The sequence below is a fragment of the Coregonus lavaretus genome (assembly GCF_964263955.1).
Source record: "Coregonus lavaretus genome assembly, chromosome: 24".
Lineage (NCBI taxonomy): Eukaryota > Metazoa > Chordata > Actinopteri > Salmoniformes > Salmonidae > Coregonus > Coregonus lavaretus.
Window position 1 is genome coordinate 4,729,255 of NC_140011.1, and position 60,948 is coordinate 4,790,202.

Consider the following 60,948-nt stretch of genomic DNA (forward strand, 5'->3'; position numbering starts at 1 on the left):
TAGCTAAATGTTAAAACTTTAGCATTACTAACTTGCATCAAGCATCTCTACACAGACTGGTTATAAACCTGATATACGTTTGGTGAATGGAACTACAAAGCAGTTGATGCCGTCACAAAAACAAATTTGGTAAAAATAATATCTTTCTTACCTCAAATTCACATTTCTGGCAATCGAATCTGCAGAGCTTATCACAGGGACTTGCTTTTTTCACATAAGAGTTCAGGACTAAACTGAGCATCTGCACAGTGAATCACATGATCCTACCTCGCTCCTGATCGGAGGAATTGCAAGTGTTACAACTATCCCGTGTTATAACCATCCCCGGTCTCCCCTAGTTATACTGTGTTTTTGATGTTGTTTTGGTGCCAAAACCCAGGAACGAACCAATGATATTGATTTTTACCTGTTGATCTTTCTCAAACTGTTTTGTCCAGTTTTTATTGTTCATTTAGTAGTTTGTAGCCAACTCACAGCTATGAATGGATTTTTTTCCAGCTGTAAAACAGTTGCAAAATGCTTTAAAGTACCATTATTCTGTCAATGAATCAAAGTTATGGGGGTGGGGGCAGTTACCCCGTTACTTTAAAAAAAACAGCCCTTTTCTAAAAACATTTCATGAAATAACTAAAAAAGTGTCAATTGAAGCCATTTATTTCCATTTATAGTTTATTTGCCTAAGCATGACCTTCATCCACATACCAACTTTTTTCCAAATGTTGCTTTTTTGTGTCAGCAATTAGACATTGTTCTTAGGGGGGCTAGTTACCCCCTAGTACCCTATTGTTATGCTTTTATTGTTGATCTCTGGTAATGTGCGACCAAACCCTGGGCCGGTAGATACCATGCAATCTCTACCGACTCCCTATGATTTTAAAAACAGAGCAGGTGTTGGCCTCTTGCATGTTAATGTCAGAAGTCTATTTCCAAAAATAGACATGATTAGAATATGGGCCAATACGACATGTTGACATAATGGTTTTATCAGAAACTTTGCTAAAGAAATCTGTGTCAAATAACTCGATTTCTATTGATGGGTACACGGTTTTAGAACTGATCGGATGAGTAAAGGAGGAGGGGTTGCAATTGATGTGAAATCCAAGTTTAACACCTCTGAAATTATCTCGATTACCAAAGCCAAACATTTTGAATTGCTTGCGGTTAAAGTGAACATATTTAAGGACTTCCACATCACTGTAGTCGGCTGCTACAGACTGCCCTCGGCTTTGGGAGACTCATTTAACTCTCTTTCTGATGTTCTGCGAAAGCTAAATGACTCTGAATTCATTATTTTAGGAGATTCGGAGGCAAATGACAAATGCACTTGATTAAAAGCAACATTGTGCTGCTCTGTTGATTTATCAAAGTCATTTGATTCAATTTACCATTAATTGTTGCTAGCTAGACTCTAACATTGGAGGGTCAGTAAATGGGTTTAGGAGCAATCTTTCTGACAGAACACAATGTGTATATGCTGACAATCACAAGTCTAGCTTTCTTGAGATGAATAGAGATGTGCCCCAGGGTTCCATTTTAGCTCCTGTGTTGTTCTCAATTTTTATTAATGATCTGGGAAATGGGATGCAACCAGCAAAGTTGCATCTATATACAGATGATACAGTCATATATATTAATGTTCTCCTTCTCTGGTTGAGGCTGTTGAAGAGCTCCAGACTGCATTTCAGTCACTGCAGGCCTCCCTTTATGGTCTCAAACTGGTCTTGAATGTAAAAAACAAACAAATTCATTACCTTTACCAGAGCTCACACTCAGCCAGAGGTATATGGTTGGATGACAAGTTGTCCTTTAAGGTTCAAATGGATAATCTTGTGAGGAAGCCTAAATTGAAATTGGGTTTTTATTTTTTTAATAAGGCTTGCTTATCGCTTATCGCTAGAAAGAAGCTTGTTCGGGCCACTTTTCAATCTGTAATTGATGGTGACTTGTTGTAAATGCATGCAGCCGCCTCGGTCTTACGGAGACTGGACTCTGTTTATCATGCATCCTTGCGCTTTATTACAAATGCCAAGTCACTCACCCACCATGGCACCTTGTACCAAATGGTGGGTTGGACTTCACTTTATATGCGCAGAAAGCTACATTTGTACACGTTCATCTACAAAGTCCCTCTTTACCTCTATAGTCTGGTCTCCACCACCAGCAGTTACCATACGCTGTCTGCTAGCTGGTTGCTACTTAAAGTCTCCAGGACATTTACAGTATTAGGCAAGACTGCCTTCTCGTCTTGTGCACCAGAGGCATGGAATAGTCTACAACCCATGCTTCATCTAGATATGTTAGTGCCACTGAATGAATAAAACATTTTGATGGAAGACTGTTACAGAGGAGTGTACATTTTTAGGCTGGAACATGTTGTTGAACTGTATTGTTCTACGTTTTAATTCTGTAATGTTTTGATTGTTGCTGCCTTCTTGGCCAGGTCTCCCTTGAAAAAGAGACTTTGGGTCTCAATGGCCTTCTCCTGGTAAAAAAAAAAAAAGGTGAAATAAAAAGTAGTTAAAATGCTTTTGAGGTGTTGAAACATCAAATGTGTATTTATTTATTACTCCATAGGTACTGAAGACTGGTTATTCAGACCTCCATTGGTTGTTACTTTTTATACTGAAATAAAACAAAAGTGGATTCATGTTATAATAAAAGGAACAGAGAACATGTTTCCAGTTCTAACCAGTAGCGTTTATTAAGCACACAGCAGTCCTTATTGTGATGTTACAGCATACCGTCTCTATAGGTTATTATATCCAGCGAAAGCACGAAAACAGCTAAAACATTCAAATGCCGACATATTCACTAGGCAGTGAAGCACAACGAGTGAGAGATACAGCTAGCTAGATAACTATGGAGTATTCTAGTGTCAGATTCATGCAGTTTCAGACGTGTATTTGTGTGTGTGGGGCAAACGCATCCCGATTGGTCACTGGCAGGCAAGGGATCAGTTGACGAAAAGCGAGCGGGTGAATTCAACAAAGTCGAAGGCCGAGGTCATTTCCCGGCCCTTGCTGTCTAGGTAGGGCTTCATGTGCGAGATGCAGTAGTCTGCCTGTTCCTTGCTCAGGTTCTGAAAGAAGGGGAGAAGAGATGGTAAGTTAGGAGATGGGCAGGTATTTCTTCTCTCAGAGGTTTTATGCACTTTTAAGTTTTGATAAGTTATTTATTTAAGAGCCATTTATAAATGCACAACTTTTATGGCTGCAGCTCATATTCATAATTGAAATTCTGGTCCTATTCAATAGCCTCTTTTCCATAACCACTGTGACTGAGAAACAGCCTGGAGCCAGAATGTGGTGTAAGGAAGGTCGGCGTATAAGTACCTGGTAGAGTTCTTCCTTGGTGACATAGGGCTTGGCATCGACGCTGAGGGCTCGGAAGGCGCTCTCAATCTCCTCGCTGGACTTTACGTTCTCTGTCTCGCGGCTGATCATGAAGGCCATGTACTCCTGCAAGGACACGTTGCCATCCCTGGAACACACACAAAACCAGTTAGCCATAACCCAAAGAAATATAAACATCAAAATATGAGGCAAACCACTAACACACCCATTCTGAGTAATAATAAAGTAACATTCTTGGGAAGGTTTAATCGTTTTTCAAATAGCATTCCAACAAGTGCTTGGCCTGATGAAAATCCCCAAGTAAAGTTGACAATCTGAATAGAGCTGGGGTTGCTGACCTGTTGGGATCGACCGTGTCGAGGATGGACTCAAACTCGGGGTCTGGTTCTCCCTCCTCCACCATGGGCAGGTCGTAACCCAGCGAGCGCAGACACGACTTGAATTCCTGATGGTTTAAACGGCCAGACTTCTCTTTGTCAAAGTGCCTGGGGAGCAAAGGGAAAGAGAAAATGGTTGAGGTTATTAAGTTCCTTCACCTAAATAAGGACAAAGGGAGAGCTCCTTTGCATTTCAGCCTTGCAAGCACCTTTTTCCCCTACACTGTCCTGGTTCCTTCACCCAAGCTACTTGGTATGACCAGAAGGTACAGTGAAAATGGCCACCACTCACTTGAACATCATGCTGAACTCCTTCAGGGCATCCTCTGTCACTCCAGTGGTGTTCCTGCAGTGGACAGATACGACAAGATTAGGAATGAAGGAACGCTTTGGCCAAAATATGTTTACTGCTTGAACATGGGAGTTTATAGTGTGTAAGGATGTTTTGTTGTGTTTATACAGTATGTGTGTGTGTGCGTGCGTGTCTCCCTCTCTCTGACCTGGCCTGGATCTGCTGCTCCAGGTTGTGCTGCATCCTCATGCCCAGTTGGTCTAGCTGGTCCCACTGTTGGGCCAGGCCCACCGTGCTGTGTTCTGTGTACTTGTTGTCCAGGATCAGGGCTTCCTCCATGGCCGCTCCCAAGTCCTCGATCTTCTTCAGCTGGCTGCGCATGGCCCGGATCTCCTGGTGCTTACGCTACAGAGAGCGAGTGACACACAGGTGAGGCTATGCAATGAAATAGCCAAAATGGTTGTCTATAGCATAAATGACAAGGGTTTCTTTCTTACCTTGGTTGCCTCAAGCTGTGATTCCAAGGTTCCGGACTCTTCTACCATGCAGGACCTAGATGTATACACACAAGTGTCAGGGGACAGGAGAATTCTAGGCTGATCAAATATTGGGATAGACAACATGCCATAGCCATCAAGATCAGGTGATACAGTCAGTCACACACGCGCAGTCGCAGACAAATACACACAGAGTCCTCACACACACACACACCAATCTGGTAGTAGGAACCCTTGGATTCTTAACCACCGATCCAACTTCATTGCTACTCTATGATTCATTCTCATTTTGATAATAATATCAAATTCATACATTTGACTATACCAGTTGTGCGTCAAGAGATTCCAAACAAATCTTGTAATTTACTAATTGAAACAAATAACCAATGATTTTTGTAAAGAAGCAAAGTAAATGTTTGTATGAAACCTCACAACAAATTTCATAGAACATACGGCTGGGAACATTTGGTAAATTAAAAAAGGTAAGGACAGAAGTACAAAACAGTAGTAAAAACAACAACTGTTTCCTTACTCTCAAAATGTTCAAGGCCATCCATTTCCCTAGAAATGTCACTGGACTTACCTCAAATGGTGTTAAGTTATACAAATTAGAAAACTACGAAGAAAAACTACAAGAAATCCCAAAATACACTGGCCTTTGCACAAAGCCAATCAATCCATGCCAAAGAAGCCAACTGATAGCCGTGGTAATCTACCATGGGAGGTTAGGGCTACAGTGCACAGGGCTGGAAACTACATTTTATCTTGAATCTGTTGTGAATGAAGTGTAACAAATTCAGCTCAGAAAGAAATTACAATGTTTCAAGTACAGTGTCCAACAACATGTTTTGCAATTTCCACCCCTGAATTTGGTGAAATAAAAAATCCCCAAAAGATGGTGAAAGTCACTCCTTTAAAACGCTGCTCAATGTAGCCAGACTTGAAAAGAGTATGCAGACCAATCATGAGGTTGATCTTAGTTTCCAGGGAGCTACATTGCGGTGAAGTTAGTAGAGATGAAACTGAGCACACCGAGCCCAAATGGTGGGTTTTAAAAGTGCATGAAGACACGCAACCAAGAGGGCATGATGGAAGTAACGATGGGAAAAGGAAAAAGGGAGTGAGGGAGATGGTTTGGAAAACCAGGAGAAAAGGGAAAAGACCTTCCGGAAAGATCATCGCTGACTTCATACTGAAAGACACGGACAACCCGTCGATAAGCTATGCTATTTAGAGAAGGAAGGAGGAAAAGAGAGCAAATAATAATAGAAAAGAAAATTATACAAAGATGAAAATGTTTTACAAAAAAAAGGAAAAGAAAAGGCGTTACAGTAATATTACACAATAAAATATGGATTCCCTAGAATATAAGTGAAACCTGGTCCAGTTTTACCTTCAATTTCTTCACGTGGTAACAGTTACCTGGTGGTTCTATGTAAACAACATGTATGATGCAACATTTTGCCACTGACTTGACACCAAACCTGCAGTGGCTCAACAGCAAACCTAAATGGTGGCAAGCGCCATCACTTCAATCTACCCATCTTTCAGATCACAGACCTTGATTTCATCATCGTCTCATTATATTGATTTGATCCCACTCGCACAGTCAGACACACACAAACAAACACACACAGAGACAGTAAAATATGATATTAACCCATCCAGAAGATATGTCCTGATCAGCAAAGTGATTCCCAAGCATCAGCGAGGTAGCAGCAAGAGAGACGGAAGGAGCGGGAAAGGGGTGTGGGGGGGGGGGGGGAGAAAGAGACAATGGTTAGAAACATTAGGCAGGGGCACATTGGCCATTGCGTGATCGCTCTCTAACAAACATACACACAGAAATACAGTCTGAGCACAGGTACATCCGCAGTATGATCCATTTTCAGTTTGAAACATTTACAGACCACTTGTGTGGTTGTGTAGAAGTTGTAACAGTTCTCCCCATCCACCTACAACCCACAATACACAAATCATGCTTTGCCTGGGGCCTATTCAGTGAGGAAAGACATTCAGAGCATTGCAGACAGAAGTGTGTTGTGTACAATAGAGCATCATGTCGGTTTCATACAACACATCTATCTGCAACTGTTCACTCGTCGCTCCGATGAATAGCACCCTGTTCTCTATGGCCAGAGAACAACAAGGTGGCAGAGATAGACAGGACATACATTTCTGAGCAGCAGGCACATTTAAAGTCCAGGTAGCTCCATTGATTTCTTATTGGGTAAAGTGATGCATGGACATTTGGATTTAAAAATAGAATGATATTAACAGTCTCCCCATCCCATTCCTAGAATATTCCAATATATCAAATAAGGAGTGCACTGCCTTCCTAGTACAACAGATCCAGACCCTACCTGGTCTCCTGCAGCCACTGGTGGAATGCGTTGGCATGCTGCGCAAACTCCTGCCGCAGCTTGTCGTTCTCCTCCTGCCTCCTCTGCTCCTTCTGCAACTCCAGCTCTCGTTCCTATATAGATGGATTGATGAAGTGCTTCCCAGACAAAATGCAGATTCACTCCCCCAAAATCCACTGAGCCCTTCACAGGAGCCCCTTGTGGGTTCTGGTCAAAAGTAGAGCACTACAGTATACATTTGGAATTTGACACGAGGTTTTACCTGTCCTCAACACTAAGCCTGATCCTCAGATCTGTGTTGTATAGCCAACTCATATGGTTGTTGTCGTGCCAATTGGTTGAAGATCAGGGTGAGAAATATACTTTTTGGTTCACCAGCCACTGTGGCAGGTAGATGGAAAAATCTACCAGACACTCAGATATCAAGAATCAACAAAGTGCCTGCCCTGCCACAAAATGCTGAGCGATACAGTTGATTTATTATTATAATAATTCAGGGCTCTACGCTGACATATTTTACAAGGAGTACATAAATTGAAATTTAGGACCACACAAATACATTTAGGAGCACAATAAAAGTATATATCAGTGTTTTAATAATGAAAAAGTGTTCCATGCTCAATCAAGCACAATGTAGCCCCAAATATGAGTAAAAAAAAAAAAACGTGGCAACGAGGCACTGTCTTTCTGTCAGAGATGAGAATCTCAATCTCTTCGCTAGCAGCTGACAGTTGCAAACTCAAAGCATGTGAACAAAACGATGTAACTAGCCAAGAAACACAAGGACAAAGTCACACTTCTGCATTTGGGCTTTGGATTAAAATGTTTCCCAAATGCTCTGCGTGATCACCCGCCAACGTGGCTGGTGAAAATCTACCCACATTTGGCAGGTGTTCATTTCCCACCCGGTTGACGATACAGAACAAACAGATCTGGGACCAGACTACCTCCCACCCCTCTTCCCTCTCCCTCATCACCTTGATGATCTTCTGCAGGTTTCTCCAGGTCTCCTCCAGGGCCTCCATGGTGAACCAGGTGTAGGGGTTGGACACCACCTGGTAACTCTTGATCTGCCGGTCCAGCTCGGCCAGCTGGTTGAAGTCGGCCTGTGCCGAGCTCAGCGACGAACGGAAGGCCTCGTGGGCATCGCGCAGTGCCCGGATCTCCTCCAGCGAGTTGCAGCGCACAGGGTCCGTCAGGTCCTCCTCTGCGTTCTCAAACCAGCTATTGAAGGCCGATGCCTTCTTGGCAAAGGTCAGGAAGAGGTCTTCCACCTGGGAAGGGGGGCTCGATTCAGTAAGGTTTGACCGACCATAATATGAACACCAATGATAATGATCTATGAATTGTAGTCATTAAGATATCCTACCTTCCTGAAGTGCTCCTGGGCCTCCAGCAGCTTCTTCTTGCGAGCCTGTGAGTTGTCGAGCAGCTGGTTCCAGCGCTTCATGAGTGCGGCGTGGCGGGCTTCGATGGCCTTGGACTGGACGTGCTTGGCTGCCAGCAGCTGGTCCTTGAGGGCCGTGATGTTGGTGATGCCCTCCTGCTGGAAGGCCTGCAGACCAGCGTCAAACGTCTCCTGTAGACCCGAGGAGGGAAGAAGGAACATGAGGCATGGGAGAATGTGTCTAGTTGATGTTTCTGGAACAAAATGGCGGCCGTGGCATCACTCATTTGGGAGATACACATTGCTACACCATACCTGCTTAGTGAGCAACGTCTGCACAGAGGAGAGATCTCGTCCGTAGTCATCAGTCTTCAGGCTATTCTCCTTCTCACCTGCACAAACAACCAGACCATACAGATTGAGTAATGCACTCAAATACACATCAACACTTTCATATTTTGTGAAAACTCATGAAAAATCGGAACATTTAACTTCCGAGTTAATTCACCCTAAAAAAAAAAAAAAGATGAGCTTAAAGACTGAACACAACAGTAACAGTATTATTGAGAACCCCCTCTCGCGTACCGATCCAGGACTCCACCACGTCGGCCTTCCAGTTGAACTGCAGGAAGGCAGAGTTCTCGTCCAGCTTGGCTTTCCTCATGGCAGCAGCCCTCTCCAGCTCAGACACCTTGCCCCGCAGGGACGTCATCTTGGCTGAGATGCTGTCCACGTGGTGGTTGTTCTAATTGAGGGACAGGGACACGAACACAATATGCATTTAAAATCAGTCTGGGTGAATCGACAACTGGCAAGTCAAGTGAAAATGTAAATTGTAAAAAAAACAAAAAAAAAACACTTTCAGTTGGTACCTGGTCTCTTAGTCATAACATATCATTATCATATCATTTGTATGGTCAGTGTTTGGCTGAGACGTACCTTCTTGATGAGCTCGTCTCCGTTGGAACACACATCATTCACTCTGTCCCTGTGCACGGTGAAGTCAGTCTCAAACGCCTCATGCTTCTTTAACAGGCCCTGCACGGCGGCCAGGGTATCCCCGTAGTCTTCGCTTCCCACCAGGTTCAGCTTCTCATTAATCCAGGCTTCCTCCTCTTCAACATTCGCAACAAACTGCTGGTATTCCAACGACTCCTCCAGCCTCTGACCCCTGATCAGACATACACAAAAAAAATAACATTATCAATGAATGCCTAAGATAATGGTGTTTCACCTGTGTGTGGTGTGCATGTTCATTTGTGTTTGTGTGTATCAGATCGGGCCGAGACGATACCAGTATTGTGGTAGTATCAGAATGTGTGTGTCAGAATGTGTGTGCGCGTTAGTCAGAATGTGTGTGTGTTAGTGTATGTGTATCACAATGAACCAGTTTGTCTGTGTGTCCAGTCTCACCTGGCTGCAGCCAGGTCCTTCAGCTCGGTCCAGTGCTCCTCAAACTGGCCCAGCCTCTGCTCAATCTCCTCCTGGCCGATGGTGTTGTCATCGGACAGCTTCTTCCCAGTGTCCTGCACAGACTGGATGGCTGGCTCGTGGGCCCCCAACTCAGCTTCCAGCCTCTTGTGTTTCTTCCTCAGATTCTGCACTCCTGTCAAATCACGTCCATAGTCTTCCGAACTCACTAGCAATTTCTTTTCTCTGGATGGAGAACAAAAGAGACGAAGTGAGAAAGAAAAAAGAAGCGGGCGAGTGTGTTAGTAATTGACCTCAATGTCTCAACACCAAAAACACTCCAAGACATTGTCTTGCATCCATTCCTCCACAACTCCAGGGGGAGCTCTTACTTGATCCAAGACTCCTCGTCGTCCAGGTCCCTGAAGAACTGGTGCAGGCGGTGTGACTCGTTGAGCTTGGCGCGGCGGCCGGCGGCCATGCTCTTGATCTTGGCGAAGCGTCCGTTGACGGCGTCGCGCTTGTCCTTGACCTGGGTGGGGTCGAAGGCCGTGCTGGCCGTCAGGCTGTCGGCCTGGCCGTTCAGGTCCTTCAGGCGGTCCTGTAGACAGACAGAAAGACGTTCAACGCAAAGCACTAGCCTGTACTGGTGGATACCTTCAGTGATTTGTACAAAAAACATTCAAAGACAGATGTTATGTAAGAATGATAAGTTCAATAGGCGACACTTGGACAGAGAGGTTTCAATGTCGAACCAAACTGAGGCAGTGTCACCTTTCAGCCAGTCAGCATATAACATGGAAGTGTAAAGATAACGGATTTCAAATATAGCATTTCTCACATTAAGTACATCAAGGACCCCAGCTGAGGCCAGACTTGATCATTCAGCCATTTTCAGGCAAGGCCTTCCCTTGGTCCAACTGAAGAAGCTCAGTCCCATGATGGTGGTGGCTGTAGTTTAACAGCGAGATATGTGAACGTTGGATACATTACCTCATGAGCAGAGATGTCGGCTTCCAGAAGCTGGTGTTTCTTCAGCAGGTTGTTGACTGAGGCCAGGTCTTTGCCATAGTCCTCAGAGGCAAGAAGGGCCTCGACCTGCAGAGAAAAACAAGAGGAAACAAAAGTAATTTAGTGAACGGTAGTTACTCATCGTCTTTGTTTTCAGAGAGCATTTTTCCCAAATTAAATCTCAGCATCTTTTATTTTATATATTTTTATCTTTACTTTAGCACAGGTAGGTGAATGGGTTAACGTGTCAAATCCAACTTTATTTTAAGCCCATTTAAAATCCGTCTAACATTGACTAAATGGCTGGAAACAAACTCAGATGTGATGTATTTTTGGGTGTCTGTTCAGTAAACCAAACCTCTCCTTTTCTAATCTTACTGACTATCTGTGCAGGTCTCAGATGAATCCTATTAAACATCAGGGTTTTCAGTACTGAGTATACGATTTCTCATCACAGACCAAATATCAGCATCTTTGACTTTGGATGGTGGAGGAATGTGGTGGATTTCACGAAAGAAGTCTAAAAAAAATTGTCATTTGTTTTTACCTCAGATAGCCAGAAGTCAAAGTCCTTGATGCCAGTGTTGAAGTTCTGCTGCTTGTTGGCTTCCTTGAGCTTCTGGCTCTTCTCTGCTGACTTGTTCACCAGGAACTGCCACTGCTCATCCAGAGCACCGAGACGTGACTAAAGAAACACATGCACAGGTTAGATACCCAGTTGTGGACTAGTGACAAAAACAGTAGATGCTGAACAAGGCAAGAACTAGTTCACGTTGCTTGAGTGGCATAGGATGAGAACGTATTTAACATTTGTCTGCAATATGATCACCATGTTTTTCCTCAAAGGCTTACAATTATAAGGTGTGTGTATAGCTACAAGTATGATGTTTAAAGACAGTGTGTGTACCTGAACTGCGTCCTCACTGCCGGCGCAGGCCCCTCTCTGGATGAGGGCGTTGCCCGTGTCGATGACCCCGCGGATGCGGTCTGCGTTGGCATGCAGCTCCGCCTCGAAGGCCTGGTGCTTCTGGTGCTTACTCTGTGAGAGCAGGCAAGAGAAGGAGGGAAGAGAGAGAGTGAGAACCATGGAGTTATTGAGAGCCAGTGGGTTGGTGCTGGATGGGTGACATCTCCCTTAGATTGTGTGAAAACACCCTCCGGTAGGCTACTTAGAAATTATGTGTTGGTAACGGTTGATGTACAATTGAAAAGGCAATTTAGTCATTTAGCAGATGCTCTTCTATAGAATAAGTGCATTCAAATAAAGAGGCAGTGCATTCGGAAAGTATTCAGACCTCTTGACTTCTTCCACATTTTGTTATGTTACAGCCTTATTCTAAAATTGATTAAATCGTTTTTTCCCCTGTCATCAATCTACACACAACACCCCATAATGACAAAGCAAAAACAGGTTTTTAGAAATTTCCGCAAATGTATATAAAAAGTATTCAGACCCTTCACTCAGTACTTTGTTGAAGCACCTTTTGCAGCGATTACAGCCTTGAGTCTTCTTGGGTATGATGCCACAACCTTGGTACATCTGTATTTGGGGAGTTTCTCCCATTCTTCTCTGCAGATCCTCTCAAGCTCTGTCAGGTTGGATGGGGAGCGTTGCTGCACACCTATTTTCAGGTCTCTCTAGAGATGTTCGATCGGTTCAAGTCCGGGCTCTGGCTGGGCCACTCAAGGACATTCAGAGATTTGTCCCGAAGCCACTCCTGCGGTGTCTTGGCTGTTGTTGTCCTGTTGGAAGGTGAACCTTTGCCCCAGTCTGAGGTCCTGAGCACTCTGTAGCAGGTTTTCATCAAGGTACTCTCTGTACTTTGCTCCGTTCATCTTTGCCTCGATCCGGACTAGTCTCCCAGGCCCTGCCGCTGAAAAACATCCCCACAGCATGATGCTGCCACCACCATGTTTCACCATAGGGATGGTGCCAGGTTTCCCAAAGACGTTACACTTGGCATTCAGGCCAAAGAGTTCAATCTTGGTTTCATCAGACCAGAGAATCTTGTTTCTCATGGTCTGAGTGTCTTTAGGTGCCTTTTGGCAAACTCCAAGCGGGCTGTCATGTGCCTTTTACTGAGGAGTGGCTTCCGTCTGGCCACTCTACCATAAAGGCCTGATTGGTGGAGTGCTGCAGGGATGGTTGTCCTTCTGGAAGGTTCTCCCATCTCCACAGAGGAACTCTGGAGCTCTGTCAGAGTGACCATCGGGTTGTTGGTCACCTCCTTGACCAAGGCCTTTCTCCCCCGATTGCTCAGTTTGGCCGGGCGGCCAGCTCTAGGAAGAGTCTTGGTGGTTCCAAACTTCTTCAATTTAAGAATTATGACGCCACTGTGTTCTTGGGGACCTTCAATGCTGCAGAATTTTGTTTTTACCCTTCCCCAGATCTGTGTCTCGACACAATCCTGTCTCGGAGCTCTACGGACAATTCCTTCGACCTCATGGCTTGGTTTTTGCTCTGACATGCACTGTCAACTGTGGGACTTATATAGGCAGGTGTGTGCCTTTCCAAATCATGTCCAATCAATTGAATTTACCACAGGTGGACTCCAATCAAGTTGCAGAAACATCAAGGATGATCAATGGAAACAGGATGCACCTGAACTCAATTTCGAGTCTCATAGCAAAGGGTCTGAAGACATATGTAAAGAAGGTATCTGTTTTGTATTTGTAATACATTTGCAAAGAATTCTAAAAACCTGTTTTCGCTTTGTCACTATGGGGTATTGTGTGTAGATTGCTGAGGATTATATATTTTTTAAATCCATTTTACAGTAAGGCTGTAACGTAACAAAATCTGGAAAAAGATCAAGGGGTCTGAATACTTTCCAAAGGCACTGTATATATTAGAATAGCACTTTTTACAATATGCTTCATAAGTGGCAGTCCTTTTTCACGTATATGTTTATGTTTGTACGTGGAGAGTGAATATCCCCTATTTGGGGCTATTGACTATTCAGGGCTCGACATTAACGCTTGTCCGCTTGCCCGAGGCAAGTAAAATAAAATGTTGGACAAGCAGATTATAGATTTCAGTTGTTCGAATGGACAAGTTTTTAAAAAAACACGCAAAAATCAAAATATCAAACAATTAGGCTACTCCGATCATAATTGGATTAAAGTGTCCTCCGGATGCGATGTTTTGTTCACTGTCCTCCCAATCTCTGAAGATCGCATCAGAGTATAATTATTGTAGGCCTTCATTGACAGGCACGAGCAGTCTTTCAATCATGCAGTCGCGAGATGTGTTTTTGAGATCAAAGCGAGCCGCATTTGCACATTTGTTGATAATAATTGTTAGTGAGTTATTTGCCCAGTTATAGCTCGTTTTTGGTCAGCAATTAAAATTATGAAAAAGTAATGGTGTGTGCACGTCACCTGCATGTGTACAAATGGGCCATTGCCAGAGGAGAGAGAAAGTGCGCGAGAGAGTCATTTGCGCAGCAGGTAAAACAGACTAACTAGATAACCAGCCAAAACGACACTATGTTTTGAATTGGCTGGTTATCTTGCTTGTTAACTATTTACCTATTAGCATGCATTAATGTCATTGTCATGTTCGATGTCCTAAAATAACTTTACACCGGCACTAGTGTATAACCGCAAATGGCCAACACGCAGTTGATACGGGTACGCAGTTGATGAAACAAATGCTGCATATTCCGGTTGTAAAACAGTCTCTCAAGCACTCAAAATTGGCTAGGATTCTCCTCTATTCAATACTGGCCATGTAATTCTGACAAAGTAAAAAAAATAAATAAACTTAGAATAGCCTAATTGTCAAGTAACTCATCTGCTATCAAGATCTCCAGGAGATGACTGTAAGACAACATCCACACATGTAGTGAAAAAAAATGAACAAAGATAAGGTGAAATTCAGACACCACCAAATGAGGACAGACAATGTGTCGGACTGACTTCTACAGGACAAGACACACCAAGGTGACAAACAAAATGGAGATGGAACGGACCCACAACGAGCCCGCGACAAAATACAGAAGAGGGGGTCTTTTCAAAACTCATTCCACACTTTGTTTTTACACAACCAGGGATTGAGAGGGGAAGAGAGCGGACAAAACACTTATGCGAGGTGTCGGAGCTATCCTTGAAGTTACTGCTTTTGCGGCTAAAACATGGTTTTTGGTTACAACCATGACTGCTGCTAGCTTACAAAAAAGGCGAGGCACATCAATCTCGGTCTCTCATGTTTATATACATTTGTCAAGATTTATAGGATTTTTTTGTTTTTTAAGCAACAATATGTGGAGCAAGTTTGAAGATGACCTAACCGCAGACAAACAAACCAAAAAATATATATATGGAAGCCACAACCAGCAACTACAAGAAGTGACATTTGCTAAAATGGAAACAACTACAGTCATATACAAACATGTGCATTGATGGCACAAGATGGGGGAAAATGAACACGTATAAAACCCATACAAAAAAGAAGCGGGCACTCGCGAGTGCGGATGAACACGTAAAATAGACGGACGGGATGGCATTCTACAAACGTATCTACAACAGACAAGGCAACAGACACGGACACGTGACAGAAAAACCTACTTTGGATGTTAGTTTAGCGGACACACTATTCAACTTACCAGCAGCTTGGACAGCTATAAACGAGACAATAAAAACAGAGGAGAGAATCAGTCCCATATAGACACACATGGGGGTTGGTTCAGTAGTTACAGGTAAGGGGGCATTGTAGTCATTAACAGGGAGCACACAATACATTTACACAGTATTACACTGCAGTATTGAAACCACTGACAAGTTAGATGTCATTTAACTTATATTTACAAACTCTCACCCTCCCCCAAAATCGGTTTACCATCTTTTGAAACAAAAATAAAATGCCTTGTAGGCCTTGTGGTATTCAAGGTTGCGGAGGAATTACAGTGGGGTCGCCAAATGTTTAATATAAATACATACAAAAAAAATTATGGCAATATACAAATGTATTTGAAAAATAAAATGTTAGAGTAAATGTATTTATTGGTTCTCTTAATTTTAATAAGAGATTAAATGTAATGAATTGAAGGTTATTTGTTGATGTAAAAATCAACATTTACCAATATTAAGGTTAAACCGTTAGATTTGGAGTGGGGTCGCCAGAAATTCTGGTGAAAGAAATAGGGTGTTCCAAGTCGGTAATTGATCATGATCTTTTGATCAAGTCAATGTGCCTCATCTGACAAGAATAAAAAAGTAAAAGTTGCCCCTAACCACTGATCAGATATTTGTTATCCTACTAATGGTTATGGGGTTGGGTAAACTGACCCTAGATCAGTGGTTAGGGGCCTAGGGGCAGCCCATAGAGATGGTTAGAGGGTGTACGTCCCATGCTGAAAGCCCTCCACGGCGCTACCGATTGCTATCTGTCTTTTGTGGCAAGTGTGCCCACTATCCATCTCTATGGTTCAGTCTTGAACCTCCATGGATGGAGCCTGTCATTGTGATATTCCTAGCCAATCCTGTACCTGGATGTTGGTGGGGTCCTTGTAGGACTCGTCGGTGGCTGTCTGCAGCTTCTCGCTGATCCAGGCCTCGATCTCGTCCACATCACGGCTGAACTGCTGCAGGGTCTGGGACTCGCCCAGCTTGGAGCGCTTCTCAATCATCTGGGCCTTCAGACGGCGCCACCTACAGACCGGGAGGACAAACACAGGCAGGCACAGTTACACTAGGGCAGGCAGTTACACTAGGGCAATTCCATGGTAATGGAATTACGCTGAGACAAAAACCATTGATTCAAAGTTTAACAAACCATATATTTTAAAGTGAAAAATCAGAGTCTCAACATTATTCCAGTACCATGGAATTGGCCACTAACAGATACGCACATACAAAGTCACACACGGTCATCTAAAGATGAAGCTAGAGTGACCTGTCCAGGACTTCGTTGCGACGTTTGAAGATCTCAGGCTTGGCGTAGTGGTCAGCGCCGACCAGCTGGTCAGCAAAGGACTGCAGGGCAGCAATCTTCTCCTCCTGCACGTTGATGGCCTTGTCAAAGTCCTCGTGTTTTTTGATGAGGGCCTCCACGCTGTCAAGGGAGTCGCCCTTGTCGTCGCTGGCCAGGAAGGCCTCGCGCGCTGCCATCCAGTTCTCAGCCTGCTCACAGTCACGGTTGAACAGCTGAGGGAGGAGAGGAGAGAGATGACTCACTAGGATAGGTTGTATACTGGCTAGGCTAGTAATTGATGTTGTCTCGAGGTTGTGTGTGGTATAATTATTTAATTTGTATTCCGCGAGTTGGCAGCACACCAACTAGATTAGGCCTAGTTCATCAAAGGCACACTGTCAAGTCTGAAGCAAAGGAACCTAAAGTAATGTAGACACACCAAACATGTCCTTAAGTTGAAATAACCAAAAGCCACTGAGATGAGGTGTTTGGTTTTGGAAGGCTTAAGGAATGATCTGCCACCCTTCCGTGCCCCAGAAGGTAAGCAACAAGGGGGTTTCTAAGAGTGCATATTTTTGAATTTTATTTTTACTGAGGTTTTATGCTGTGTCATTTCATTTACTTAAATTAAGTTACACTTAAATTATGGTCAAACATTGCCAATTTGTGAACTTAATGTGTGTGCGCTGTGTCCCTGTATTGAGGCAAGCGTGTTTCATAGTTTATTCTACAGTGTTAATGATTGAATGTGCCGGTGTGTGTGTGCGAGCGTGCGTATACGTGTCTCCCCAACCTGGAGCTCCAGGCACTGGTCCAGCATCATGCGTCTCTGGACCCAGGCCTTCTCCAGGTCGGCCCTCTCGCGGTCCAGGGCCTCCAGCTTCTGCTGGATCTCCGGACTGGCGTAGTGGCCGCGTGCCAACAGCTGCTGGCCAAACTGCTCAAAGGCCTGGAAGGTGCCTGCACGGGCGTCGATCTCAGTACGGTGCTCCTGGAAAGAGGGAAGCGGGAGAGAGGATGGTAAGATTGCAGGTGTGTATTGGATGGACTAGATGCTTGTTTGTGTCTATATGTGGAATCGGGTTCACCTGGTGTCCACAAGATACAGGGGGTGGACGGTACAAGTGCTTTTGTGTGCATCTGTGTGTGTTCATATACCAGTACCTGGTGTCTCTCCAGCAGGGCCTCAGCCCCGGTCACATCTTTGGCCAGTTCCTCTGAGGAGACCAAGCTTCGGATGCCGTTGATCCAGGACATCAGGTCCCTGAAGTCGGAGAGGAAGCGCTGCAGGTCGTGGGAGTTGCCCAGCTTGTCCTTGCGCTGGTCGGCACGCGCCACTAGGCTGCTCCAGGCCGTGTTGAGCTCTGTGCACTTCTCCTGGATGTCGTCCACAGCCTCCGGGTGGGACTGGATCAGACGCTCTGCCGTCTCCCCCAGAGAGTTCACCTAGAACAGGGAAGAGGAAGGCAAAGATCCGCTAAGAGTTATTTTCTTCAAACAGTAGACAAATAAAAGTGTGTGTCATTGTTTGGTCCTACTCTTACTGAGGGTCAGTATCTTATTGAAGAAGGACGATCGACACAGTAGACAAATGCGCACGTGTGTGTGTGTGTGTGTGTGTTTCTGCTCACCTCGTCTTCAAATCTTAGATCAGCGGAGGGTCAGTATTGTCTTGAAAAAGGATAATCAAAATGGCAACTGAATGTGTGTGTGTGTGTGTGTGTGTGTGTACACGTGCGTGTTCCCGCTCACCTTGTCTCCCAGGGCGGCCAGGTCTCTCTCAAAGCCCTCATGTTTGCGCTGCAGAGCCTGAACGCTAGCCAGGTCGTGGCCGTAGTTGTCTGTGTTCAGGGCCTGGTTCTTCTCCTCGATCCACTCCTTGGTCTCATCCGCATCCCTGAGGACAACAAGCAGCCATTTTGTTTTTCGTTTTCACACCAGCCAGTGTTCAGTGTGTTAAAATATTCATGTCCACCAACTTTTTATTTCTTCCTGAGGTGATCTTGAATAGCAGTAAGTTTTGACCTTGATGGTCTTCATCAGGAACCTACATGGGCCAATACGTGTCACCTTAAAACACAGATGTCTGTGTGCAGACTTTAAATGTGCAGTTTTCTTTTGCATCAGTTTGAACATGGTGTGTGCACTTCATATACCTTCTGTAGATGTGTGCGGCTATATATGTTATATGTGTGTGTGTGTGTGTGTGTGTTTGTGTACCTGTGGAACCTCTGCACCTCATGGGCACTCCCCAGCATGTTGCTTCTCTCCTCAGCCAGCTGCTGCAGGGACCTCCAGCGGTTGTTCAGCTCCTACAAACACACCCCGGACACTGTTATCACCCAATCACAGAGGTAGACAGAGCTTCGACAGGATCCAATCAATCCCATGAGGCCTTTGCCGAGGTTTCTGGAACCCAGTGCTCCAATTTAGCCGATTCAAATTGAGTGAATGTTTATTGAATTGATAAATTACTTATTTTCAGGATGTTATTTAGATATATAGACTCTTGGTTGCATATCCTTCCGGATTGGGATAAATTCAATTTCAACTCAATGAATGAAAACAAAATTACTTCATTTATTAGATGAATTTGAACTCTTCTCTGAATTGACTGAGTTACAAAGGAGCCCAGTGGAATGGAGCCGAATCCTGGTAATCTTGAGCAATGAGGGTCTTAAACTGATATCAGTTGTGAATATAAATTGTGAATCAGTAAAGGGCTCATTGATTCAGGTTGTGCGCCGTGTGTTTGACAGACAGACTGACGTAAAAGGAGGCTGTTGGATTTAAAAGGGGTTGGTAACGAGGAACGTGGAAAGTCAGACTGGGAGATGAATGAATGTCAATGACGATACACAGGACGGAGAAACAATGGAGAGAGAAATGACAAAACGCTAGGGTAACAAAGATGGTGTTGAGGCATATTTCAATGCCTTTTGTACCAGCCTTCATTCCTTTCGAAAACAAATAACAATGGTTAAAAGGAGAGGGGGGTGAGACAAAATAAAACAGGAATGAGGGCCGTTCAATGACATCGGCGACATGACGATAACAAAAATACCACGTAAGGACTGTAGACACGGACAGACTCCAGACCGATGATTGACAAGACAATAGAACCACAGGATGACCACGAACGCATGGCAAGACCACGTTGATAAAAGGGTTAGTCTCCAGAACCAACACGATGCAGGTATGAGACAAGCCAGGAGGACATAAATGCAAGGGGGGAGGAGGAGGGGGCGGGATCGAGGGAGTGGTCTTTAGAAATCTTACCTTGATAGTATTAAAGTTAGCCGTCGTTTGAACAGCCAAGCGTACATTCTACAATCAAAGGTGAAAAAAATCAGAGCAGAAAGGTGGGAGGACAGGAAAAGGGGGGGAGGAGGGGAGGGGAATTGGGACAAAAACAGAAAAGCACCATGTTAGCGCAGCGGGGGGGCTAAAGGCTGCCCATGTCTTCCACTGTTGCCCAAGAGACAGCCGGCACCATCAACATGGCGATAGAAGACCAGCAGGCCCCAAACCACCAAAGGACCACCATTACCGTACATGCAGTGGACACGGAAACTAAAGCGCTGACTACAGCTCGGGGCAAAAGTTACCATGGGGGTTTATGTGTAGGCTGCGTCAACAAAGATACATATAATACCGTCTTCTAGCTAAATCCATCTATTGGTGTATCAACATGTGTCTGCGATGTGTGTTCAGCTGTTTTAGGTGTAATGAGAAGGGTTCTAATAGGTCAAAATTACCTTACAACTCATGTTTTACCCTAATGAAACCCTAATAAACAGGTAGCTAGAGTAAACAAGTTCACTAGAGTAGCTAGTGAACACTAGAGTACTTCTAAGTATAGAGTAGAATATATCGAATGGTGAGTGGTAAGTGCCAGGTCTTCCATTCATTTGCTTGTCTCTTGTTTGTGTTAACAAGTACGTCTTACATTAACTGATGAAAGGTCCTATGAACAAGGCTGAATTAGTGGGCATGAATCCATGATTCAGGTTCATCCAAATATTTTTGACTCCCACAGTGTCAAAACCCCAATGCAGTTTAATCATGCTCAGATTCAAATGACGACAAGTCCAGATTGACAGGCTACATGCTGTCCAATCTTTTATGGACAAAATCGACATGGTCAGACTAAAACTATATAGTTAGGGAGACAAAATGCTTTGTTTGGATATCCATGAGACTATGTTGATTGGTCAAGACAGTCTTACCTTCCATGGTGAAGCATTTTTGGAATCGGCATCATCCTGTTGGATCAAACAGGGAAATGTGGGTTACATGCATGATAGAAATAAACATTCTAGATACATTATACTGTTAAATCAAAATGTATTGAAACTCAGGAGTCGTCTTTACCTTGCCAGGTGTGGAACCCACCATTACTTGTTCCTGGAGAAAAAAAAAGAGTAAAGTTGAGCTAATCGTTTTACACTGGTATCACTGGAAAGTGAATACCTTTGCTATTTTTCAAATAATGTAAAATAATCTCACACAAATACTAATAACAATTGCTTCATAGGCTTTCATCTTTGACAAATGAAATATATGACATATCTCTGCATTAGCGGGCTACATTACCTGAGCTTGGACCATGGTTGCCTCCTCGACCATCAGGCCCTCAGACTCCAGCTCAGACGCCACCTTGTTGATGTCCCTCAGACGAGACTCGTTGGCCTTCAGGTCCTGGTGGACACGCAAGGAGAAGAAAGAGTCAGTACACACATTTTATTCACCAAGGTACTGGTCGAGATGGGTATGGTAAGACCTGCAGTGCACATCACACTCCCCTGTGTTCTAGTATGTAGACATTATTAAATGGCTCTGCAACCAGGCTATTGAGGGTACTTGGAGTGGCAGCTCGCGTGCATCAAATTAGAGTTTATTTGTGCCGGTCAATCAAAAACCCACAGATCAGCAGTCTAGCTGTCTTTAGGAAGAAAAACCCTCATACTGTCTAAAATGTAGTACAGTGCATTCAGAAAGTATTCAGACCCCTTGACTTTTTCCACATTTTGTTACGTTACAGCCTTATTCTATTAATGGATTAAATAAATACAAATCATAATCAATCTACACACAATACCCCATAATGACAAATCAAAAACAGGTTTTTAGAAATGTTGGCAAATTGGTCAGGGAGGTGACCAAGAACCCCGATGGTCACTGACAGAGCTCCAGAGCTCCTCTGTGGAGATGGGAGAACCTTCCAGATGGACAACCATCTCTGCAGTACTCCACCAATCAGGTCTTTATGGTAGAGTGGCCAGACGGAAGCAACTCCTCAGTAAAAAGGCACATGATTGCCCACTTGGAGCTTGCCAAAAGGCACCTAAAGACTCTCAGACCATGAGAAACAAGATTATTTGGTCTGATGAAAGCACGGTGGTGGCAGCATCATGCTGTGGGGATGTTTTTCAGCGACAGGCACTGGGAGACTAGTCAGGATCGAGGGAAAGATGAACGGAGCAAAGTACAGAGAGATCCTTGATGAAAACCTGCTCCAGAGTGCTCAGGACCTCAGACTGGGGCGAAGGGTAACCTTCCAACAGGACAACGACCCTAAGCACACAGCCAAGACAACACAGGCGTGGCTTCGGGACAAGTCTCTGAATGTCCTTGAGTGGCCCACCCAGAGCCCAGACTTGAACCCGATCTAACATCTCTGAAGATACCTGAAAATAGCTGTGCAGCGACACTCCCCATCCAACCTGACAGAGCTTGAGAGGATCTGCAGAGAAGAATGGTGTGCCAAGCTTGTAGCGTCATACCCAAGAAGACTCGAGGCTGTAATCGCTGCCAAAGGTGCTTCAACAAAGTACTGAGTAAAGGGTCTGAATACTTATGCATTTTTTTAATATATTTTTTACACCTGCAAACATATCTAAAAAAAACAGTTTTTGCTTTGTCATTATGGGGTATTGTTTGTAGATTGATAAGGGGAAAAATCGTTTTAATCAATTTTAGAATACATTTACATTTAAGTCATTTAGCAGACGCTCTTATCCAGAGCGACAACAAAATGTGGAGAAAGTCAAGGGGTCTGAATACTTTCCAAATGCAATGTATATCCTGCAACCACTAACTTGTCTCTTACAGGTGGAGTGCACTTTAAAACAGAGTTCAACGGACAGGAGTTTTTTTATGCTTTTTGGTTCACTAAAGCCTAGGGCTAGGAATTATATTTATATTTATTTTTATTATATATTTTTTGTCATTTAGCAGACGCTCTTATCCAGAGCGACTTACATAAGCAATTAGGGTTAAGTGCCTTGCTCAAGGGCACATCGACAGATCTTTCACCTAGTCGGCTCGGGGATTAGAACCAGCGACCTTTCGGTTACTGGCACAACGCTCTTAACCACTAAGCTACCTGCCGCCCCAGGGCCCCCACAATACGGTATTATTATAATACTTAGGTGCCGATACGATATGTATTGTGAATCGATACTGCTACAGAGGGACAAGAAAAAGCCATGAGAAAATGAGTTTTGATCAGTCATGGAAATAAAAGTGCTGAAAACATGTTGGCTCACCAAGATTGAGGCCAAGCTATAGAAGTAGAAATACCAGAGTTTTGGCGCAAGTACAGCTGACTAGCGCAAGCTAACGAACTATCTAGCAGAGAATCGATACTTGGGAGTCATAGAATCAATATATCGTCAAAAATAATATTACGATACCCTACTGTATCGATTCTTTCCCCTCATCACTACTAAAGCTTAAAAGGATGAAGCCCAGTAAGTCAGCTAGTGCCCTCTCCTATTCCCGGCGGCCATGTTGTGTGTGGCGTACCTTCTGGAAGTCGTCAAACTTCTTCTGCAGCACCTCCACCTGCTCCAGGTCGGAGCCCACCTCCTCGTTGGTGAGGGCTCCCTCCTTCTCGTTGATCCACTGCTGCAGTTCGTTAGCCTCTCGGAACAGCATGAACTTCTTGCAGCTCTTTTCTAGCATGTCCTTGCGCTTCTCGCCCAGCTCCAGGAGATTGCCGTACCTAAAATTACAGGATGGAGGTTTTAGAATCCCCTTTGTGTAGAGCGAGAGAGCACGAGAGAGCACTGGAAGCAGTCACAAGGACTACGACATTGACAAGGGTATTGATTGAGGGAGTGGCAGGAATGGCAATGGCTGCGTTGCTCGTGGGAATGCGTGGTGACAACTAGAGGGACACTCTGGTCCTACTCACAGTTCCTCCACCTGCTTCATGCGTACAGACACACTGCAAGCCTCCTTTGCGACCGGCCTGCTCAGTCGCAAACATGACATGCGCAGGAAGGCGTTAGCGGTTAGAGAGGGAAACAGAGAGATAGAGAGATCGAGAAAGAGAAAATGGCAAGGCCATTAGTGACAGAAAGAGAGAAAAGGTTAAGTGCTACTGGCTCACTGAACTGTTATAATAAGGAAGAGACTAAAGGGAGAGCGCGAAAAGTAGAGGGACATTGAAGAGGTTGATTGTTAATTAGCTAGGCTAAGATATGAACGCGCATTTGTTCATTTCAAGCAACGTTAGAAAAACAGTTAATTAAATGACTCGGGTCAACAGGTTAAGTTCGAAGTTAAATAGGTAAAAAGGTGGTAAAGAACTACAGGAGTGTACTGAAGATGAGTACTGGGGCATGTAAGAGCAGAAGTCAGAAATTACAGTGGGAAAGGGATGGGGGTGGCAATTTGGAAGTGGGTTAGGTAGGAGGAGGCCCTTACTGGTTCTCGATCTGGTCCTGGCGGAGGCCGATGCTGCCCTGCTCATCCAGCAGGTTCTCCCTGGAGGAGGACTGGGTGGGGTCTAGCTTCTTGACGTAGGCCGCTGGCACAAAGCCCTGGCGGTCGTTCACCTCCACCTTCCACCAGTCCTTCAGCAGGCGAGAGAAGGTCAGATGAAGGCTGAATATGCATCCCATTCAGTTCATACTATCTTGGCTTATACCTATCAAATTATTTCCGTTCTACATCAAGTGCCTAGTCATGGGTACGGGCTAGCAGCAGTTGTTTGTGGACCAGGCCCTGCTTGGAGCAAGGCTTTTGTTCATCTCGCTAAGATGGTCACTTTATTTTATTATCCCGTGTGTGTGTGTGTGTGTGTGTGTGTGTGTGTGTGTACCTTGTTGGTGCTGTTGAGCAGGGTGAGGATGTCTCCCTTCTTCATGGTGACCTCACGGGGGCTCTTCTCCTGGTAGTCATAGAGGGCCAGCACCAGCTCCTTGCCAGTCTCATCATCGGTGGGCGCAACTTGTTGCTGCAGGTGGAAAGGAAAAAAGTATTAAGAGGTGCAATCTAGACAATGGCAACATGAAAATATCAGTTTGAGTCTATAATAGACCTGGAGTAGTAAAGAAATGATTGATTTGTTGGACATCTGGTTCTCAGACATTTGCAAAGACGGGAAATATAGTTGAATTGTTCATAGAATGTTAGCTAGCTAGTTTAGGCATTTATAAGTTGTAAAATGGTGTACATTCATTTCACGATAAGACTAAAGATGTAATGTGGGTTCCAGACTCACCCTGCAGGACTGGGCCTGCTCCTTCAAAGCCTGGATGCTGCTGCCATAAGCACTCAGGTCAGACATCAGGGCTTCGTGCTTCTTCAGCAGGGCCTCAGCCGAATCCTCATCCTTGCCGTAGTCGGGGCTGGCCACGATGGGCTCCTTCTCCCTCATCCAGGACTCTGCCTCGTTGGCGTCGGCAAAGTACTGCTGTGCCTGCAATGAGTCCTCCAGGTCCTGCCTGCGCTGCCCGGCCTTGCCTTTCAGGGTGTCCCAGCGGCCGTTCAGCTCCCCCAGCTTCACCTTAACCTCCTCCCCAGCAAAGTGTCCTGGTGGGGACCACAGGGAGAGGGGGGTTGTTTATTTACAGTGCCTTCAGAAAGCATTCACACCCCTAGACTTTTTCCACATTTTGTTGCGTCACATGGATTGGTAATTTTTGGTCAATGATCTACACAAAATACTCTCATACAGTGGGGAGAACAAGTATTTGATACACTGCCTATTTTGCAGGTTTTCCTACTTACAAAGCATGTAGAGGTTTGTAATTTTTATCACAGGTACACTTCAACTGTGAGAGACGGAATCTAAAACAAAAATCCAGAAAATCACATTGTATGATTTTTAAGTAATTAATTTGCATTTTATTGCATGACATAAGTATTTGATCACCTACCAACCAGTAAGAATTCCGGCTCTCACAGACCTGTTAGTTTTTCTTTAAGAAGCCCTCCAGTTCTCCACTCATTACCTGTATTAACTGCACCAGTTTGAACTCGTTACCTGTATAAAAGACACCTGTTCACACACTCAATCAAACAGACTCCAACCTCTCCACAATGGCCAAGACCAGAGAGCTGTGTAAGGACATCAGGGATAAATTTGTAGACCTGTACAAGGCTGGGATGGGCTACAGGACAATAGGCAAGCAGCTTGGTGAGAAGGCAACAACTGTTGGCGCAATTATTAGAAAATGGAAGAAGTTCAAGATGACGGTCAATCACCCTCGGTCTGGGGCTCCATGCAAGATCTCACCTCGTGGGGCATCAATGATCATGAGGAAGGTGACGGATCAGCCCAGAACTACACTGCAGGACCTGGTCAATGACCTGAAGAGAGCTGGGACCACAGTCTCAAAGAAAACCATTAGTAACACACTACGCCGTCATGGATTAAAATCCTGCAGCGCACGCAAGGTCCCCCTGCTCAAGCCAGCGCATGTCCAGGCCCGTCTGAAGTTTGCCAATGACCATCTGGATTATCCAGAGGAGGAATGGGAGAAGGTCATGTGGTCTGATGAGACAAAAATATAGCTTTTTGGTCTAAACTCCACTCGATGTGTTTGGAGGAAGAAGAAGGATGAGTACAACCCCAACCGTGAAGCATGGAGGTGAAACATCATTCTTTGGGGATGCTTTTCTGCAAAGGGGACAGGACGACTGCACCGTATTGAGGGGAGGATGGATGGGGCCATGTATCGCGAGATCTTGGCCAACAACCTCCTTCCCTCAGTAAGAGCATTGAAGATGGGTCGTGGCTGGGTCTTCCAGCATGACAACGACCCGAAACACACAGCCAGGGCAACTAAGGAGTGGCTCCGTAAGAAGCATCTCAAGGTCCTGGAGTGGCCTAGCCAGTCTCCAGACCTGAACCCAATAGAACATCTTTGGAGGGAGCTGAAAGTCCGTATTGCCCAGCGACAGCCCCGAAACCTGAAGGATCTGGAGAAGGTCTGTATGGAGGAGTGGGCCAAAATCCCTTCTGCAGTGTGTGCAAACCTGGTCAAGACCTACAGGAAACGTATGATCTCTGTAATTGCAAACAAAGGTTTCTGTACCAAATATTAAGTTCTGCTTTTCTGATTTTTCAAATACTTATGTCATGCAATAAAATGCAAATTAATTACTTAAAAATCATACAATGTGATTTTCTGGATTTTTGTTTTAGATTCCGTCTCTCACAGTTGAAGTGTACCTATGATAAAAATTACAGACCTCTACATGCTTTGTAAGTAGGAAAACCTGCAAAATAGGCAGTGTATCAAATACTTGTTCTCCCCACTGTATCAAAGTGCAAGAAAAATTCTAACATTTGTAAAACATTTATGAAAAATAAAACATTTTTATTAGATGAGTATTCACAGCCCTGAGTCAATACATGTTAGAATCACCTTTGGCAGCGATTACAGCTGTGTGTCTTTCTGGGTAAGTCTCTAAGAGCTTTCCACACCTGGATTGTACAACATTTACCCATTCATCTTTTCAAAATTCTTCAAGCTCTGTCAAATTGGTTGTTGATCATTGTTAGACAAGCATATTCAGGTCTTGCCATCAGTGGCGACCCACCTGTTTTGAGCCCCACCTATTTAGCAAAATATTATAATAAAAAAATGTTGCTGCCTGTTTTGCATGTTATTTTGGCATTAATACGTGTCACATATCAGTTTGCAAACATCATTAAGTTAATAAAGCTGCATACAAACATGGTCTCTTTTTTGCTTTCTTGAGTAAGGCAGCTCCAAAATGCCTAGCTCAGTGCTTTCTGTGGTGGTTGGGCAGCCAGTGGAAAATACGGAGTAGGGGTTGGTAACGTTCTCTAGTTGCGCCGTGATTGGCTCAGTGTTCTGTCACTCATGGGGACACTACGTCACCGCAAAATCTACGGGGAGAGCTCAAAAATTCAAGCCCCTTGGGTGCTGCCATAGATTTACATTAGAAGTGCCCATCCAAGAAGGCTCAAGGTCATTGGACACAGATCAAATGACGTCAAATCACGTTACATCTACCGTAGCTTTGATTGGACTGATCATGTCAACATCATACTTTCAAAATCTTAGCTAGCAAGCAGTCATCATCATGAATCAAGTCGACAATCTACTGGCAAATCCTTTTCAATCCTTGTCATATGAAGAGAAATTATAGACAAAACGTATCGGTGCTCATCGGCCATTGGACATAAACATTACACAACAAGTTGGAAATCGCAAATTCAACAATGAGTGGTTTGGAAGGAATCAGTGGCTAACTGCAAACGTTGCAAAGCAATCACTAGCCTGCTATTCAGTGGAGTGGGTGTGTGGTCCAAGTCTGGGTTTAAGGGTCTCTTTTCCAAGCTTAAAAAGGATAAACATTCACATGCAACACCATGGGCCAGAAAAGGCTGAATACATTGGCCATGCTGTCAATCCAGCATGACTTCTGCCTTTTTCAAAACAACTGGAAACTCGGAAATCTCAGACTTCAGTGAGTTCATGACAACTGGGAACTCCAAAAAATGTTGCTCCGACTGGGAAAATAAGTTTTGAATGGTCATCCAACTCAGAATTCCAAGTTGGGAATTCTGACCTCTTTCTAGAGCTCCGACCTGAAGATCACTGACGTCATGATTCAACCTTGTTCCCAGTTGTCTTGAAAGAACCATAAATCCAGACAATGCCAGACTTTGATGACAAAGTTTGATGACAACTTTTTCCCCACGTAGGACCGCCGCGCCACCTTCTTGTTCAAGGTGAGTCCAAAAATGTATTGTATACTGATGCATAAATTATGTAGTATGCCTGGGCGATATGTATACTGTAGCTAAGAAAGTAATACTAAGTGTATGTTGTGTAGTAAGCTGTTAGTAGCCCATGTGTCTCACCCTAATAATTTAGTCCCTTTCCCCCTCATAACTTAGCCTACTGTTTTGACTTGGTGGTGCACATGTATCCTATAGCCTGTTTTAGAGAAATGTAATCATCAAATATTGTAAGAGCTTTCATTGTTTGCTTATATGCCCCCTTTATTTATCCTACGGTTCTGACTTGGTGTACAGGGAGAATACTGTAAGAACGGCCCATGTTCTTAATTCTGTCGCAGTACATTTCAAAAGTGCTAAACAAATACACTGATCAAAAAAATAAAGGGAACACTTAAACAACACAATGTAACTCCAAGTCAATCACACTTCTGTGAAATCAAACTGTAGTGGTGGTGACCACAGACCACTTCTCAGTTCCTATGCTTCCTGGCTGATGTTTTGGTCACTTTTGAATGCTGGCGGTGCTTTCACTCTAGTGGTAGCATGAGACGGAGTCTACAACCCACACAAGTGGCTCAGGTAGTGCAGCTCATCCAGGATGGCACATCAATGCGAGCTGTGGCAAGAAGGTTTGCTGTGTCTGTCAGCGTAGTGTCCAGAGCATGGAGGCGCTACCAGGAGACAGGCCAGTACATCAGGAGACGTGGAGGAGGCCGTAGGAGGGAAACAACCCAGCAGCAGGACTGCTACCTCCGCCTTTGTGCAAGGAGGAGCAGGAGGAGCACTGCCAGAGCCCTGCAAAATGACCTCCAGCAGGCCACAAATGTGCATGTGTCTGCTCAAACGGTCAGAAACAGACTCCATGAGGGTGGTATGAGGGCCCGACGTCCACAGGTGGGGGTTGTGCTTACAGCCCAACACCGTGCAGGACGTTTGGCATTTGCCAGAGAACACCAAGATTGGCAAATTCGCCACTGGCGCCCTGTGCTCTTCACAGATGAAAGCAGGTTCACACTGAGCACATGTGACAGAGTCTGGAGACGCCGTGGAGAACGTTCTGCTGCCTGCAACATCCTCCAGCATGACCGGTTTGGCGGTGGGTCAGTGATGGTGTGGGGTGGCATTTCTTTGGGGGGCCGCACAGCCCTCCATGTGCTCGCCAGAGGTAGCCTGACTGCCATTAGGTACCGAGATGAGATCCTCAGACCCCTTGTGAGACCATATGCTGGTGCAGTTGGCCCTGGGTTCCTCCTAATGCAAGACAATGCTAGACCTCATGTGGCTGGAGTGTGTCAGCAGTTCCTGCAAGAGGAAGGCATTGATGCTATGGACTGGCCCGCCCGTTCCCCAGACCTGAATCCAATTGAGCACATCTGGGACATCATGTCTCGCTCCATCCACCAACGCCACGTTGCACCACAGACTGTCCAGGAGTTGGCGGATGCTTTAGTACAGGTCTGGGAGGAGATCCCTCAGGAGACCATCCGCCACCTCATCAGGAGCATGCCCAGGCGTTGTAGGGAGGTCATACAGGCACGTGGAGGCCACACACACTACTGAGCCTCATTTTGACTTGTTTTAAGGACATTACATCAAAGTTGGATCAGCCTGTAGTGTGGTTTTCCACTTTAATTTTGAGGGTGACTCCAAATCCAGACCTCCATGGGTTGATAAATGTGATTTCCATTGATAATTTTTGTGTGATTTTGTTGTCAGCACATTCAACTATGTAAAGAAAAAAGTATTTAATAAGATTATTTCATTCATTCAGATCTAGGATGTGTTATTTTAGTGTTCCCTTTATTTTTTTGAGCAGTGTAGTTATATTAACTACGTCCGTCCTATCGCGCTCATTAATGTCTTAATCGAAATTAGGGACTGCCTCTTATCAGCTCGTCGTCCCCTTATGCCATAGTTTGTACATCTCAATTGTCAGTAGAAACCACATTTGTTTAAGCAAGTCAGCCATAAGCTCTGTTTGTTTTTTAAAGGCAGTAAATTAGGCTGAATGAATGGTTTCGCTGCCAGAAAAGGCTCTGCTGATATCCAGGTGTTGCAGACTGAACCAGGTTCTCCTCTAGGATTTTTCCAATGCTTAGCTCCGTTCAGTTTCTTTTTTATCCTGAAAAACTCCTCAGTCCTTAACAATTACAAGCATACCCATAACATTATGCAGCCACCACTATGCTTAAAAATATGGACAGTGGTACTCAGTAATGTGTTGTATTGGATTTGCCCCAAACCTAACAAATGTTTTGCTGTATTACTTTAGTGCCTTGTTGCAAACATGATGAATGTTTTGGACAGGCTTCCTTTTAACTCTGTCAATTAGGTTAGTATTGTGGAGTAACTACAATGTTGTTGATCCATCCTCAGTTTTCTCCTATCACAGCCATTAAACTCTAACTATTTTAAAGTCACCATTGGCCTCATGGTGAAAGGGTTGGGACAATTCCATTTAAATTCAATTCAATTCAATTCAATTCAGGAAGTAAACTATAATTAACTGATTGAAATGGAATTGACCCAAACCTGCTAGATAGTCAAGAGGTGAACAGTTGAAAAAAAAGGTGACAGAAGGGCCTATGCATGTTCGTAAGAAACAGCTCACCTTCCTCTACCATGGCCTCTCCTTTCTGGGTGACGGCCTTGATGCGGGGCTCGTGGCCGGCGATCTCCGCCTGCAGGGCCTGGTGCTTCTTCAGCAAGTTCTGGACGCCAATCAGGTCTTTTCCCCGGTTGGTGGAGGCGGCGATGGGCTCCTTCTCCCGGATCCAGGTCTCCTCGTCCTCCACGTCCCTGAAGAGCTGCTGCAGCCGCAGGGAGTCCGACAGCTTCTGCTTGCGGGCGGCCATAGGGTCGCGGAGGGCATCGTAGCGCGCCACCAGCGCCTCCTGCTTGCGCTTGATGTTGTCGCCGTCAAAGTGGCCTGCCTCCTGGAACTGACGCGCCTGGATGGTGATGCCGTCGATGCGGTCCTGGAGAGAGAGAGAGAGAGGGAGAGTCAGTCAGCCAGCCAACTAACTACCTGGTGGCAGTAAAGGCATCTGCATGCTTCCCATCCAAAACAGGTTTGGAACAGTTCATTCATATATTATGACGACGACATTGTGACGTTTTTCTTCGTTTTGGTCTTCGGCAAGGGTTTTCTCGGCTGTTCGTGCACACAACATTTTTTTCTTGAGGGAAGTCGAAGTCGGTAGCCGAAGTCTACACCCCTTCGTAGGTGATTGGTCAACAGTAGGTATTCTTCAATGAAGTGTGTTGTCATTCAACGATAGACGAATCGTTTTCATGCAAATGTTTTCACTTGAGAAATACTACACCAAACATCATAGTTAGATGTAATATTGCACGACAAAGATCTCCTCTCCAAAAACATCCAAATTATAGACAGACGCTACAGCGTCTCAAGACGGAGAAACATTATTGCCGCTTTTTTCTCGTTTTTAAAGGGAAGGTCTTTTAAGGGAGTAAGCGAGCACACTAGTTTGGTTCGCCTAGCCGAGTTCGGCTAGGTGCCAGCCGAACCGAAGCATGCCGACGCCTTAAGTCAGTCAGCCAGTCTTACCTTATGCGCAGCCAGACCGCATAAGTCAACACAAATATTTGAATGGCTGAATGTTATAGACCATAATGATGTCACTGCAACCAGGCTATAGAGGCTACTTGGAGTGGCAGCTCCCATGCATAAAATCTGAGTTTATTTGTGCCGGTCAATCAAAAACCCACAGATCAGCACAGAACAACTGTCGCTAGAAACCACCAGGCATGGATGGGATTCTTATGAGAAGGAGAAACACAGTCTAGCTGGTCCCAGAGGTAAATGAAACAGTGTCTGTAAGTAGTTAACTTGAGTAACACCCAAACATTGACCTGGAGGCTACTGGTGATGTTGTTCTCCAGTTACCTGGTGGCTGTCAGTCAGTTATCTAGTGGTGATATGGAAGTCACTTGGCGCGTTCGAGTGGATCAAAACCGTGGTTCATTGTGGGTAAATTGGGACTTACTGACCTACAAATTATAATGAGTAGTTATATATGATGCAAGGTGATTTGTAGATCAGTCAGCAGTTGCCTGCACTGTCGGCTGCAATGTCAAACAAGCCCTTTACCTGATGGGCAGCCACGTCCGCCTCCAGCAGGGCGTGCTTCTTCTGCAGGTTCTGGACACTGGTCAGGTCCTTGCCGTAGTCATCTGAAGCCAGGTGGCCCTCCACCTCATACAACCACAGCTCAATGTCCTCCACGTTTCTGTTGAACTGCTGCTGCTGGTTGGCCTCGCGCAGCTTGATGCCTGGGGGAGAGGAGAGCGTGGTGAGGAGAGGTTTAGGAGTGGTTGAAATGAAGTTGGATGTGAGAATTTAAAAAAAGGAGGAAGGGTATTTCTAGGTTCAAAGGTTTTGTTTCAAATCTTGGGGCTCCAAAATGACCTTGTCCAGTAACTAACAGCTAGTCACATTACAAGATAACAAAAGCACCTTCATTTTGAAACGTTACTCTCCAATAGATGCGGTAAAGAGGTCAATGGAACTCGTCCAAAAGAATGTAAATGCCATGGAAACGTGTGGGGGAAAGATCCCGAATCGCCTCATTGCCCCCCAGCAAAATTAGCCTACATATAGCCTATTGTTAATATGTGTATTTCACACTATGTTGAGGTAACAATCAGAGTATAACGCTTGTATGGATGTCAACCCCAATACATGTTCACGTCATCGTCACCAATCAACTGCATTAGTTAAAAGCGACTGACTACCACCACCGATGTCTCTATGCTAGCTATGAGAAAGTCAGTTGCACAACTGAATGCATTCAATCAAAATGGGTGTTCCGCATTTAACCCAACCCCTCTGAATCAGAGAGGTGCGGGGGGCTGCCTTAATCAACATCCACGTCATCGGCGCCTGGGGAGCAGTTGTTGTTGGAGGCTAACTGCCTTGCTCAAGGGCAAAATGGCAGATTATTCCACCTTGCTAGCTCGGGGATTCGAACCAGTAAACTTTCGGTTACTGGCCGAACGCTCTTAACCGCTTAGCTACCTATGCTACCAGCTTATACGAACGGGAGTTAGCATTTAGAAGACACTTCTTCTAAACCTGAAAAGGGACTCCTTCTGAAATGTTCTGCAGCGAAACAGCCAAATATATCCTAATCAGATTTTAGTAACCACATTGTGGGCGTTACAATGCATCAATCATGACGGATTGTTAGATCAGACTTGTTGAATGTGCGCCAATCCGCCGTCCTTCTATCCCCCACGGTCTGCATTCCATTGACCTCTTTACCGCATCTATTCACCAGCATTTCCGCCATTTTCTACTACCTCCACTTGAGGGAAACACAAAATGGCGATCGCTATAATAATAGCCACACACTTCATCCGAACTTCACCTCTCCCCCACTCTCGTTCTCTCACCTTTGAGCTCGGTGGCCTCCAGCAGCTTCTTCCACTGGGAGCTGACCTCGTCCATGCGTACAGACACCTCGTCGGCGGCGTAGTGCTTCCCGTCCAGGAGCTCCTGGCCAGACTTCTGCAGAGCGTCGATGCGGCTCTGGTTGGCTGACAGCTCCGCCTCGAAGGCTTGGTGCTTCTGGACCTTGCCCTGCAGGTTGGACGGGTCCTGGGGACAACAGAGAAAGCAGAGAGATGGTTGCTATTAGGCCAGAGTACTGTGAATAAGAATCTGTGTGGTTCACGGTGGTATTGTATCCTAATGGGATCTCGTAGCAGTCTAGGAGAAAGCCATGTTGAGCATTGAAAACCCATTATAAAGTAGCTAGCTAACTAGCTAAAAGTATACCACTATAAAGTAGCTAGCTAAAGTACCTAACTAAGAAACATTGGTTCCCAACCGTACCTTGTAGGCTTCGTCGGTGGCCGTCTTCATCTTCTCATTGATCCAGCTCTTGAGTTCGTCCGAGTCGCGGAAGAACTGCTGCAGGTGGAAGGAGTCCTCCAGAGCGGCGCGGCGGGACTGGGCACGCTCGTGCAGGGCGTTGCGGCGGCTCAGCAGCTACAGGGGGCAACACAGATGGGGATGACATTTTATACACAACACCCAGAATATGATATAAACAGATATAGAGAGTTCAAAGTGCTCCAAAGATAGGACACATTCCGGTCCTTATCGTATTCATGTGTAGTGTGCAGAATGTTTCCCCTCTGTACTTACCGCATCTCTACGAGTGGCAACATCCTCCTTGGCATAGTGGTTGTTCTGGATCAGTTTGGTGGCAAATTCATCCAGGGCCTAAAGAGAAAGAGGTCAGTGGTTAAGTTTAAGATTTGAGGAGAGAAAGCTGATCCTAGCTCTATGGTTATGACTAGGACAAGTACTCACAGTGATTTTCTCCTCCTGGGCGCTGAGGGACTTCTCAAAGTCCTCGTGTTTCTTCAGCAAGGCCTCCACGCTGTCCAGAGAGTCACCAAGATCCTCGTTCAGAAGGAAAGCCTGGACGCACACAAAAAAACAGACTTGTATATTAGGATCACGCACCACACCATTTCTGGAGAATAATACTTTTTGGGTGAGTACATTGTTTATTATTGTGTGTGGATGGAGATACCTCTTGCTTGCTCATCCAGTTGTCGACCTGCTCTGTGTCCCTGTAGAAGAGTTGCAGGTCCATGCACTGCTCGTACTGCTGCCTGCGCACCTCCCACAGCTCCAGCAGAGAGTCCTTCTCCTCAGTCAGGACACCAAGCTACACATAAAAATAAACAAGGGAAAAGGGGGATCAATGAATCTGTCTGGAAATCCATGTTAAAAGTATGAATCCAAAACCAAGGACAGAAACAGTGGGAGAGAGAGGGAGACAGAAACAGAATGCCAGTCCTACCTTCTCCTTGACCTCCTCTGCGGCGTAGTGTCCGGTGTTGAGCAGGGCCTGACCGGCTTCGTCCGTGGCTTTGAAGCTGTCCTCATGGGCATCAATCTCACCCTAAGGACCACACACACACAGTAAACATCAGCAACATTGCAGGGAAAATGAGCATCACTGATTGTAGTTCTGAGAAGTACTTTTCAACTGCTAAAATAAAGTTGATTAATTTCAGTGTGTTCCTATACCTTGTGCTCCTGGTGGCGGTCGAGGAGAGCCTCGGCTCCGGCTACGTCGTTGGCCAGCTCGTCAGCGTTGATCAGGGCCTTCATCTCCGTCACCCAGCTGGTCAGGTCACGGAAGTCTGCAGTGTAGCGCTGCAGCCTGCAGGGGGCCAAACACACAGACAGTCAGAGAGGGTTCTACATACTTTCAACTAAACTGATATATGAGTTGTTTGATCATGCTATTGTTGGGTGGTCGCTGTGTGTTGAGCGCAGTGGTGTTACGATAATGTTACGGTGGTGACATAGTAACGTTACGGTGTTGACACAGTAAAGCTACAGCGTGTTCGCTGTTAGGGCGGCCAGAGTGGTACCGGTACCCACCTGTAGGAGTCGTTGAGGTGGGCGTGGCGCTCGGCGGCCAGTGTGCGGATCTGCTCCCAGTTGGTGATGAGCTCGTCCCTCTTCAGGTGGATCTGGGAAGCGTTCTGGGGGTGGGTCTGCTGCAGACGTTCAGCCTCTCCCCCCAGAGTGTTGACCTTGTCCTCCAGGGCAGCCAGGTCTCTCTCCAGGCCCTCGTGCTTGCGCAGCAGGGCCTGAACGCTGGCCAGGTCCCGGCCAAAGTCATCGGACGCCATGAGCTGCTCCTTCTCCTTGATCCAGCTGATGGTCTCATCCACATCCCTGGAGGCCACATAACACACTCAGTCAGAACACAAAATCAAAATTTCTTGATCCTCTCAGTTCTCTTGTGGCTTCTCTATCACACAGACACCCACACTCCAAAAAAACTCACACCCAAACATACACACAGTCCGTCCTGGACATACCTGTTGAAGCGCTGCACCTCGGCGGCTCCAAACAGCCTGCCCTGCCTCTGCTGCGCCAGGCCCTTGAGCCTCTGCCACGCGGCGTTCACCTCCTCCTGCTTGCGGACGATGAGCTCCGCCTCGGGGTGAGACTCCTGGCTCAGCTTGCCTGCCAGCTGGTTCACTTCGTTCACGCGCTCCTCGTGAGCCGCCAGGTCCGTCTGGAACTCCTCAAACTTCTTCTGGAGCACCTCCACATGCTCCAAGTCCTGGCCCAGCTCCTCCGAGGTGGCCATGGCCTCCTGTTAGACACGGTTTAGGATTAGGGTTAGGATAGGTTATCTAGTAGGGTCCTGTAGACATGGTTTAGGGAGGCTAATGTTTAGCATAGGTTGTCTTTAGGGTCCTATGGAAATGGTCTCCTGTTGGACATGATTTAGGTTAAGGTCATGTTGCTCTTTAGGGTCCTGTAGACACAGTTTAGGCCATGGCCTCCAGTAGTTATGTGTGTGTGTGTGTGTGTGTGTGTGTGTGTGTGTGTGACTACAGGTTGAGACACTGACCTTGTCACTAATCCAGTCCAGGGCATCCTCACACTCGCGCAGGTACTGCACCAGCTTCTGGGCCTGCAGTAGACGAACACCTTTCTCCTTGGTCTTCTGCAGCAGCAGGTCCCAAAGACGGTGCAGCTCCTCCAGACGAGTCTGTAGGCAGAAAGGGAGACAATTTGCACCGGGGAAGGGAAGTGCTGATCTAGGATCAGGTCCCCTCTGTCAATATAACCTTATTCATTATGATCAAAAGGGAAATCAGGGCCTGTATTCATAAAGCATCTCACAGTAGGAATGCTGACCTAGGATCAGGCCGCCCCGTCCGTGTGATCTTGTTCATTATGATCCAAAAGTTAAAACTGATCCTAAATTAGCACTCCTAATCTGAAACGCTTTATGAATATGGGCCCAGTACTTGCTGAGGCTGTAGTTTGAGACCAAGATAAGTGCTTATCAATGGAACATTTTAGAAATATCTTCTTCTGTAAAATGTTCCTTTTAGTCACACACATCATGCACTTTTCATAAAGTCTTCTTAAATATTGCATAACCACACAGCAAACAATACAGAACAATGGATCTGACAGAAGTGGAGTGGAACCTAAAAGTGAGAGAAACAGAAGAGCCAGGAGGTCGACAGCACTCAAGCACCTACTTTTATATACTCAGCCATATTGAAACTTGAGACAATGGGTCTCTGGAAAGTCCGGTAGGGCGTGAAGGACTGAACCAGACATGATCGGGTTAAAAAGGGTAGATTGTGTAGTTCTATCTTGGTTAGGCATATAGCTCAGCGGAGTGTGTGCGTGTGTCTTACCCGGATGGTTTCGGAGGCAAAGTGGCCCTCGGAGATCATGAGGTTGCCAGTCTCGTCAAGCTTGATGATGGCCCCAGCGTTGGCCTGCACCTCCGCCTCGAAGGCCTGGTGTTTCTGGAGCTTGCCCTGTGGGGGGGGAGAGGAGGCTTGTTAGCATGGCACAAAGAACACAGTGGACAGGACAGACATACCTGGCCAAGGGTCACAGCATAGAGGGTTTAATGATGTACTGATCATTCTGTGTGTGTGGTTTTATGGCCATGCTGTTTCGTTTTGAATGGCCACTGGCAAGCCTTAAAGCCAGTAAATTCACAAGAAGTGGCTCGTGCATCATAAAGGTTACAATCAAATCAGGATCTTTACTTCAGTCCTCACTTTTTTTCTATGCCCAGCTTACAGCTCCACCCAAGTCAAAGTCATAATTTATCTTATTAGCCTCAAGTGGCTTCCTATCCTCATCTCCTGTCCATCTGCACTGACCTGGAGGTTGGTGGGGTCCTTGTAGTTCTCGTCAGAGGCGATCTGCAGCTTCTCCTGGATCCACTTCTCCAGCTCGTCGGCATCGCGGCGGAAGAACTGGAAGCGGTAGGAGTCCTCCAGCTTCTGCCGGCGCACGCCCGACAGCTCCTTGAAGCGCCGGTAGCGGTCCAACACCTGCTGACGGCGCTCCTGGATGTCATCGGCAGACTCCAGCACTTTCACCCCACTGGTATCCATTCTCTGATGACACAGAAATACAGGAGGGAAATTAGGATTTATAACTTTTTATAATTTTACAGGAGTAGCCCATTGTTATATAATATATACAAATATAATTACTGAGGGGCTTTGCCTGTTCTAGTAATTATATTTCCGTTGTAGGCTAATCATTAATACTGCTTACTATTTGCAACACAATGTTTCAGCTGGAACGTTTGTTTTCTAGTTGTCAACATTAATAGTTCCTACAATTGGGATGAGTGGATGAGAATGCCAGCAGCCATCTTAACAAATGCATGAGTGTATGAACAAGATGGCTGCTACCATTTGTCCATCCCTTTGAATAGAACAAAAATAATGATCCAACTGAGCCTGCCATGGTTACGCTAGCATGCACATTGAGTTTTTCTTCTTGCCAGTCATCCGATTTCTCGCATCTTTGCTTCTTTAGGCCTTTAAAACACAAGAGCTCGTAGAAACTCAATAGCTGTGGAGGACTTCCAAAAGGAGTTCCAAATGTCACACAGTGCAGTTTTCTTTTACATCATTATTTTCTCTTTCCCTGGGGGCATTTGAACACAGTGCAGACTTTATGGATCTCTACTCACCACACAAAAACAGATCTAGAGGAAATGCCGAAATTTCACGTAAGACACGCAACTTTGTGGAGGAGAACGAGACAAGGCTAAACTATGCTATGAATTGACAAAAACTCCCCAGTGAAGTAGCCAGCTCCACTCCAGTCAAACAGCTAATAACACGAGTATGTCATGGGGGGGGGGGGAGATAGGCGGAAATTCCACACAGCTCTGAACAAACAGTAACCAGGCCCCCGTGCACAATAGGACTGCTGCTGTCAGCCCAAACACAGGCCCTCACCCCCCCTCACACCCAGCCTATACATTCCAAACCCCACCCATCCAACCATACACCAGGAGAGAGTGGAAGCCAGTAGGGAGAGTGCAGTAGGGTGAGGTAAACAGTCAGGGTCAGTGTCACCCACCCTGTATTCTCGTCCCCCAGCCTGGATAGCAGAGAGGGGCTGTAAGACGACCACACCCTGGTAGTGGCTGTAACTCAGTCGCAACAAGGCAGGCATACTCCAAATGCTTCCTCTCACACATGAATGTGGGAAGTGGGCTACACATGTGGTGCTATTTCAGGAGTGAGGGGGAATTACCATCCAACGATTTAGGCCTTTGAAGCTGATGTAACAGTGAACTGTATCAGCTACATTGCATTCAAGATGGCAAGTTGGACCATTTTCCATCACTGAATATACAGTGGGGGAAAAAGTATTTAGTCAGCCACCAATTGTGCAAGTTCTCCCACTTAAAAAGCTGAGAGAGGCCTGTAATTTTCATCATAGGTACACGTCAACTATGACAGACAAAATGAGGAAAAAAATCCAGAAAATCACATTGTAGGATTTTTAATGAATTTATTTACAAATTATGGTGGAAAATAAGTATTTGGTCAATAACAAAAGTTTCTCAATACTTTGTTATATACCCTTTGTTGGCAATGACACAGGTCAAACGTTTTCTGTAAGTCTTCACAAGGTTTTCACACACTGTTGCTGGTATTTTGGCCCATTCCTCCATGCAGATCTCCTCTAGAGCAGTGATGTTTTGGGGCTGTCGCTGGGCAACACAGACTTTCAACTCCCTCCAAAGATTTTCTATGGGGTTGAGATCTGGAGACTGGCTAGGCCACTCCAGGACCTTGAAATGCTTCTTACGAAGCCACTCCTTCGTTGCCCGGGCGGTATGTTTGGGATCATTGTCATGCTGAAAGACCCAGCCACGTTTCATCTTCAATGCCCTTGCTGATGGAAGGAGGTTCTCACTCAAAATCTCACGATACATGGCCCCATTCATTCTTTCCTTTACACAGATCAGTCGTCCTGGTCCCTTTGCAGAAAAACAGCCCCAAAGCATGATGTTTCCACCCCCATGCTTCACAGTAGGTATGGTGTTCTTTGGATGCAACTCAGCATTCTTTGTCCTCCAAACACAACGAGTTGAGTTTTTACCAAAAAGTTATATTTTGGTTTCATCTGACCATATGACATTCTCCCAATCCTCTTCTGGATCATCCAAATGCACTCTAGCAAACTTCAGATGGGCCTGGACATGTACTGGCTTAAGCAGAGGGACACGTCTGGCACTGCAGGATTTGAGTCCCTGGCGGCGTAGTGTGTTACTGATGGTAGGCTTTTTTACTTTGGTCCCAGCTCTCTGCAGGTCATTCACTAGGTCCCCCCGTGTGGTTCTGGGATTTTTGCTCACCGTTCTTGTGATCATTTTGACCCCACGGGGTGAGATCTTGCGTGGAGCCCCAGATCGAGGGAGATTATCAGTGGTCTTGTATGTCTTCCATTTCCTAATAATTGCGCCCACAGTTGATTTCTTCAAACCAAGCTGCTTACCTATTGCAGATTCAGTCTTCCCAGCCTGGTGCAGGTCTACAATTTTGTTTCTGGTGTCCTTTGACAGCTCTTTGGTCTTGGCCATAGTGGAGTTTGGAGTGTGACTGTTTGAGGTTGTGGACAGGTGTCTTTTATACTGATAACAAGTTCAAACAGGTGCCATTAATACAGGTAACGAGTGGAGGACAGAGGAGCCTCTTAAAGAAGAAGTTACAGGTCTGTGAGAGCCTGAAATCTTGCTTGTTTGTAGGTGACCAAATACTTATTTTCCACCATAATTAGCAAATAAATTCATAAAAAATCCTACAATGTGATTTTCTGGATTTTTTTTTCTCAATTTGTCTGTCATAGTTGACGTGTACCTATGATGAAAATTACAGGCCTCTCTCATCTTTTTAAGTGGGAGAACTTGCACAATTGGTGGCTGACTAAATACTTTTTTCCCCCACTGTATTATTAGACAAAATGTTGTTTTAGCACATGAGGCCTCCAACCATGAGAATGACTGTAGGATTTTCACGCAAAACAAATTCAAATTAATTCAATTCGATATATCACCCAGCCCTAAATCTGGAGTCTTTCTCAGGGCGGTGTGACCTACACTGTGGCCTATCAGGTCACTGTGATCTCCGATACACCCTGACCAGGCCATGGTGGAGGGAGGCCAGTCCAGCTGAACACCATAGGTAGAAAACTCACAGCCCCCTTCATCTCAGGTCAGGACTGTGTGAGCCCAGTTCCAATAGACAATCTCATACCGCTTTCATACACTGGCTTAAGACATTCTCAAAAGAAATGAATTGACTAAACCATTTTACATCCAGCTTGTTCTCAAGCGCTTCCATAAAGAAAGATAGATTATGGTGTCCTCACAATAGACATGGATAAGACCAAAATGTGATATGATGAAAATGAACAGAATTCAGTGAACCGAGAAGCCTTATTCCTTTCAGTAAGGAGGGACAGAACATTGATCTGTCAGTGAACCCCATGAGAAAAGGGGAACACAGAGAGAGAGAGAGAGAGAGAGAGAGAAAATCACTGACAGTCAATCAGTCCCACAGTCAAATGGGGGGGGGGGGTATGGGGGGGGGGGGGAGACTGCTAGACCGGATGAAAAGAGGCCCACTGTTAGAGCACAGAGAGCACAGCTCCCATTCAGACCGAGAGAAAGAGGAATGAGAAATAGATGGAGGGAGAAAGAAAGAAAGTGAAATGGTCCATCTCTGACACTAGGATTAGTGGTGTCAGCAGTGCGGTGGCTTTCCATTCAGCAGATCCAGGAAAAACTGCCTGGTCTGGTCAACAAAGGGGCTTCTGGGCTGGCTGGCTCTCCTCAACACGCAACAGACCAGTTTGTTGTCTGGTTCAATTCCTCCCAAATCAACCTCCATCCATCACACCATTAACCTAACCCACTGAGGAGACGCCACCACCAGCGCTAAAATAGGAAACTGAGGGACCATGAGTCCAGTCAAGTGGCGATTGTTCTGAATAGCTCTTGGGAGTACATGGCCACTCTGCCATCGAAACAAATAAATCTACAGAGATAGAAATGACAGAAATAACTGACTAGATTGTGAAAAACAACAAGAGTCAGGCTGTCTGTCTGACTAATCCAACTACTAGCCTCTCTACATTGGCCCATTTTCTGTAAAAAGCATCAGACTAGTTGATCTCCTCTCCCACACACCCCCGCCCATCCCCTAACACCAGTCCCAATTCACTGACGGCTTAAACCATCCCAGGATTTAGCTGACCGCAACCCCGTTCTGCTCTGATATCTGCCTGTGAGAATAAAGGCACACACTTCTTTGACTAGCCTTCTGACTGTGCTGAGGGACAGCTCTCTGGACCAATGAGAAAACAGCCTTTGGGACATGTGTCTTCGGGGCACCGGCCTCTCCTGGGAGACACTTTGCTGCTCTTTGACACGATGTGCCAAAGTTTTTGTAGAAGGAGTGACGCAACAATATTTGTAAAATTCGCTGCTTTGGTGTGAACTTGAAATCATACGACCATGCAAAGAGTTTGGCCTCTTGACGAGTGGCTTAAAAGCCAATTGAATCTGTGTGCAGTTCCAGGTGTCAAGTAAATGGTTACATCACAGACCAAAAACCATTTGGTAGTAAAAAATCAAATGACATGAACTCATTTTTGGAGGGAGAAGGCCATGTCATAGTACAGGCTGTATCTTCGACCCCCAGAAGACCCCCTAGCACAGTGCTGCTGCAATAGCAGATAGCACTCGACTCCGAATTGTAGATAACACCAACCACCTCCATCTACCGCCTCCCTCTCTATGACACTTTCCCTCCTTCACTCCCTCAACCACCAACTACCTCCCACACACACACCCACATACTACTACTAAAACAGCAGAGCAGAATACTTCCTAGAGGCTCACTGTCTATGTAACCCTTGCTCTCTCTCCAACAGGCTCATTCAATTTTAGTGTTAAGAGGAGACTATGAGAAACACCATGCACAAATTCCATCCCCATGGCGATAGGATAGTCAAAGTCCAACCACCTGGTTTCTAAACAGTGCAAGCAGTGTTTAGGACTGGCCTACTGTACACATACAGAGGTTGTATATTGAGGTGGTGGACCCACATCCTGTTGTTGTGGTGAGGCCACTAAACACATACTAGACCACAAGAAGGACGGATCGTCTTGCTAACTATAGGCCTACATACCAGGCGAGATGTATGGGTTAAATACTGACACTGGTAGCTAGGCTGAATTGCCACTTCAGTACCAAGTTCATAAGACATCTTTTGAAAAACAAAGACATTATGTCAGTACTCAAGCACGGGCCCTGCACACTTGAAGCATTATGTAATCTTGGCTGTTTCAAGGTTCTCTAGAAGCCTCTTCCTTCCCTTGGTCCTGCCCTTCAGTTATTTAGCAGGTGCATTCAACTTGGGTGTTTTTCAAATCAAATTGTATTTGTCACGTGTCGAATACAACAGGTGTAGACCGTGAAAAGCTTACTTACAAGCCCTTAAACCAACAATGCAGTTTTAAGAAAAATAAGAGTTAAGAAAATATTTACTAAATAAACTAAAGTTTAAAAAAGTAACAATAAAATAACAATAACGGGGTTATATACAGGGGGTACAGGTACAGAGTCAATGTGCGGGGGTACAGGTTAGTCGAGGTAATTTGTACATGTAGGTAGGGGTAAAGTGACTATGCATAGATAATAAACAGCGAGTAGCAGCAGTGTAAAAACAAAGCAAATAGTCCAGGTAGCCATTTTATTAATTGTTCAGCAGTCTTATGGCTTGGGGGTAGAAGCTGTTAAGGAGCCTTTTGGACCTAGACTTGGTGCTCCGGTACCGCTTGCCATGCGGTAGCAGAGAGAATAGTCTATGACAATTTTTAGGGCCTTCCTCTGACACCGCCTAGAGGTCCTGGATGGCAGGAAGCTTGGCCCCAGTGATGTACTGGGCCGTATGCACTACCCTATGTAACGCCTTACGGTGGGATGCCGAGCAGTTGCTATATCAGGTGGTGATGCAACCGGTCAGGATGCACTCGATGGTGCAGATGTAGAACTTTGAGGATCTGGGGACCCATGCCAAACCTTTTCATTCTCCTGAGGGGGAATAGGCGTTGTCGTGCCCTCGTCATGACTGTCTTGGTGTGTTTGGACCATGATAGTTTGTTGGACACCAAGGAACTTGAAGCCCTCGACCCACTCCACTACAGCCCTGTCGATGTGAATGGGGCCGTGTTCGGCCCTCCTTTTCCTGTAGTTCACGATCAGCTCCTTTGTCTTGCTCACGTTGAGGGAGAGGTTGTTGTCCTGGCACCACACTGCCAGGTCTCTGACCTCCTCCCTATAGGCCGTCTCATCACTACAGACCCGGGTTCGATCGCAGGCTGTGGCGCAGCCGGCCGCAACCGGGAGACACAATTGGCCCAGCGTCGTCCGGGTTAGGGGAGGGTTTGGCCGGCCGGGATGTCCTTGTCCCATCGTACTCTATCGACTCCTTGTGGCGGGCGAATGCACACTGACTTCGGTCGCCAGTTGTACGGTGTTTCCTCCGACACATTGGTGCGGCTGGCTTCCGGGTTAAGCAAGCAGTGTGTCAAGAAGCAGTGCGGCATGGCAGGGTCATGTTTCGGAGGACGCATGGCTATCAACCTTCACCTCTCCCGAGTCCGTACGGGAGTTGCAGCGATGGGACAAGACTGTAACTACCAATTGGATATCACGAAATTGGGGAGAAAAAGGGGTTTCTTTTTTAAATGTCTCATATTCCCACCACCACGGCGGAGATGCTTTGACAATACGCCATCTGTAGTAGTCCATCTATTCCTACCCTCTCACCATTTTAAAATCAGGTCTTTCTCATAAAGACATGCCACAGATTCCATTCGAGGAGGCCAGAGATATTTTTAGAGCCCTGTGTGGCTCCCATTGCTACACAAGTATGCAGAGAGAAAATCGCTCTACGGAGAGAGAATGCGAGAAGTGGGTGGGAGGGAATGAGAAGGAGGGGAGGCGAGGGGTATCGATTCGCTCCATTAGAATGACTGCCTACGCATTACTCTTAGTCCCACTACCTAGATAATTAATTTGAGTGCTGCAAAGTCCTCGCTGGCTTCCTGGCATGAATTTAAAAAAAACATTTGATGGAGAACAAAAAAGGATTCTACCGAGGAGAAGAAAAAAAAGTTATTTTTCACAGTTTCACTTTGACATCCCTACCTTATCCGTTCAAATTTCCAGTGTCACTGGCAAGTGAGAAAAACTTCAGTGCAATGTTATGCAAAAGCTTTTTTTCTTAGTTCTTGACAATGTAGGCCTGACTTGTCCAAATGATTAGGCTACTGAATGAGATGGATACAAAAGAGAACGAGGAACGAAATTAAGCTTGGGTGTAACCTTGAGAAGAAACAGTCCAACACAAGGGCCCTTGCCAAGTGCACTGAGAAAAACACCACTCAGTAGAGTAGTAGAGCACTTTCTCCTGAAGGCCCAGCCTCACTCCCAAAGCGAGTCCTGTGAGACAGTGGGAAACCGATGAAGTCACATACCAGCCCCTTCCTGGTTTCCATGGAAACATCTGTTCGTGAGAGGTTATGAGGCCATACTGGGAAGATGCCCGGAAGAATTTACAGGAAACGGTAGGGTGGTCCCAAAAGACACAGTATAGGCAGAGTTTGTAAACCCAGAGGCGCAACATCGCGAGACTTCCGGGAATGCTTGCAAAGCAGACTCGGCAGACCAGACCGGACCGGGGTTTAGGGTTTTGCAAGTCAATGGGAGAAGTGAAAAATGTGTCCTTAGTTGTTAACTTTCTCAAAATCTAAATGCAAAACCTAGATTGGAGCCAATGTCTTAAGTAGCTGAAACGGTCATTACTACAACCTCGTGAAAGGCACTCCTTTACATCAAAGGAGTGCCTTTGATTTGAAGGCTTTCAAATGCGCAGTTCAGCGTGACACGATCGCTAGACCTGATAAGATGTTTCTGCGAATGAGCTAACGTTGCCATGACATCACCTACAAGCGTGATCAGGGATTTCTATTGGAGAAGCAGATTCTGCCTATCTTCATACTGTATCATCTTTGGTACATGGGTCGTTCCATATGATTTCAATCACTTTCTGACCCTTTTAATTTGAACGAAACCTTCCATACATGTTTGCCCATGTTAGAAGTGGTCAGTGACTTTTTGGACCTGAATGCCAAAACAAGGTGCTCAAAGTTGACCCATTTTGCATACCCCACCCTACCAAGAGACAGCCATGTCTTCATCACTGAAAAATATAAACGGTTGAGTTTAATATCATTTGAAAGCTTACAAACAGTGTTGTCAAACTGATTTATTGAAAAATCTTTTTTTTTTTTAAGCTTTCAAAATGTTTTAGCTTAGACCCTATTTTACATCATCTGAGATGTTTGTGTTGTGCCCGCCATCGGTTGAGACACAGCATACTTGAATACAGGGTGGATGTCATGTTTTGGCTGATAAATATTTACATTTTAGTCATTCAGCAATGCTCTTATCCAGAACTAGGTGAGACAACATCACAATCATATGTACATTTTCTTTCGTCGGGTGCGCCGTGAGAGTTATTTAAGACACTAATCAAAGAAGTACGGCTTCAGACGTTTTCGAAAGATGGGCAGGTACTCCGCTGTCTCGACTTTAGGGGAACGTTTGTTCCACCATTGTACTAAAATGTGAATAAAGATGGAATTTCAACTTTCAAATGGTACCACAAAGATGGTTGGAGGTCCACACAGAGAATGTTGACTTGAGTGGGAATATCCACTGTTATAAATTAAAACTGTCAATCTTCCATAGGAAACGTATTGAAAAGCATAGCAATACAGATAATAGAATATACATACCCATTCAAGTTGACATTCAACAGTGGGTGGACCGGCGGCCATCTTACTTGTAGTAATTGGATGTTAAAGTTTCAATTCAATTAAAATTCAAAATGGTGTAACCAGCTACATTGCAGGGTTCTGAAGGGTTAAGTCCATTCTATGAATTATATTTCTATGTTTGAAATGACACCCTGCCTTTTTATATAGACATTAAAACTTAATGTCAATTTCTTCATTAACTTTTCAAGAAATCATAGAATAGTTTGACCACCCTGTTTGTAAGCTTTCAAATGATATCAAACTCAACCGTTTATCTTTTTCAGGTGATGAACACATGGAAGTCTCATGGTAGAATGAGGTATGCAAAATGGGTCAACTTTGAGCACCTCTATCTCCTGAATGCTTCTGGCATTCAGGTCCAAAATGTAACTTTATGACCACTTTTACCATGGGCAAACATGTATGAAAGGTTTCATTCAAATCAAAAGGGGTGGAGTCAGAAAGTGATTGAAATAAAGTAGAACGATACACATTTCAAATACATGCGCAAAGAGGAGAAGCGGTGCAGCAGAAAGGAAAAGGATATGGGCCCAACGCTTCAGTTCCCTTCCCTCTTGAGTGAACCTTGACCTCCTCTTACAGCTCCCTCAGAGTCCTGGCCTTTTGATAGCATACCCAATTCGCAAACCAACCATCCACTGTTAAAATGATCTACAAGACCGAGATTAGGCTACATGACAAATATTGAGCTTTATTGTTAATCTTATTTTCACAAAACAGTCATACCAGTCCCAAACCCTACTCTGGAACATCACCAAAACAATCATGTCTGGATTAGGCTAAATCAAAATGGCTGCCACCCAGTCAATGACGCATCGGAAAGCCTGTGTCAAAATATTTCACATCTGTGGAGCTTTATCATGCCAAATGCAAACCTGATTATTTTGCATGTATTATCTTTCATAAATAATGGTCAGTGACATTAATTTAATCCAGCTCAGTTCAATCCATACAAACCCTCGGTTTCATGAACACAACCCCACACAAATCCATTCGCACAACGCATGCAGTAAACAGGCCTGAATTCAGTGATTCAATTACCATGGAGTCCAGTTAAAACCAATCAAATTACCAAATGAACCCAGTCCCGTCAAGACAAAAAACATGTCCTTATACACAAACAACGCATGCAGTAAACGAATGCCGGAATTCAGTGACTAATTACCATGGTTAGATTAACCGACTGACCAGAGTTAGATTAACAGTTCACCATACCCAGTTACTCAATGTAAATTCTCAAAATGAGAGGACATGGGTTTACAGTTAGCTGGTTAGCCTAACGTTAGTTAGCAGCTATAAATCAGTGAGTCAAGATATTCTAGGCTCCTTATCCAGAGCCTTGTTCTGTCCAACTGTCTTTGCTATGTCCTATCAGTACCTGAGGAGAGGTTGTGGCCATAGTCTCCCTAGGCAGACGGGTTGCCTCCCGCTGTTGCCCTAGGTCTGGGATTTCCATGGTGGCCATGAAGCCAGCAGCAGTCACTCCGGTCTAGGCTCCAGATACAAATCTCAACTGATAAAGGAAGAATGAGAAACTGAACGCCTCTTATTCTCTCTCTCTTCCTCTCTCTGCAGCGCAGACAGACGCATTGCCCCTGCAGTGGATCGGCCGTGTGGGGAGCAAGCCAAGATAACGCCCAGCCCTTGCGTCTTTCCCTCTCCCTCCCGCCCTCTCTCCTCATGGCCTCCTTTCTCTCAAATAGTCCCCCTGACTACTCTCTGCATTCTAGAAACCTCGATGAAGACCCCAGCACACCCATCCGACAGGAAAACAAACAGCAATGCACACACCACGCAGACACACATAGTAGTGACACGCGTTACCTTCAGTTTTGTTTTAATCAACTGGGACATGATGACAGGTGCCTGTGCTGGCTAAAGTCAACAACAGTGAGCATACGCCACAGTTTCATGTCAGATCATTGGGTTACTTTCAAATCATTCAAAAAGAGATCATCAATTAACATAACTTCACATTATGATAAAGGCAATTGTGATGCATTAGAAGAATATGAATTCAGTCGCATGACAAAGTGTCCGTTATTTCTTTTGTGTTGCGTGTGCATGCCCAAAGTGTAAGGCGAGTTAAGACAGTCAGCCAGCTGCCTGACACCCAGGAAAGGGAGACTCCTCAGTGTGTTGAGTACGGGGGGATAATTAGATAGGATTAAAAAGGGGAGGCAACCTTATACCAGTTCATATGGCGTTAGGCTACACAAAATTGACACATTGAACAGAACATAGACTGCTGACAGTATAACTAAGTAAGAGTGGAATTTATTGTCATGCAAAAGTCTGCCGGTCTCACGGTAAATGACCGTTAATTAACATAAACACGTTTAACATCTCCAGGCCTCCATGCATACAAGCTGCATAAAAGCCACTGATGCGTGCCTTTGGAACATCTACATTAAAAAAGTCTAATAAATCAATTTAATATACACCATCACAGTAAATCCATGATTTATTTTAGTCAGGTCTAAAGAAACATTATGATATGAAGAAAATGTATTTCCCGAAGAACAGAATATGTGTTGGCCTACTGTATGTTATCTGGCTATGTTCCATGCCATAGGCTGTAGGCTTGTTCATTTAGCTGACAAGATTTGCTTATAAGTCATTATTGTATATGATTTTATAGTAAGAAGAATATAATTGAACTTAGCTGAATAAAATAGGATATTTTTCCCATTTCAGAGTGAGTGCGCTTATGAAGTGGCTATGTTGAGCGCAACATGCTGACCAGACCGCACATGTTGCTTTTGTCCACCCACACAAGACGCGATCAGGACACGCAGGTTGAAATATCAAAACAAACTCTGAACCAACTATATTAATTTGGGGACAGGTCGAAAAGTATTAAACATTTATGGCAATTTAGCTAGCTAGCTTGCTGTTGCTGGCTAATTTGTTCTGGTATATAAAACATTGGGTTGTTATTTTACCTGAAATGCACAAGGTCCTCTACTCAATTAATCCACATATAAAAGGGTAAACAGAGTTCGTTTCTAGTAATCTCTCCTCCTTCAGGCTTCTTCTTCTTTGGACTTTATATGGCGGTTGGCAACCAACTTTAAGGTGCATTACCACCACCAACTGGACTGTAGTGTGGACCTCAGTTCATCTTTCAATCACCCACGTGGGTATATGCTCCTTAAAACCAATGAGGAGATGGGAGAGGCGGGATTTGCAGCATGCATCAAGCGTCACAAATAGAACCAAGTTATATTTTAGCGTCTGGCTACACAGACGCTCGTTGTCGCGCGAGCAGTGTGGGTGCAATGATTGAATAACGTGTGTACATTTATTTTGCACAGCACGCGACAGGAGCGGTGTAGTCAGCATGTAAAAATGATCATTTGAAACAGATCCCATATGCTAGATTTAAGAGTTAATTGGCAACTTTAGTTGTGAATGACACAAACCTTAGAATTTATTAGAAATCAAAACATATATGGGCTGCATGGTGGGACTATAGGCTATTGATGAGTTGAGAAAGTCGCAAAAAAAAGCTTGCCTCAGGCTGCACAGCTGTTCTATCATCAAGTGATCATATTTTCACCCATCAGACTATTCTCCATTTTATCTTTACTAATATGTAACATTTGTTTCGATCTAGAATGGCCCATTATCAAATGGGGAGGAAGAGGGGCAGGGGGAAGATGATATGTCATCTGTATGCACTCAGATAACGAACGGAGGCTGTACGCTTTCCTGCCGGTCCGTTTTTTTTTTTAATGATGCCTGGTAGGCTACTTCGGTTTTATAGTGGAGCTGTGCTGAATATGAGCCCTGTTCCTGCACCTACCCAGTGATTACATTTTGGAAACCAAGTGAAATCTGTTTTGGAACATCAATAGTAACATGTTTTTGTAACGAAACATTTCACTAAAACTGTTGACAGCCGCTCTGCACGCTCGAGAAAGCAATAAAGGAGAGAGGAGATGGAAACGCATGGTGGTGAGATATTCTGTTTAGCTAAAGGTACATTTCCACCTAATGAATTAATTATGAAAATATTTTTTTCAATCCCTATTACTAGGCACAAGCATAATTCTGTTTGTTTTTTTAAAGCAGGATACTATGCGTATGCATTAGCTCTAAGATGTGTATGGGTGTTTTGAATTAATCACCACCTTAGAAATAATAATAATAATAAGCCATTTAGCAGACGCTTTTATCCAAAGCGACTTAGTCATGCCTGCATACATTTATTTATTTATTTTATTTATTTTTTTGCGTTGTGTTAGGCTTTGAAACATCCACAACGACCATGTTTTACACTCAGTTTCAACCTGCTGTTGAACTTCTTCAAATTGATCATCACAGTGAGGAGAGTTTTAAAAGCAGGATACTGTTTTGATGATAAGTGTTTGATATGACTTTCGACGCATTTGCATTGATGTCAGAGTGGTTAGAGGGACAGTAGAGCCCTGAGTACCAGGCCATTAGGACCTGATGGTCGTCAGGTAGTTGGGTTCTACCAACGCATGTCCAGAGTGCATAAGAGGAGATTACCATGACTCAACGGTCACGTGGAATTTTACAGCGGTCATGACTCATGACTGCCGGTGTGGCGGTAATAAGGTCACCGCAACAGCCCTACTCCTTCCCTCTGGTGACACCAGTGATGACCTCAACTTTGTTCTTGAGCCCATCAAGAATGCAAAACAAAAAACACAGACATGCTAAGAGGAACTTTAGTGTTTGAAGGTGTCTTATGGTTGGAGCAGTTTGTTGTTGAGCCACACCCAACCGGTCAACCTTCAGTAGAAACACAATGTGCATCAGCTATGAAGGGAAGTTGGTGGTGGGTCGATGGGCTTAGAAAATACACATTTCTGTGCATTAGAGCCCAACCGATTTATCGGTTGACCGTTATTAAAATCTGCCAATATTAGCCTTTTACGGATGTATTTGCGTCAGCGTTTAATCCACAGAGAAGTACCGATATAAGATGCGGGAAAACGATCTGAAAAAAAGCTGTTCAATGAATCAGATTTTTTTTTTTGCATTTCATTATTTTGTCTGAAGAGGGCGCTCTTTACATGGCTATTAGCCTATTTTGCCTTGGCGCGCTATTGCAAGACTGGACACTATCACCCCAATGCAACTACACCAGTTGGAGAGGAGAGAACTACTGTGAACTAAACTGTTACTGCTTCTACGGTGAGTGCTGAGTAGATAGAAGCTTGCCAGCTCAAACAATGGATGCTATGCCCAAATGTAAAGCAAGTGCCATTCAACTCTGTGTTAACGTTACAGCCCTTAAGTGAAGCCCGCGAAATCTGGTGTGTTATATTTGCTCTTTGCAAAGTGTATTCCTTAACCTCTGTCATTCAAATGTTTTCACAGACTAAAAAAACATAGCAGGTTACAAAGTAGCACAAATTCACATTTCGCCACCCCCATTTCCATGACGAGTGCTAGCTAGCTAACCTTAACCCCTACCCATAACCTAACCCAAACCTTAACCCTCACCATTTAAAAATGTAAACGGGGTAGGGACGTCCCAAGGATCCCGGATAGTAAGAACAATTCACTGAGACAACGCTTAGGGCGAGTGGCAGCAGCACATTTTTTTTATTGATGTTTTTCTCTTTCAAGTGACAACTACCAGAATTCAGTGGCTACAGCCCTACAATCAATGAAAACATAGCTAAATACCAATACGTTGAAAATGTGTCCTGTCGTTGTTTTCCAGCTGGCTACCATGAGGCAGCTGTCTTCAGAGGCTAATTTTTTTGCTGTAATTAGTGCAGTTTATCCTCCTTTCACTAGAGTAAGAGTGTTCCTATTAAAACATTTTGTCTTTCTGGTGCTCCTAAATTTTATGTGGTGCTTACATTAATGTTCTTTCCTCAAATTTAAGAAATTAGCTATGTACGGCTGTTTTAAGCACAATTCATACTTTTTTTTTTGTTTAATTCCAGCTACAATAATACAAATCGGCAGATATTGGTTATTGGTGAATATTTCCACTCTAATAACGGATCCAGAAATTCCCTATTCAGTCGGACTCCACTAAGCATGGTGGATGAACTACCTTGACATATGCACAAGGTGCTAATGAAATGAGCTCATTTTGGTTCCTTCCTGACCCCTTCCCATATCTATCTGTCCAGTGATTACATAATTGAAGGGATAGGGACAGACAGAAGCATTGTGATTGCTCCACCGAACCCTCCGATATGTTAAGTGGAGCTTCCTTCCACCATGTTGCTGTGCATAGTAGGGCTAGAAACTATGGGAAGGAGTTAGGGGCCAAAATGGAACCAGGAACGAGTTTGGGACGTAGTCATTGGTCCGGAGTGATGACTGGAAGACCAAATTCTGACAATGGTGCCAAATACCAGAGACAGTATGGTGACAAAGAGGAGACAATCGAAAAGGGTCATCCATAACGCACACCTTTCAATTTTAGAATAAGGCTGTAACGTAACAAAATGTGGAAAAAGTCAAGGGGTCTAAATATTTTCCGAATTAACTGTACAGCCTAACCTATGGATTGTGCTCCCATGATATGGGGTATCAGCCATCTCAGTGACACCCACAGAACACAACTACGTTGAGTTTACACAAATATTAGCATCTTAGCTTTTGTTGCAATACTTTGACTGTGGGAAATCACTTTTCCAGTAAGTCCATTGTGTGTATTGGATATTCATATTGCTTGGCCTATGGATTCTGCACCCATGAAATGGGGTATCAGCCTACTCTGCACCACACACAGAACACAACTGTGAAAAATTTACACAAATATTAGCGTCGTATCTGTTATTGCATGACTCTGAAACCACTGAAATGAGCAACATTCAACCTATGTGTATTGAACATTCATATTGCAATGTACAGTAGTGCTGGGCTTATGGCCTAAAGATCACTTCTACATTTTTTTCAAACTTATGGGCAATTCACAATCTCTTTTTTTTTTTACATTCTCTAAATAAGCTTTGTTGTACAATTTAAAGTAAAATGCACTGCATTCCATACAGTCACCAATAATCTAATGAATTCAGGGCTTGTGAAACTATACCTAAGCTAGGGCTGGGCGGTAAACCGTATTTTACGATACCGGTTTGGGATTTTAACTTTACCTTCTATAACGGCATTTGTGAGAAATAAGCTTTTTGTGCGTATGGAATTTATTTGGGATCTTTTATTTCAGCTCATGAAACATGGGACCAACACTTTAAATGTTGCATTTATATTATTGTTCAGTGTATATTAAAAATCAAGTGTTTTTTAGAATGATCAGGGGCGTGCAACTACAGTTTTCCTTCACAAAAAATACATCAGCTACATGTTTTGCTTAAAGTTAAATCTTGCATTTTACCAGAGAAAAGTGGGCTACACCGAAAAGTGGTGAAGAAATGTGCTGTCTGCTGATAGATGAGAATTCTCAAACAGGCATTCTGAGTGGAGAAGCGCAACTGAAGCACAACATTGTCTGATGCTGAGCAGAAATTACAATAAGCATTTTAGATCTCTGTTTACAAAAGTTATTTCTTATGCAAGTTGAACTTGCTAGTTATCTAAGTAAGTGGCTGAATTAATAAGGGCATCATATAGTGTTAGCTTCCTGCTGTGTTTGAGGTACAGCTGCCACCTTGATTTCCTTAAGTTGTTCCTTCTCTCTGTTCTCGGCCTGTCTGCTCCTTCTCCGAGCAGAGCAGGCAGGCCCGTTGCCCTAGCGCAGGGGTCTCCAACAGGTCGATCTCAAACCCACCCACGAGTAGATCGCCAACATTTTTTTTAAAGTACATGCAATTTTCACGTGATCCGCAAACTTTCATTAACAAATCTCATAAGTATCAGACACTGCAAGCTCCAATCTAATCAACGCAACATTCACATTATCCCACCCCTGGTCAGCCACTATTGTCTTAAAAATCCAAACTTAACATAATATCTGCCAGTTAATTTCTAGCAATATTGCCAATCTGTCTGTGTGGGGAGAGCGCGTTTGTCTATCACTGTGTGTGTAGCCAGTTCATGTGATAACCTTCTTGTGGGTTGACAGAAATACTTTCCCCAAAACCTTTTCAATTAAATGTTAACTGCAAAGTAGGCTTACCTGGCAGAAGTATATCATGAGTAAGTATATCATGAGTAAGTATTATTTGCAAACTTTGCCATGAAATAAGCAGCAGCAGTACAGAATTCTAGACCGGCACATTAGATGGCACATTCCTAGTTCGCTAAATGCGCAATAGTCAGACAATAAATAATACTAGTTGGAAAGGTTTTCATCTTTAGCTCACAATTTGTGGATACTATACGATTAGAAGGTTCAACATTTATGTAAAACATCACAGAACAATTGAAAAATATATGGCACATGGAAACCAAACGAGGGTGGTCTATGGTGATAGGTGGGATGGGCTGAGAGTGGCTGAGGGGTGGGATTAAAGAGCTTATGTTTGGTAATGTATTATTGTTATGTGACTGCTTTATATAAAAGTACCATGTATGTAAAATGTATGCATATGTAGCAGAAAAACTGTAAAAAATAAAATAAAAAAAAAGATATGTACTCCAAAGAGAACTAAAAATATGCGCAATTAAAAGGGGAATTAAACTAAAAAATCCTAATGTGTTAGTTTTCTTCTAGACCTAAAGAAAATATATATTCTGATGTGATTTAAGCATTGACATGGACTCAGCTCATCCAATGTCATTGTTTCTCTATGAACAATGGTAAGAGTTTTATTTTTATTTTTATTTATTTTTAAACGTTACTGAAAAACAAATCTGATTTTATAAGGCCCCTTTAGTGTTGTTTATTAACCATTATTTTACCAGGTATGTTGGCAGAAACATAGTGTAAAAGAGAAAGTAGTGCACTAAGGACCTGGGGAAGAGTTGCAGGGGAGAGTAGGAGAAGAGAAGAATGTGCCTATTTGAAAGCTAGAAAAAATGAGTTGCTCACGACATGTTAAATTTTTTAAAAAGTAGCTGTCATGCTAGAAAAGGTTGGAGACCCCTGCCCTAGCGACTCTAGCGACTCCACACAGACACAGCGTGTACACATGCTGCTCCAGAGCCTGTACTGTTCCTCCTTCAGAAGAATGTGTCAAAACGTTGTTCATTTGCACGTGTCTCATTCACATTCGCTTGTAAATGTCCAAACTCACCAAAAATGACATTCGGTAGCTTCTACCTATATATGTATAATGTTATGAGCTGGATTGCCTGTCTTTTTTTTTTATTGCACTCATTAGCATATTTATCTAGCAGCCTCCATGGAAATTCGCTATTACTTGTGCTAATTTTGTTAGCATTCTTGTACTAGATGCCCAATGGGCTTTTTAGCGGAGGGGGGGTTTGCGCCCCCTTGTGCCGTTAATACTGTACATCCCAGTCTACTTTTCTCTGATAAAATGCTAAATTAACTTCAAGCTAAACATTAGGAAATGTAGCTGGCTAAATTATTTCTATGATAAACAGAAATGCATCGTTTTTGCAAAAAATAACTTGCTTTGTCATTGTAAGCTCATTTACTTGTGTGGCTGCCAGCCAAATAGCGTAGCACTTCTGTTGTCATCTGATGAAAAAAAGTTATTTTCTGCCAAATGTGTTGCGCGAATGTATTTCTGGTGACAGAAAACTATAGTTGCACGCCCCACTCTAGGAGCAAGAGAACACTTGACTTTCAACATAAAAACGCAGGTGAAATGGTTTACAGTAAAACATTGTCTCAATGTGTTTCGTTGTCCATATAACCGATTCTGTTGGACCAAACCTCAAATGCGAATAGCGAGTTGAAACCGCTTGTCAGAGAGATGAAGAAGGCAGTGTCTAGACTTCACAATTTATGCAGCTTTTGTATTATGATAATCGAATTCTGATAATGAATTCCGAACACGTCATGAGTCTACATTTACATTTTAAAAATGTCCACATTGTGTCCGTTCCCGTGCTATATTCAAGTGCCAGTATGCATTCTACAAACGGTGGAATAGGCAAAATTATATAATAACACAACAATAACTGATGGCAGTAGCTAACTACTGTAGCTAAGTAGCCACCTAACCTCTGTAGCAAGCCAGCAAACTATCATGCAACACTAAAGGGATTGAAAACAAGTTAGCATAACTCTAGGCAACAAAAAAAATTGGTTTTCAAAATATTAGCTAGCATTTATGAGGCCAGCAAACACGTTCTCGACACGCTAGGGACGTATTTCCTCCAACATTATAATGAAAAGGTGCCTCTCGGTCCCAAAACACACGTTTTCTGGAGACTTGTGGGAGGAGTGCTGATGACGTCGACCACCGTACGCATTTTCGGTAGCCTGATTGCATCCAGACTGAGGAGAAATCCGCACACAAATGCATCCCGGACCACCTCCTGAAGTGGTCAGACAGATCTGAACACAATCAGACCACTAAGCGACTTTTGTGCGTCTAGATCAGTCTTTTCAATGCGAGCTTCGTATTCTGACAGCAGAAGTCGAATGCAAGTGACACGACCGAAGTGATCTTGCATCTTTGTTGTTGTTAGTGGCAGGGGCTTGGTGTGTGTGTAAACAGAGAGGAAGAGGCGAAGCGAGAGGTTTCACTCTCGCCTAAATCTGTCCAAAATAAGCCCAATGCGTTTCTATGGGCTTATTTTGGACCTAAACTTGTCGCCTGCCTTCCTGCCTTTGGGACAACAACTCCCATCGTTAGGGCGGAGAAATTAGCAACTCGTCATTATATACACACATTTCTGGCGTAAATGGGAAGGTGACGAGACCAAAAAGACAATAAGTGGACATAAACGCTCATAAAAACCAAAAATGTGATTATTGCGATACAGGCATTTGGAATATCGCGGAAAACGTCAATGGATTGTTTACCAATGAAATGGGGTATCAGCCTACTCAGTGACACGCACAGAATACAACTGTGAAGAATTTACACAAATATTAGTGTCGTAGCTCTTATTGAGGGACTCTGAAACCACTGTGAAATTAGCAACATTAAGCTCACCAATATGAACATTCATTTTGCAATGTACAGCCTAATCTATGGATTGTGTACACATTATTTCCCACAGTCAAAGTTCTGCAATAAGAGCTGAGAGGCTAATATTTGTGTAAACTCTTCACAGTTGTGTTCTGTGAGTGTCACTGGGTAGGCTGATACCCCATTTCATGGGTGCACAATCCATAGGTTAAGCTGTACAGTAGGAATGTGACAAATGGACAATTTTGCTTAACGTTTAAACTGCCATTTTTCAAATCGGTTTCCCGTTAAAAGAAAAATGGCCCATCAGCAGGCAATTAATTATGCCGTGGTTTATTGGCCATATACCACACCCGATCGGGCCTTATTGATTCTGTCTGTGATTCCACTGTATCGTATGGCCATTGTGCCAGGCGGGTCCTTCGGCTATGGCCGACACCATATGGCTGCCGTCGACAGACTATACTAAGGTTATATTCAATTACATACCATTTTTTAAAAGGAGTTATTGATTTATAAACATTTATTAGCTGCTCATGTTGCTGTTGAATAGTTGGTTGTGTGACCTCGCGCTGTCAAAGTCAGCGCAAGGAAGCTTGCTGACTTAGCCAGAGATGGTTTATGGCTCAGCTAATGTAGCTAGTTAACTAGCCTCCTCCAATAATAAGGTTTTGGCTCAATAAGATAAGTAAGCTTGTTTTCGACCGAGGAGCAGATGACGGTTCCCTGACAGTTATGTTGTCGGGCTTGCATCTTCTCTAAGAAAACGATGCAATGTTTAGGTGCATGTAACTTGCTAGTTAGCAGTGGATGGTGAGGCTAGCTGTGAGTGAAGAAATGCTAGCTAACTAGTAGAGCCTACACAAGCTACTAGAAAAGCAGAAACTGCAGGTTAGTAAATACGTTTTTATTCAAAACCAACATATGCAAAATAATTGTTCTAAATAGCACGCTTACCTCTACTTTGCGGTGAGATTGGGTAGCTTTCTAGAACCGGATCGGAAAACGGGGGGGCAACCTCTCTGAATGAAATAGCTGTCGCGCTTTTGGCACCAGCGTCTCGTCAGCAACAATAAAACAGTACTTTCAGTTCACGGAATTTCGAAAATGTTCAAAATAAAAGTCCCCCACGTAATAGTAGAAGTGTCATTACCTGTATTTATTCATGAAATATGAAAAATTGTGTAAACATTAACAATGATTCATATTTGTTCATATTTAAGTGACATTTGCATTAAATTGGGGTTTTAAAACATGTTCCAAGGTCAAATAAATGCCCCCAATGCAATACACTATATATGAAATACACTGGCTATACCAAACATTATGAACACCTTCCTAATATTGAGTTGCACTGTGCTTCCCACAGCTGTGTCAAGTTGGCTGGATGTCCTTTGGGTAGTGGACCATTCAAATCAAATGTTATTTGTCACATGCACTGAATACAACAAATGTGGACTTTACCGTGTACTGGGTCGTACACACTACCCTCTGTAGCACCTTGCTGTCAGATGCATTGCAGTTCTTGACACAAACCGGTGCGTCTGGCACCTACTACCATACCCAGTTCAAAGGTACTTAAATATTTTGTCTTGCCCATTCACCTTCTGAATGGCACACAAACTATGTCTCAATTGTCTCAAGGCTTTAAAATCCGTATTTAACCTGTCTCCTCCCCTTCATCTACACTGATGAAGATTTAACAAGTGACATCAATAAGGGATCATAGCTTTCACCTGGATTCACCTGGTCAGTCAATGTTTCAAGTTTACATTTTTAATGTCACATGCACAAATACAGTGAAATGCCTTTCTTGCAAACTCAAAGCCCAACAATGCAATAATCAATAACAATGTATTACTAAAAAAATATATATATATAATAATACAAATATGAAATATGAAATACACAATAAAGTAAGTAAGTAAGCATACTATTTACAGAAAATATTTTTAAAACAGTTCCAATACCATATTTGCATGTGCAGGGATACTGGAGTGATGGAGGTAGATATGTATAGGGGTAAGGTGACTAGGCAACAGGATATAAGAGTCAGTATAAATGTTTTGAATAATCAGTGTACATATTGGTTTACAGAGAGAAAACTATTCTAGTTGCCGAAGTAAAAGTGGGGTTGGGATTACTCACTATGGTCTGTAGAATCTATATATGGTGTTATTTCATTATAGCCTATATAATAATGATTTAACAACAATATAATGGAATAAAATAGAATCAATTAGGGAAGAGAGTTGGTCGCAGAGGTCTGGTGTTGGTGGAAGGACTAGTAAAGGGTGGACCTAGTGCTCTCGTAGATCAGAATAATTTGACACCACAGATGATCAATTAAAAAAGTGCTACTGAACCACCAAATCTGAAACATAAATTGGATGGGAGTGAGGAAGATTGGGAAAAAAAATTGGTGGGAAATCATTTTTTTTTTTGATAATCATGCTATTTTAATGGAAATACATTCCGTTATGCAGCATAATGAACATTTTGATTTCCAGTTTTGGGAGGAAGTTGCCAAGACTTTGCAATGGCCAATTGGAAAACCCATTGTCACTAAACGGAGTGTCCAAAATCTTAGGACTATGTCGGACAAG

At 44.2% G+C, this 60,948-nt stretch overlaps 1 protein-coding gene across 4 annotated transcripts; it reads right to left on the minus strand.

The window, feature by feature from the left end:
• Positions 1–2,530: 2,530 nt before the first annotated feature.
• Positions 2,531–59,384, minus strand: LOC311099466 (spectrin alpha chain, non-erythrocytic 1). 4 transcript variants are annotated; one of them, XM_084140152.1, is made up of 48 exons: positions 59,300–59,384; positions 38,326–38,565; positions 37,846–37,971; positions 37,041–37,181; positions 36,499–36,779; positions 36,053–36,352; positions 35,693–35,828; positions 35,463–35,564; positions 35,190–35,327; positions 34,964–35,074; positions 34,796–34,873; positions 34,481–34,636; positions 34,039–34,243; positions 32,735–32,916; positions 31,232–31,598; positions 25,120–25,430; positions 24,718–24,852; positions 24,321–24,469; positions 23,415–23,613; positions 21,201–21,305; positions 20,979–21,011; positions 20,834–20,869; positions 19,884–19,931; positions 18,825–18,916; positions 18,357–18,501; positions 17,769–18,050; positions 17,398–17,595; positions 16,587–16,837; positions 16,180–16,342; positions 15,298–15,312; positions 11,598–11,729; positions 11,238–11,375; positions 10,673–10,777; positions 10,072–10,280; positions 9,683–9,925; positions 9,209–9,440; positions 8,855–9,014; positions 8,585–8,661; positions 8,252–8,461; positions 7,860–8,156; positions 6,883–6,995; positions 6,180–6,197; positions 4,520–4,574; positions 4,231–4,427; positions 4,023–4,076; positions 3,692–3,838; positions 3,333–3,480; positions 2,531–3,079 (listed from the first exon to the last, which is right to left on the minus strand). In XM_084140152.1, the coding sequence occupies exons 2-48, from the start codon at positions 38,560–38,562 to the stop codon at positions 2,954–2,956; spliced, it is 7,383 nt and encodes a 2,460-aa protein (XP_083996278.1). In that variant the 5' UTR covers positions 38,563–38,565; positions 59,300–59,384; the 3' UTR covers positions 2,531–2,953. The 4 variants fall into 4 exon arrangements, with proteins under 4 accessions (XP_083996278.1, XP_083996275.1, XP_083996277.1 ...); XM_084140149.1 differs by lacking the exon at positions 59,300–59,384 and adding an exon at positions 48,769–49,060; XM_084140151.1 differs by lacking the exons at positions 19,884–19,931; positions 59,300–59,384 and adding an exon at positions 48,769–49,060.
• Positions 59,385–60,948: the final 1,564 nt, after the last annotated feature.

Excerpts from the sequence above, each read along its gene's own strand:
- LOC311099466 (XM_084140149.1), bottom strand. The coding sequence starts at position 48,855 with ATGGCCACCATGGAAATCCCAGACCTAGGGCAACAGCGGGAGGCAACC. Across the intron at positions 37,182-37,845 it reads TTGCCTCCGAAACCATCCGG|ACTCGTCTGGAGGAGCTGCA; the intron begins GTAAGACACACG and ends TTCTGCCTACAG. Across the intron at positions 16,343-16,586 it reads CGCAACGAAGTCCTGGACAG|GTGGCGCCGTCTGAAGGCCC; the intron begins GTCACTCTAGCT and ends CCCGGTCTGTAG.